The sequence below is a fragment of the Uloborus diversus genome, chromosome 4 (assembly GCF_026930045.1).
Source record: "Uloborus diversus isolate 005 chromosome 4, Udiv.v.3.1, whole genome shotgun sequence".
NCBI classification, from domain to species: domain Eukaryota; kingdom Metazoa; phylum Arthropoda; class Arachnida; order Araneae; family Uloboridae; genus Uloborus; species Uloborus diversus.
Window position 1 is genome coordinate 191,509,323 of NC_072734.1, and position 61,789 is coordinate 191,571,111.

General features: G+C 32.1%; 2 protein-coding genes across 2 annotated transcripts; one reads left to right on the forward strand and one right to left on the reverse strand.

The window, feature by feature from the left end:
- Nucleotides 1-9,290: 9,290 nt before the first annotated feature.
- On the reverse strand, nucleotides 9,291-11,583 carry LOC129221140 (heat shock 70 kDa protein cognate 4). The gene has a single exon (XM_054855586.1). It carries the CDS (start codon nucleotides 11,496-11,498, stop codon nucleotides 9,561-9,563), a length of 1,938 nt encoding a protein of 645 aa, XP_054711561.1. The 5' UTR covers nucleotides 11,499-11,583; the 3' UTR covers nucleotides 9,291-9,560.
- Nucleotides 11,584-12,542: 959 nt separating this feature from the next.
- Nucleotides 12,543-57,762, forward strand: LOC129221142 (replication factor C subunit 5-like). The gene is made up of 11 exons (XM_054855587.1): nucleotides 12,543-12,631; nucleotides 12,712-12,776; nucleotides 17,433-17,569; nucleotides 29,608-29,687; nucleotides 39,538-39,611; nucleotides 45,577-45,736; nucleotides 49,843-49,924; nucleotides 54,464-54,593; nucleotides 56,479-56,556; nucleotides 56,706-56,760; nucleotides 57,623-57,762. Exons 1-11 carry the CDS (start codon nucleotides 12,597-12,599, stop codon nucleotides 57,708-57,710), a joined length of 984 nt encoding a protein of 327 aa, XP_054711562.1. The 5' UTR covers nucleotides 12,543-12,596; the 3' UTR covers nucleotides 57,711-57,762.
- Nucleotides 57,763-61,789: the final 4,027 nt, after the last annotated feature.

Below are 61,789 nucleotides of genomic sequence, written 5' to 3' on the forward strand. Positions count from 1 at the left end.
ATTTGTATAACACCAGCTCAAAAGTAACTTTGTAAACCATTAAAAATGTAATCAAATGTACACACAATATTTTGACTCGGAACTATTTAATACTATGGCAAAGGTGCACTTAAGTAATAGGGGCCAAAGACCCCCCCCCCCCATTCTCGTTTTGAAACTTTCAGGTATTTTTTGATGAACTCACAATCACCCTTGTTTATTACAATGCTGACAGACTTGGAACAGCACATCCGTGAATTGGCAACCTGTTGGATTTTAGAATCTTGTAGTGTTCAGCAAAATAAGACTCCCAAAAGTCAAAATTTTCACATTCTTATTGTTAAATTTGATGCAGAATCTTACATTGATCTCAATGACTGGAAAAATATGTATGATGCACCAATACTGAATTCAATCTCTGAAGAAGATATTCAACTGTTTGTTTCAGGCAAAAAAGAACTGTTTACTATGCCTGCCACGCCATACACACACAGGCTGTTGAAAGGCAGGGGTGCCCACCAGGGGGGTTCATGGCGCACACTGAAGCATTAAAATTTTTTAAGAGGGTTGATTTTAGATTTTTTTTTTTGGGGGGGGGGCTCTTGCTCTGGGGGTACTTCCTAGCATGTGGTAGGTAGGGGGGTGCTATCACCCTATGAGGATAGGCACCCCTGTGGAAGGGCAGTTAAAATTGACGTAAGTTTCAACTACATTGTGCAAAAAGTAAAGCTTTAAAAAAGAACCAACTGGAGTCCCGAAAACTTATGCCAAACTAAATAGTTAGGACTTACAAGCTATTTTAAGATGAATATATACTCAGGCATGAGAGGGGGGGGGGGGGCATTGTAGCTCCATTGCCCTTTTCCTGGATTCCCCATTGCATTCAAGTTTTGATGCTACACTAAAATGATGCTATTCTCCTTTATGCATTTCAGTTTTTCAAATATGCAATGATATGATAGGGATAATGTCGCAACCTCCTGAGAGATGATTTGCGGCCCCCTTGGGGGTCGCGACAGGACCGGCAGGCCAAAAGTGGTCCACGGTCGCTTTGAAAAATAAAAAAAAAGAAATTTAAAATGAAAAACTTCAAAATATTTTATCTTCTCTGGCCACATATGGGTGTTTAGTACATGAAGAACAAGTGCAAATATTATCGGATGCATTTGAAAAACGATTTTCAAATTTCTATACGTGTTAATTTAGTTTCTGTTCAGCACTTGATGAAGTTAACTTAGTGCCAGAAACTAAGCAGTTGGCACTTATTGACTTACAATGTTCCGACTTTTTAGGAATCAATTCAAAGAAAAGTCACTGATGCACAAGGCTTGACTAACTAAAAGTGAGGCCCTAGGCCCACGTTAACTTGGAGGTCCCCTGGTGGAGTTACAGGTATAGGGCCTGTCGGAATGCTCTTTTGGGGCCTCTGTTTATTATCTATCTATGAGTAAATCATTTATCATTTGCATTTAATAATCCCCTTTGAGGCTCCTCAAAAATGATAAAGTAAATTCGTTACTGGCAGAATGAATAAAAAGTCCCATTTAAGGAAGTTTTTTTTCCAGCACAGGTCACTTTATTATTATTTCAAAAATACATGTATTTTTCATATACAGTAAAATCCCTCTAAAGCAGACAATTACGGGACAAATTTTTTTTGTCCACAATAGAGGGGTGTCAGCATGACAGGGGTTTAATAATGTTATTTGCCTTGGAATCGAGAAATAAAAAATTGTCCACAAAAGAGGGGTGTCTGCACTTTTGAGAGGTGTCCGTTAGGAGGGGTCTTACTGTAGTTGTAATGCTATGCAGTTCTTTAAGAAATTATAGGCCCCAGGCCTTGTAGGCCTGTACAGTACAGGCCTTGCTGATGCACTTTTATCATTCTTTGCCTGAGGAGTTAGTGCTCTTTTAAAAGCAAATGCAGCTGCTTGTGCCAGTACGTATATCCAGGCCCCGCTTCAGGGGTAGGCAACCTAGGCGGACGCCTAGGGCGGCAAATTCCGAAATGAAAACTTTTTTTTAAAAAGTTTTTAATATCTGTTTCAGTGCCAAAAGATACACAACTTTATTGTAAAAAAAAAAACAATAATTTAGAGTTTGTACCACTGTTTTAATATGCAACATAGTTCGGAATTCAACTAGAAATTCAGTTTAATTTGAGAGGCGGCAAATTATGCGATTTAAGTCTTTGGAAAATATTAATACATGTTTAAGTGCCACAAGATGAGCTGCTTTAATGTTAAAAAAGATAGTTTAAAGTGTGTAACAGTGTTTGGATATGCAAAAACCAGTTTGAAATTTAATTAGAAACTCACTTTAATTTTAAGGGCAGCAAATTACTTGATTTTTTTTTATCTACTAGCGACTTTGCACGGTCTACCTCGAAAATAGAAGTTATGTCAAGTGACGCAAGTTCAACAACTGGGCTCAAATAATAGAAGAGAAAATATACTGTAAAATTTTTCGTCAAAAATTTCAAAACAGTTTTTCATCTTTCCATCATAATTCAAAGCTTTTAAATGAAAATTATTATTCACAGTCAAAAGAAAATACCAGATGATTCTTGAAAATTCAGCTGTTGTGCAAACCATGAAGCTACCAGAAGTGGAAGATAATTCACTTTCTTTTGATTGTGAAACATATTTGTGAATGAATAATTCTATAACTAGTGCTTTACTACTCATTGCAGATAAAACCCAGTCAGAAGTGCTAATACATAGATATATTCTGAATATTAGTTTAAAAATTTGTGAAATGACCTACATAACACCAAAACCCGTATAACGCAAAAGCTCTGGTTCCAAGGTGTGCGTTATACCCAGTCTTCTACTGTATATACAAACAATGGAAAGGAATGTCCAAAACCCTCAAATTTTAATCCATTACATATAGGTTCGTGCACTTCGATAAGAGGTGAAATATTAGAGCTTAGTTGAAATTGGAATTTTCAACATTCAGGTTTCGTGACACATATCCAAAATTAAGATGGCAATATCTACTAGTTTCTTTTTAGAAAAACATTTCTTACTCTAGCCCTTTGATTTGCTATGCTTTTGTGCTCAATTCTGTACCCAGAGAAGTTGATTAAACTATTTTGCTCTTACCTTAATTCGTTTTTCTCATCTCCTGAACATTTTTTGAAAAGGACTTTGATGCAAGAACCTTCAGTCCAAACTTTTTTTTTAATTCATTTTTGCGTGTGGCCAATAGTATAGAAGTTCCGATTGGTGCTTCAAACGGGAACCAAAGTAAGATCAAACCTCTGCTTTCTAGTAAATAATGTGGGAAAGATTAGCCTTTTTACCAGACACTGATGTTATTGTCAGTCTTACCAAGAATGAGCGAGTCTGGACTTACTTGGTTCTTGCATCAAGGCCCTCAATTGTGTTTTTCAGATTTAAATATCGAAAAATTGCCAGACCAAGTCTTTGAACCTTCGCCGTTCTTTTAAAGTCACTAAAGATAGCCTAAAATTTCACATTTTGAAAATTTCGTGAGAGAGCTCTGTAACCCTTTTATAAGCACTATAGCCAAAAACTGATTTCAATTTCAGAAAAAATGTCCTGAGGGAACCAGTGTTTCCCCTGACCAAAAAAGGGGCAGTGCACTTTCAGATAAAAGGGTACTGTTTAGAGAAGTTTTATAAAACAAAAGGTGCTTCTTTTACTTTTTGGTTTTCTACGTACATACAATGTTAAAGTGTTTTCCATAGTAATTATTTTCAAAATATTGAATAGCTTTTTGATGTTTAGTTTTAAAGGTAATGCAAAAATTAGTCAGATATATTCTAATCAGATTCTTGTGGATAAGTTATTTGAAACGAAAGAGTGAAGTTTCAAGGATAGGCTTATGTGAATCTTTACCTTTAGAAGAAAAAAACAACAACTTTTGTGCAGTTTTGTCTAAACTTTAAAGGGGCAAGGAGGGATGATCAAGTTAAGGCTCAAAAGTTAGCTTAAAAGCTGAAGGGCACAGCGTCCTCCTAAAAAATCTGGGGGTGGGGGGAATACTCAAGAAACCTGTCCCCTTTCCTTTTAATGTTTTTAAACACAATATGTATAATAATGTTTTTTCATTTTAAGATTATGTTTTTAAAATTCCAATGCCGAAAACTTAAGGAGAGTCGCCAATTTCCTATAGTAACTAAATGCAGTATAAAATTGGGTAGAATATACTTCAGTTTTTTAAATGCTTCCAATATATCCACGTGCAGTCGGGTCGAGAAAAAAAAACTCCATTCATTTAAGGGTGAGAAAAATTGAAATTAAGGCCAATTTTTGAGTGAAAAATTTTTAGCGGATACAATACTTCCTTTTTTGTAAAAGAAAATAAAAAGGGGACAAGTGTCCAAGTTCAAAATATGCTCAAAAATTATCAGAAAATTACTCTGCAAAACTAAATACCGAAACTCAAAATTCTGAACCTGATATTAGACTCCAGCACCTAGCAGTCAAAAATTAAACCCAATACATGTAATAACATTGTGCCTAGCTAAACCAACTTCACTCTTCCCATTAATTCAAGGCTTTGTTACCAATTTATTTCTGTCTGATCAATTTGATTTTTGTACTTCCGAGATTGTAAATAAAGTTCTGCATTGAAAACTAACTACCAAGGGTAAGTCCACAAATGTCATGCTTTGAGGGAGAGAGAACTTGGAAAATCATTTTTCGATAATATACCTGGTTTCGTGATTAAACAAAAAGTAAAAAGTCGATTTAAATCGGATTTTTTTATTAAAAATGTTAAAAATTTATAGATATTAATTACTACTTTATTTATGAACATAATATATTTCATACTGTTCCAAACTGTAATTTGAGTAAAAGCAATATCAGGATGGCGACAGGAACTAGAAAAAAAGTTCCGACTTTTCTCTGATTAAGTTCACCAAATTTCCCTGATTTACGTTACTTATGACAATGGTTTCCTTTCTTTGCCCTTCTTGAAAATCATTGCATATTAAATAAAATGCAGTAAAACTGTTTAAGCTGTTAATTAAAAACATATTTTGAAAAAATGCCCCCTTTTTTTTTCTTCCAGGAACCAGTTAACATAAGAATCCTAAGAAATTATTAAAACTATTCTTAAAGACATATCTAATCATGATAAAACTAAAAAATTTCAATGGAAGTAATCTTGAACTGAATTTTCAAGCAGTATAATTGTTGCTGAAAGAATAACAAATGATGGTTAGTATAGAAATAATGTAGTTTTTATTTAAAGAATACAACCGTGTGCAGGTAAACGGCAGTATCTGCAGAAATTAGTTTGAGACATTTGAAGAAATGTGTGGTGTATTCAGTAGTAACAAAAGGAAAATGTTAAATAAGACTTTTTTTTTGCGCCTCTTTTTCAGCGGAAACCAAATAAGCGAGTATGTACAATAAAGTAAAATAGATGACAAAAAGGCAAAAAAAAAAAAACATTAACGACGGCTTCCTCTTTGCCTGTAGGGTTATTTAATTTACGTAGCATAGAATCTGTGGAAGGAAAATTCAAGCTAGGTAAAATAAACAACATTACAGACACAGAAGCAATCTAATCTAAGGAGGCTCATCCTAAGATTGAATACTTTGACCTTGAGGAAAAAGAATGCACAAATATGCAGCACTGTATAATCACACCTCATTAATTTTACATTTTTAAAACAAATAATTGGCGGAAAATTTGCAGGGAATCAAAGTACTTCATTTTGCAAGAGGAAATTTTTTTCATTTTCCCTGAATTTGTTATTTTTTCAAAATTCCGAGTGATAAAGTTCCGACTTTTCCCTGATCTGTCACAAAATATTTGGAGTTTGTCAAAAATCATACTTTATGGCAGAATTAGTTAATTTTGTAGGAGAGGGATTTGGGGTACTTTCCCAAAATTTGTTCAACATTGAAGCCATTTTTAAATTGTTTTTGGCAATATTAGGAAGCCAACAGCTTTGCTCGTAACTTTTTCAAAATTGAAGATTTTAAAACCAAATTTCATGTTATCTTTGGAGACATTAGCTGAAAAACAGGCGTTTGGGGGGTTGATCTCTAAGAAAAAATTTCGAAGTTAGAACCTTAAAGGCATCATTTTATGCTATTTTTGATAGTCAAAAATTTTTCTTATTTTAGACCAGAAATAAAATTGTTCCCATAGTAACTATCACAGATAGGTAATAATGCTTAGATGGGAAAGCTATAGTAAATATATTTTTAAAAGACTTATTTGTCAATTTTTTAAGTGACAAATTTGAAAAGATATACAAATGTCATGAACCCCCCCCCCCCCCCCCGAGAGAGCTCTGTAGAACCCATTTAAATCACTTTCATAGTTAAATCGTGATTTATATCTATTTAAAATTTATTGATTTGAATTAAGTGATTTTTAACGTATGTTTCTCTAAATTTAACTACCCTGCATTAACTGTACTAATAAAGAAGCTGAAAGTGTCTCTGTATGTCTGTTACACGCATAGTGTCTAGACTATTAGGCAGATTTTCATGAAATTTGGCCTAGAATTAGTTCATAGCATAGGGTTGAGCACCTTGAAGTGATTTTTTGAAAATTTGATTTTGTTCCTTTTCTATTCCAATTAAGAACATTTCTCCAAGCAAAATTATCAGAAGATGGACCACGAAATTACCAAGTTATAATGACGTGGAACCGTAACATATTGGAGCAAATGAACAGTCAATTGGAGAGATTCATCATCCATTATTTGTAAATAGACAGGTGAACCAAATGACCTTTTAAATTTTTTTACTACGGGCAAAGCCGTGTGGGTACCACTAGTACAATTTTAACTTTCAACTCCATATATGCATGGGTGCCATTCTAAAAATTGGCCAGGACTGAAAAGCGCATAGCTCCATTTCGCAACGCCAAAATGTTAGCGCTTAGTTTGATGTTTTAGACATATATATGCTAATTTTTGATGCTGTAACTATATAGTAAAACCAAATTGTAAGATTAAGTAAAAATTAAAACCTAAATAAAAAAAATAACATATCATAGTCCAAGATTTTTAGGAGGTAACAGCAGAAAAAGAACTTAGGTAATATTAGAAACAATAAAAAACTTACTATTTGCTACTTCAGAAAAAAAAGCTTCAGATTTTATAGTTCATGTTACATAAATAGTTCATATTTCGTACAAAAAATAGTAATTAAAAAAAATCAGGTATGAGATTCTTGGCTATAAGATGCATTGTGATAAAAACTTTAATAAAATTTTCCAGATTAAGTTAAGAATGGTTGAAATCAACAGATTGAGTGACTTATTTATTTTTTTGAAGGGGGGGGGGGGGGGACAGCTTATCTTTTTAACTTAAGCAGATGGGCCAGTTTTTTGTCCTCAGAAGAATAAGAAATTTTTGGAAAGTGAGAGATTCAAAAGTAGATTTGTTTCATTTTTAAAAATCATTTTGAACGTGGGAAAAAAATCCGATGGCCGAAATTTTTGAAAAGACGGAATTCCGTCCCTTGGACGGAAGTGTGACAACCATGCATATGTGAAACAGATTTCGACTCTTGCAATATTGCTTTTTCTCGAAAGTTACAGATCAATTTGCACAGAACAAAATTGAAATTTGGTTTTTTATACAAAATCACTAATAGTTAAGAAAAGTAATTATTCAGAATAGTATTCTACATGATGGAAACCTTATTTTTAAGCAAATTATTAGGGAACGGATTTTAGTTTCAAAAGTAAAGCTGAATGGAATGGTATGAAATATTACGTTTCAATATGTGAAGTAATGAATAACTAAATTTGTATATTAAAAAAAGGTTTAAATGTTAAATTTCAGCATATATCTATCTTAGTTATGGGCTTTAACTGCAGATTTAGATGATCTTAAAAAAAATTAAATTATTAAAGGCAATTTTTTGGTATTTTGTCCGAAGTTAATGTGAAACTACTTCTCTTGTCAAAGCTATTTAATTTACTAATTGATTAACACAGTCGTTAAGATTAACACGAAAATTTTGCGCAAATCAAAGGTAAATTAATTTAACAGTTGTGACAAAACAAGTATCAAGCTGCATACCTGCCAGTATCTACTGGGAAAAAATCCCGCAATGATGAATTTTTCATTGTTAATCAAGAAAGGAGTTTTATAATCCTTAGTACAACCAAATGTTCCCCACATCTTATACAGAAGAGAAATGATTAAATCCCAAGAATCTTCTGGGGAAAACATCAGTAGTGTAGGCATGGACTCAATTGAACAGAAAACTGTCCAATGGTCCCCATCACAAAAAGAACTTAATTTCACTTTGTTTAAAAGTAGAATTTTAAGCCTTACTTTAAATTCCAATATGAAACACCAATCTCACATCTGAAATTTCTGGAAATCAGCTTAAGTATTAAAAAATGCTTAACATTTCAATGCTTTTTTGTTAATTCCTTAATGTTCAGTACGACTCCACACCAAAATTACGTTAAGATTACCTTTTTTTGCCATAACTTAGTTTAATAAGCATTCTACTTTGAAATAGTCTTAACCATCACTAACTCATTAAAGTAATGTGCTAAAATTAGTAACAGCAAAAAGGAGTCATGGACTTGAATACCTAATCATAGCTGCCAATATGGCAACTAAAAAATCTTTTAATGTATGCGGCAGCTATATTTCTATGCTTTTACCATTATAAAGCATAGTATTAAAATTTAAATTTTCATACTTTCAAATCCTTACCTTTACTTGATCTATGCTTTTATAACAAACAAATAATAAATTTAAAAATAAGTAAATAAACTTTAATTTCCCCCCCGAGTTTTGAAAAGTTGCCGACTTTGCAGCTTTCAAAAACTGTCTACCTAAAACTTGTTCAAAACAATATTGTTTCTGCAAGTTCTTACAGATTAAAATGTTCTCCATGCTTGTGTCTGAAAAAGAAGTGCTCAGTTCTATTCGGGTACATCTCACAAAAGAACATCTTGCAAACTTGAAACTTCAACCGTTCGCAATTTATCGGTAGTATTAAAACCAGAAAACCGTCTGATGCATAAAAACCAATTTGTTATCCTTCACATTTAACAAAAAATCACATCTTACTCAATATCAATGAGTAAATTGTAAACCTACCATTTTAAGATAGTTAGATGTTTTTTTAAACTAAAAACTGGCTAATTCTTTAAAATTTAAAAATATAATTTACACCCTTCCGTTACAACTTTTACATATTTCATGATAAATATTTCAACTTTTAAAAAACTAATTTACACCTACTCTAAATTTGGAGACTGCTTTAAAATATTTCATAACAAGTTACATCAACACTTAATTTTAAAACCACATCTAACTGAAATGAAACCAGAACAGGAAATATCTTACTCTTTTTTTATTAACAGAACTGGAAAGAAATTATACAAAAAAAGAACAGCCGAAGAATTGTAACTAGATGAACAGTCGAAACATGAAAATAAAAATATGAATTGGATGAAAAATGTCCTGAAAAAACTTTAAATTTACCTGAAACATTTGAAAAAGGCAGTTCTTTTGTAAAGAGTCACTTATAAGCTTTCTTAAGCTTATTCCAACAGTCTCAATCACAATCTAAGTTCGAAATAAATACAGGAACGGAATGTCTTTTTTTTTAGTCTACCTCCTCGATGGTGGGGCCACCTGTGCTACCTCCTCCTGGTGCAGCACCTGCACCTGGGAACCCTCCTGGCATGCCCCCTGGGGCACCTCCGGCTGCTTGGTAGATACTGGTGATGATAGGCTTGCAAATGGACTCCAGCTCTGCAAGTTTATCATCGTATTCCTCCTTTTCTGCCAACTGGTTGCTGTCCAGCCACTTGAGCGTGTCGTTGACTTTATCGAGAACCTTCTTCCTGTCGTCCTCGGAGATCTTGTCTTTAATCTTATCGTCTTCCATGGTGGACTTCATGTTGAAAGCGTAACTTTCCAGCGAGTTCTTCGAGGATATCCTGGACTTCTGCTTGTCGTCGTCATCTCTGTACTTCTCTGCGTCCTTGACCATCCTTTCGATCTCCTCCTTGGACAGCCTGCCTTTGTCGTTCGTGATGGTGATCTTGTTCTCCTTACCGGTGCTCTTGTCTACGGCAGAGACGTTCAAGATGCCGTTTGCGTCGATATCGAACGTGACTTCGATTTGAGGCACGCCCCTAGGCGCAGGTGGAATACCAGTCAGCTCGAACTTGCCCAGGAGGTTATTGTCCTTCGTCATCGCACGTTCGCCTTCGTAGACTTGGATGAGTACGCCGGGCTGATTGTCGGAATAAGTAGTGAATGTCTGGGTCTGACGAGTCGGGATGGTGGTGTTTCTCTTGATCAGAACAGTCATGACTCCACCGGCAGTTTCAATACCCAAAGACAGCGGCGTGACATCCAACAGCAACAGATCTTGGACTTGTTCGGATTTATCGCCATTTAAGATGGCAGCTTGGACTGCGGCTCCGTAAGCGACGGCTTCGTCGGGATTGATGCTCTTGTTCAATTCCTTGCCGTTGAAGAAATCTTGCAGCAATTTCTGGATTTTGGGGATACGGGTTGAACCTCCCACGAGGACAATATCGTGGACTTGGGCCTTGTCGAGCTTGGCATCCCTCAGGGCTTTCTCCACCGGCTCCAGAGTGCTTCGGAACAAGTCCGCATTCAGCTCTTCAAACCTGGCACGTGTGATTGTGGAGTAGAAGTCTACGCCTTCGAACAAGGAATCTATTTCTATGCTGGCCTGTGTGCTTGAAGAAAGGGTACGCTTTGCTCTTTCGCACGCTGTTCTCAGCCTCCTCAAAGCTCTCTTGTTGGTAGTTAAATCCTTCTTGTGCTTCCTCTTGAATTCCTGTACAAAGTGGTTGACCATGCGGTTATCGAAATCTTCTCCACCTAAATGGGTATCACCAGCTGTGGACTTTACTTCAAAAATACCATCTTCAATAGTTAAAATGGAGACATCAAAGGTTCCTCCGCCAAGATCAAAAATGAGAACGTTTCTTTCGCCTGTTCCTTTCTTGTCCAGTCCATAAGCGATAGCGGCCGCAGTTGGTTCGTTGATGATACGAAGGACATTTAATCCTGCAATGGTGCCAGCGTCTTTCGTCGCTTGCCGTTGAGAATCGTTGAAATAAGCCGGGACTGTAATTACAGCATTTGTGACTGTTTTACCGAGGTAAGCTTCAGCAATTTCTTTCATTTTGATTAAAACCATGGAGGAGATTTCTTCGGGAGTAAAAGTTTTATTTTCGCCTTTGTATTCCACTTGAATCTTAGGCTTACCGCCGTCGCTGACGACTTCGAATGGCCAATGTTTCATGTCGGATTGCACAGCAGAATCTTCGAACCTGCGTCCGATGAGGCGTTTGGCATCGAAAACTGTGTTACTCGGATTCATTGCTACTTGATTTTTAGCAGCATCTCCGATCAATCTCTCGGTGTCGGTAAAAGCCACATAACTAGGCGTGGTGCGATTTCCTTGATCGTTTGCAATAATTTCGACTTTTCCGTGTTGAAACACACCAACACAGGAGTACGTTGTACCCAAATCTATACCAATCGCAGGAACGGCCATTTCAGAAGAGTTAAGAAATAAATTTAGAGAACGGACAGCGGGCAAACGCACGCGATGACTGCTCGAGATGAAAGACCGTGAAAGCGCGGTTATGTATAAAACAGGCGCCTTTTAGGGAGACATCGAATGTTCTAGAAGCTTCCATGGTTTTCTAACCAATCAAACCAGAGCACGCTCCTACCTGACGTCATATAAAAGTGACGTCAAAGCAACATGACTATTTTATTGGACGAGAGAACGGTACTCTTCGGCTCTCTTTCCGCAATTCGAGGTTGCCACATTTGGCAATTATCAGTTTTTTGTTGAATTGATGCGATAGTGGTTGACAATAGGATCGAGTAAAATTTACAATAACGAATATATTTCTTGTGTCTCATGTCAAAACACGTTATAATATTCCCTTGAATCATTAAAAGAGACAATATTCATAAATGAAAGGCGTAAATAGAGACCACCTGTAGTTAAAAATATGTAGTGTGCTTCCGAGCCACATGGTTTTAGTTTCGCCCTTGTTAGTCAACGTTTAGATCGTTATGAGGAATAAAATTGCTTCGATTCGTTGAAAATATCGTTGACAAGTATCATAGCTATCTTAGGAAACTTGAAATTCTGTAACTAAAAGTTATAATATTCACAAATACATAAAAAAACATTTTTTGAGTAGTCTTAAGTTGGCGATATTTCTGAGCGGCATATGATCAGCAAAAACATAGCAACCTTACCCTTCAAACATCTTCTTCATTTATTAATATTTAATACAAATTTATAAATTTTTATAATCAAATAAAATAACTTTATCTCTTTGGATCATATTTTATAAAATAATTTAGACTCTTAAAATTATTATTCTCAAGAGAAAACTGAACTTTATCAAAAAAAAAAAAAACTAATTAATTTTCCAAACTTTGATGTATTCTTCATAGGGGGGAAAAAATTACATTTTACAGAACATTTCTCTTACGAATATTTTACAAATGAATAATAGTTCTTTCAAAAACAAAAACAAAAAAAAATTCTGAACCAACAAAGGAAAAATCCATGACCGCAAGAGAAAGATACCCGCGCACAAACAAACGTAAACAACAATTGTTTTAAAAAATGAAGGATTCTCTAGCCACGTTTAGCTTACCTTGGTATGAATTACAATGAATTATCTTATTATATCTTTTCCCCTGTATAATAAAATATAAAATAAACATATTGTATTTTTCAGGGTCGAAAAGTATCGTCCTGAGAAGTTAGATGATCTCATAGCTCACGAGGATATTATTCGCACTAGTAAGGAATGATTTTCTTACGCCCACTCTTTATTCAAATATAAGTGAATTTGAGGTTCTTGCATGCAGAAGACAAGGGTGTCATGTCAGTGACATCCCAGAGACTAGCAATTTTCAAAAAAGTGGTTTACATTTTAAAAATCGCTAGCCCCAATATTATTTCATTTTTGTTGCATTGCTGAAACAACAATTTACTCCAAATCCAAACTATCAAAATGTCTCTGAGCTTTAATTGGCGATTCTTTTGTGTGAAAATGTGGACAAAATTTTTTTAAATTTCGAGTTCTTCTGTGACAAACATGTTCTGCCTTATTTTTCTGCACTGAGCTAGTTACCTAACAAACAAAAAAAGAAAATACATGACCGAAAAAAGTTGCTAAGAAATGATCAGAAGTACTAACTTGTAGAAGACTTAATACGGACAGTGTAGGCATATCCAACATAATGAAACCAACAAAAATTGAATTAAAAATAAATACCCTTTTGAAGAAATATAAAGTAGATTTTTACAAAATTTTAGTGTTGAAATTTAAAAATTAATTATAAACATGTGTTTTGGGGTTACAAGGAGTTTTTTTTTAATGCAAGAAATGTGAGTAATAGAATTAATGAGATCAGTGAAAAAAATTTTTTATTGGTGCCTTTCATTCATCCCATTGCAAGTAAACAGCTGTTTTCAGAAAATTATTCCTGTACTGTTCTGTTTTAGTATGTCATGGTATATTTTTAATATTGGCGACCACTATTTATTTTATTAATTGTTGGCATGTTTGGTCAAAGTTAAATAGAAAATGCCTTTTTGGCATTACCAAATATTATTTTCAGTAGCGGATTTTTGGGGGGGGGGGGGGGGCTGCCCCTCCGAAAGAATGAAATAATTTTTCTATAGGGTGGGTGGTATCCAATTTTCGGTGCCCTCCCCCCCCCCAAAAAAAAAAAGATTTTTCTGTATCTGCCCCTGATTTTTTTTTTAAAGGGATTTTTAAACCAAAGCAGGGCTGCGTAGTTTGTGGAAAAAGGACCAACTTTGGGAAATTTAGAGCCCTCGACTGTGACTCCTTTTTCCCATGACTCTTCAAGCACAGGTACAGTTGTGAACTTTGAGGAAAATGACCGTCTCCGACTCTTGGGTACTTAAACCTTTGACTCCCAACTGACTTTGACTCTGCAGCCCTGCTTAACCTGTTTAACAACAGCAGAAAGAGGAAGAAGCGCTTTCCCAGGCCCGCAAAAATCCGTTCCCATGGACTCGGGCAATTTTCGTTATTAAGCCTAATTTTATTAAAAAATTCATATAAAACCTTTACTGCAGTCAAATGCGCTAAAACTTATGAATCACTATCATTAATATTCCCTGAATACCTTCCAAGAAAATTTTAAACATAGTATAAAACAATAAATGCAAATTTTGAGGAAAAATGTTTTTTTTTTTTCCCAGTAAAACAAGAGACTGTCTATGTACGTGGTTTAAAAGTTTGTGTACAAGCATTCAAAATGCAGGCAAAACATAAGAAAATCAAAACAAAACAAATTTCAGAAAAAGTGAGAAATATTATATAAAACTAATTGTTGCTGAAATACCTCTGAAGCTTTGATGTCCACTTGTCATTTACTTACCCTAAAAATCTGCACTAAAACCCACATCCTGAGTATCACTGACCTGCCTCCAATATTTAAAATTCCTTCCTTTTCATATATGATTCATTCGTCAATTTTTACATCTGACCCTCCGTCAAAAATATCCCCCTTTTATGCATCGTGATTGAAATAAAACTACACGTAACCATACGGAATACAATCCAGCAAACTCAAAACTGAAATTTTTACCCCACCCCTAACCAATAAATATTCATCCTTTCCATTTCAGTAAAATATAAACAAACACAAGGAGCAAAAGTCATAAATCTGAGTTCTGACTAATTAAGCGTCAGAGGCTGTGATACGTGCAGTTGTTTTTCTTAACCAAGTCCCAGGATTAAAAAAAGATAGTCGGACCCCGATTCAACGAATTCATTCTAAAAGCCCCAATAAGCAGCTGCGCAAAAATATCCATAGTTAGAAAGTGTACACTTTTTATTCAGGGTTCCACCACTTATTACACACTATAGTTAATTTAAAATTTTGTTGTACTTAAAATTTTGTCGTAATAGATTTTGACAATTTTTTGATATTTGACTAACTCGAAATAGCTCTTTTTCTACTTTATGGAGAGAAGAAAGTACTGTGTCATTTACAGCCTACAGCATGAGGTATGTTTTGACAGTTTCCATTCCATGAAAAGCAAAAAGTAACTTTTATTAAGAGTTTCATTATCGCTTTCTGCAACAGAATGGTCATTCATTGGTTGCCCACTCCACCGTCAAACGCTGCTGATTCCAAGAAAAGTCTTTTTCTGCTTCACACAAGATGGGTATATCATTTGCAAAACATTCCTAAATCAAATTAACAAAAAAAAAAAAAAATTTGGCTGTTAAAATACTTTGTTAATTCAGGGTTTATTATTCGGTAAACGGGGTTTTGCCTTCATTTTAGTCAGAGAGTGAGATAAATTCGCTAAAATGTGAAATTTGTTAAAGGTTCGTTAAATCGTGGTCCGACTGTAATATAACCAAAAGCACATATTGAAGGTCACTCTGTAAAACAATATTGAAAAAAGTAACCGACTTCAACCTTTATCTAGTGTCCTTTAAAAATTCAAATATATCGTTCAAACGGAGATCAGACAAACATACTCACGGCCTGCCTAGCACAGAAAGCAAATCACGCCCGCAATAACTTTTCTGCTGGGGGGAGAAACGGGTAATCACATATACGTGATCATGGTCGAGAACGGGTTAAAATTTTCATTTAAATGAAAAACAATCTGCTAAAAAAATTAAATCATTAAAAGTAAAATAATCCTCAAAATAAAAAAAAAAACTGAAAAGGAAAGAATTTAAAAGTCTTCGGCCCGGAGGGCAATGCAGACCAGAACACACATAAAGTTAGTATATTTGCTGATAATTGGAAAATACGGGACAGAAAAGGTAATCAAAAACTCCAGGGAATGCAAATTTTGTTTGTTTTAATGAAATTCAAGCAAATGTAATGGCAAATTGAAACAAGAAATACGACCATGGCAGATGAGGGCAGTGTTAGTTAATTTAAACCAACTTGATTTAAATTGTGATTGAAATCATGATTTAAATCAAGTGATTAAAAAAAATCATTGATATGAATTAAGCGATTTTTTAACAAAATCATATTAATTAAAATCAGTTGATTTTACTTTTATAAATTTGCATTTTTAGAATGTATTGCTCTAAATTTTACTACTTTGAATTATACTATCTTAACTTCAACAGACAAAACTACATAGATCCCTCTTTCTGTGTGTGAAACAAATTTTCACTCTCGCAATACTGCTTTTGCTCCAAAATTACAGTTTAGAACTAAATAAAAATTTGGAGTTTTTCTTGTACACCATGACTAATATAGTTCAGAAAAGTAATTGTTCAACATATTATTTTACACTAAAAACGTACATGATAATGGAAACCCTATCTTTAAGCAAAGCTTAAAACAAAATCACATTTTATATAAGCAATATAACAAATTTATAAATATTAAAATATTATTGAATAGTTAGAGAACTCATCTTAATTTTAAAAGTAAGTTGAATGAATTCATTTATTGTATAAATTTATATTCTCTTTACAAATGTAAAGTAATTAATACCTACTAATTTTTGAACATTTAAAAATTTTAAAAAAAAAATCTGATTAAATAAAAAAAATCAGACTTTTTTGATTTAAAAAAAAATTATGAACCTTGACCAGAACACACATAAAAGAATATTTGCTGATAACTGAAAAATACAAAGATAATCAAAGCCTCCAGGGGCTGTAAATTTTGTTTGTTGTAATGAAATTCAAGCAAATGTAATGGCAAATTGAAACAAGAAATATGACCATGGCAGTTGAGAGATATAACCCTTATTGTGTTAAATTTCCTTAGATAGTTCAAAACTTTTAACTATAAAATAATAAATCCAAGCTATAAATTCACTTCTCTCGTCAAAGCATTTATTTTAATTTACACAAGTAAAATATATGCAAAAAGTTTTCTGTTACAAAACCAAGGCCAGATACAAGGACGATCGCCCCCTCCTTGAGCCGAGGTACAGGGACTTTCTTCAAGTATATTTATGATATTAAAAATTCAAAAACGCAATTTTATATAATCATCAATGGTGTAAGGAGAAAGGGACCTCCTCCCCGAAATTCAAGCCTTGAAAACGAAATCCTAATACATCTTTTTTTACTCTTGTTTAGAGATAAAGGCTCTAACTTTCTACAGGATTTTTTTCAAAATTGAAGTTCCAAAACCTCAATTTCAGATGATATTATAGATAGTTTAGAGGCCACTCAATGAATATTTTTCGAAAGAAACACAAGTGTATTACACCCTCGAATGCGTAAGGTTAAGCGGAGGGGTTTAGCACACTCCTCCGAAATTTTTTTAGAAATTAAAGTTCTAAAGAGTAAAAAATAATCGCCCCTCCTTGAAAATTTTCTGAATCCGTCCTTGTACAAAACATCAATGTTTTTGAACCAATGTATAAATATCATCTATGTTGCACCTCTACATTCTTGAATTCATGTAATTTTTTTTCCAGTCAACAAGTTCATAAAAGAAGATCGACTACCTCACCTACTCTTCTATGGGCCTCCTGGAACTGGGAAGACGTCGACCATCCTGGCTTGTGCCAAGCAAATTTACTCGCCGGTGGAATTTGGAAGCATGGTCCTAGAAGTATGTGATTCACTCATGCTTTTAATTTATTTTTATGTAATAACGGTAGGGTTTTAATATGGGGTTACACTATATTGTTGGATTAGCTGCATTGCCCGGTCTACCTGGAAAATAAAAATTGTGTCAAGTGCTCTATATTCGACAATCAGGCTTAAATAAATAAATTTTATTAAAACATGCAAAATTTCCCTTACAAACAATAACGACTGATATTAAAACTCTTTTAAGAAATTAAATCAAGAAAGATGTATTTAAAAAGCGTAACCATGAAAACAAAATAAAATAAGCTTAAAAAATTAAAATGCGGATGAAAATGGATAAAAATTTTATTGGAAATGAGATTTTTTGAACTTGATTTAAAAAAGATTGTAACTTTTTTCCTTTCGAGATTGAAGCGTAGTCTTTCGACCATAGGTCGAGAAAGATCTGGGGTAAAAAATGTCGCTTTTTGCAATGGTGTCAAAAAGAAAACTGTGGGACAATTCCTTCACTTTTTATGGATAGATTTAATGAAGAAAGTACGTAGTGCCTAAATTTCAGCTAAGCCTAAACAAATTCGAGTTAAAAAAGCAAATAACTCCCGCTGTAAGTAGGTAGAGCATTGAAACAAATAGCGTAGAATGCAGGAAATTCTACTCTTTCTGACAATATATAATAATAGTGCAAGTCATTTTTCACCCCCATATTCAGGAATTTATGTGAAAAGTGGGCTTATATTGGAATAAAAAAAGAAGTATTCATCGAATTTGTTTCGAACTGGTCTGCAAACCTTTTCAGACCTTAAAGGAACAAATTGAAAATTTCAGCGAAATCGGCCGGGTAGTTCTCGAGTTTTGCGAGTTCAAACTCACCGACTCTTTTTGGAGACTTCACTTTATACTATGTAGAGATAACACACCCATTATTTGGAAAACATTTAAGGGAACAACCAGTTTAGAAGGTCCAAATTTTAGTGTCTTTTGTAGATATTTTTAACACGAAAGAAATAATCAGAATTTTTTTTAACTTGGAGGATATTTTAGTCATCTTTTGAAGTGCACCTTGTAGTTTTTTGAAGTCATTTCCACCAGAAATAGTGGAGTTTGAAGCTGTTGTCCATTGGCAGTCGCTATTGGAGCTTGTTGCTGGTGAGCGTGACAGAAGCCACGATTTTTTTCTGTAATCGTTACAATTTTTCTTTCTTGTGAACAACATATTTTTGAAGAATACGAACCTAATTGTGATCGAAAAGGTTAAAAATTGCATGTTTTTAAGGTGTTTGATTATAAAGTCTTGTTTTTTTACCTTTTTTTTTTCACATTTCTTGCATTAAAAAATTTTTTTTCATCAATAATATCATCTCAAAGTTAGGTTCATATACAGTATAATTATATGAAGAATATTTACACAAATTTTCAGAACAATTGGTCAATAGCTAGAATGCCCAACAGTTGAAAAAAAGTTGTTTTGAGAAAAACAGGTTTTTGAAAAAAAAAAAATGCCCCTGAATGTTTTTGAATCTCCAGTGTCATTTTCAGTGCTCATAACATTGGAACTAATCAGAATTTTTCACTGCAAATTTAACTACATATTCTGGAATAGTTTTATTAACCAGGATTCGTACGCTCCTTATAAACTCCTGCTTTTAGGGGGGTCCTTAAAACTCCTGAATTTTGCTATTATCTCCTTACAAACTCCTTATTTTTGATTCCACATGGCCTTACGATTTTCTTCTATCGCCAAGCCGATACAAGTGAATACGTTATACGAAATTTTACACGAATTTGGTATCTTTTCATCTCTTAATACCGGGAATCCGATCTTTTTGTTAGGCTATTTTTTTCCTACATCCGAAAATTTTTTCCTCATTCTAAATTTCCGATAATTATGTTGATAATTACTATTAATGTACATCTTGTAGACTTGTTAAAGTACATTCTAAAATTTTTTTGCTTTAATAAATTCTTTTATTTGCTGTTTTTAGACTTTTGATGCTTTTATTTTTATTAAAGCTTTCCCTTTGCATCCAATGAGAATCAATTTCTTTTTTAAATGCTTTTTATCCTTTTTTAGAGGGCAAATAAATGAAATTTCTTTTTATTCCTATAAAAATCATGAAGTTCAAGTTTTCAAACAAAATTGTGTCCTTTATGAGGGTCCAAAAGTTGAAAAAAAAAAATCGTTGGTTTAATTTGATTTTTGTTTCAACTATGCCGACTGTTATTAATAATGCATTTATTGTGGAGCTCTAAAATGCAATTCTAAAATAATTTACTTAAATAAATTTTTTCATGTGTGATTCTTTTTACTTTTAATGCATTCACTTCAAAAATCGCAATCTCTTAGCATCCGCTATGGGAATAAGATTTTTTTGCATTTATGACATTTACTATGCCTTGTAAAGAGGCAAAGAAATTAATTTCATTATTATTTTTTTTTTAAATTCGTTAAATTACAAAATTTTAAAGAAATTCATGCCCGTTAAGAGTGTGGAATGTCAGAAAGTTAAATACGGAATCGCTGGCTGAAATTAATGTTCGTTTCAACTGTTTTAAGTGTTTTATTTCATACGTAATGTGTGCAGTTGGCAGAGTTTGATTTTTTTTTTTTCAAAATTTCAGTCAGATTTTTTTTTTAATTTTAAACATTTATAGATATTAATTATTTAACATTTATAAATTAACATTTTATGCAATAGATGAAAGAGCAACTTAATAGCTAAACAGTGGTACCACTATTTCTTAGAATTATAATTTTTATAGTTTTTAGAAGAAAAATTCTTTAAATTACTCAGTTTTATTTGTTTATCAGCTTCAAGTCACACAAAAATTTTGAAATTGTCTATGAAATGTTGATCTACTGTGATGATTAATATAATTTGTACTGTTTCACAAAAGGATCCTTAATCCTTTCATATAATTCAAATAAAATTTTATGTGAACAATCTTCGTATAAAATATTTTACTTAAATGCTATATACAAATATGATGACTAGAAGCAAGTTCTGGACCCAGTTAGGCTGGTCCTACTCAGTTTATTAGTCTCCAATTAAGATCAACAGCCCTCTTAAAGCTATCGACCCACTAAATAAATTATAATAATAAATAGTTTTTACTTCATTTATCTTGATAATGAGTAGTAATTGTTTTTAGATTTACATGAGGATAGAAAAAAATTAGCTTCATTATTAAGTAATACATTTTCATGTTCCCAGTTTGTAATGACCTAAAAAAAATTTTTGCTGAGAAATTCTTTTGTATTTAAAAATAAAACACGTGTAAAAATTTTTCTGACCTACACCTAGTGTTTCGATTAGTACAAGCTAGGTGGAGCGAAGTTAGGTTCAGAATTATAAACTTTGCATGGGTGGATTTATAGGGGGGGGGGCATAAGGGCAATACCCCCAGTTTTGAGAGGACTTTATATAGTAACACATCTTTCAAAATCTTAAAACAAAAAAATCATGACTTTTTTTTTTTGAATAGTTCAGTGAAAATGAAGAGAATAGCAAATGTCCTTTTCTGATGGGAGAAAAGAAAAGGACAAAAAAAAAAAAAAAAACTAACATTAAATACAAATAGTGCAGCTGTCACTGGGGTGCTGAAAATGTGTCTAAATTCACTATTTTGGACTGAAAACCATTTGGGCAAGTGTATGAAAATATAGGCTAAACAAGCTATACATTAAGCTGAAACACTCAATAATAGTTGACGATTATTTTAACAAATTAGAACCTAAAGCAAATGGGGGAGGACCCCCCCCCCATTCGCGCTAACGGAACGATCTACTCGTTATGATTTGTGTCCACATTTAAAGCGGATTTGTGCATAATATTTATGTTCTTAATAGATTAATTGGCTTTTTGAGAGATTCTAAAAAATAGTTCCCCCCGCCTTTTAAAGAGAGAGAGAAATTTAATTCTAACACAAACTGAATAAATTTCAGTTATCTGAGTGTTCTGATTAATTGAATCTTTTTACTTACTGGGAAAGTACTATTTTACTTACTTTATAAATACTGTTTAAAAAGTAAGGTAAGTCATAATCATCTAAGTCTAAGTGAGTCAGTCCTTGTCATTATTGAAATCTAAATAATTGAGTCATTAAAAGTTTTGGAAAATTTGTGTAAAATTTTATAAAAATCTATAAAAACCCTAACAAAGATTGGTAAAATCCTTTGGTAAGAGCCTTTAATTGTGAAAACTGAGGATTTTTTGTAAAAATTACAAAGAAAATCAAGCAAAAATCTGTAGGTAAGAGTGAATTACAAGCTGAATTTGCCTATAAGATAAACAAGCTATTGCTTAGGGTCCATGCTTTGAAGTGGGTCCCTAACTCCCAAAAAAAAATTGCATGATTCGTTCCTTAAAAAATGAAAATTGGTTGAAAAAACTAATTTTATTTTCAAGTGCTTGAACACTTTGAATGTTTGGAAACATGTGGCTACAAATCTTAAATTTTAAAATTTCTAACAAATGGTAGAGGAAGAGAAATGCCAAAATTTGTCAAATTCAGCTCCTTGCCACATCCTGCATTAAAAATGTAAAAATCATGGTTCTTGCGTTTGTAACATATTATTCGAAATAAATTTTTGTGACTCACATGTTTCATATCTTGCTATATATTCAATCCCTAAAGCAGTATTTTGGAAATTCTTTAGCGTTGATTGCTTTTGTCTTACTTCTACTGCATATTGTTAATCTGTTTAGCCCGGAAAAAAAAATCATACACTACCTCTATTCCTTTTCGTTTTCTGCACTTCTTATAATTAAAAAAAGGTTGTTGTAATGAGAAATCTATAGTTTATTTTTTCTTTCAAACTTAAAATGGCTGTTTCTTACAAAGTTTGAAAAATACTGTATGACTGTATAATCTAGTTATCACTTTCTTTGTCTGTCCCATTAACCTTTATAAGGCTTCAAAATGCAGAATTTTATATCCATTTTACAAAATTTCTTCCGGGGGAGAAAAACCCCCGGGACCCCTAAAATTAGAGATATTCTGTTTCCCACTTAAAAGGGAGCCCTGTGTCACTCTCTTGATATCAGCCCCCTCTCTTAAGGTCAATTCAAGAAGGACAACATGAAAACACACATTAATAAAAACAACACAAAAAAGTAAAGCATAGACAAAAACATGGGAGTGGGGGGGGAGCTATAAAAATGTTGCTCAAAAAAAAAATATCCTGCCCCCCCCCCCCCAGAACTCAGTCCTAAAGCCGCCTATGAAACTTTGGTATTGGGATTATAAAAACAGTACACCTAAGTATGGTACTTCATTATTTGTTTATGTACGATTTGCTTCGGTCATGTGAGTATCATATGTACTTGCGTATAAGTCGGGGCCCCCTATTTTTAGAAGAAAAATCGGGAACAAATCGGAAACCCACGTATAAGTCGAGTTCGTACTTTTGGTAAAAAGTGGGATTGTTTTGCAGCTAATTTTGAATTTAAACGTTATAAAAAGGAGGAAAATGAAATGTAATGAACATTTTTATGTTGAAATACATCCAGTTTTTATTCTTTTGCACCAAAACTGTTCACTTTTGCAATCACGATTTTTGTAAAGGGTTTAATTTCACTGTTACATTTTTTTTTCAGGTGTTGCTTTCATTTTGATTTTATATCAAAGTTTTATGCTTTAGTCATATTACATTATTCTTAACAAATGAGCATTACTTCGCAACTATCGGGAAAATTCGCAAAAAGGGGATCCCCACAATTTTGTGTTGTCAGCCATTTACTGTAATTATTAATTCTTTATTTCACAGTCAGACCATGTAAAATCATAGCAGAATGTTTAAGTATTTAGCTCTTTAGCATCTGCTTAAGAGAGATGGACTAAAATCGAGAAAATGTTCACATTTTCAAGTGTTTTTTTTCTAAGAAAAGATCGAGGAAAATTTTCGGAAATTCTGCCCTGTCAGGGTTTGTACGCTCCTGACAAACTCCTTACAAACTCCTGCTTTTTAAGAAAAGAAAATAAGGGCCCTTAAAACTCCTGAATTTTGCTATTATCTCCTTAAAAACTCCTTATTTTTCTTTATTCTACATGACCTTAAAGATGTTTTTCTATCGCCAATCCGATAGAAGTGATTACGTTGTACCTAACTTTACCAAAATTCCGAATTATTCGTCTGCTAATACCAGAAATCCGATTTTATCGTTAGACAAATTTCTTCCCCACATCTGAATTTTTTTTTTCCAATTTTATGTCGATTATGTAGATAGTTATTTGTAAAATAACATCTTGTAGATTTGTTAAAGTACCATTCTAAAGTGTTTTTTTTTTTTTTTTTGCTTCTATAAATTCTTTTATGTACCTCCCCCCCCCCCTTGTATTTGAATTTGATTTCGAGGCGGCTCACATCAAAGAAAATGCAGTAAATGCATATTTTACTATAAATTTAGTATGTTTTTGCGTTCAATGTTTTGTATGAAAACAAAAGTAAATAATATTAGAGTTGTACATATTTTTTCTGAAATAAGTTTTAAAAAATACATCTTTAAACAGGTAACTAGTCCTTAAAAAATATAATGAACTCCTGCGAAACTCCTTAAAAACTCCTTACTTTTGACTTTCAAAGTTGAGTATGAACCCTGCCTGTGTATAAGTTGACCCCCTAACTTTAAACCTCATTTTTTGTAATAAAATTTTGTAAAAACACAAATATATACGGTAATAAGGTTGAAAGGTACGTATTGTTTGTAATAGAATAAATCAGTTCAGTTCCAGACATCATTTCAGTCGCACAAAATTAAAGTGTTCCTAATTTTATATGATTTAATTGTTCAAGATGGATATTATTTATACTGATAAATGTTTTTTTTTCTAATTAAGTTATCTATCTGATAATTAAACGATATTAAAAACTTTTTTTAAGGATGAAAAAAGGATATTTTGCTCATTGCAAAACTTTCAAGGGATGGTAATGACTTGTACCCAGGTTAAATTTTCTGTATATAATAGCTGCACCTTTCCCATTATTAATAAGGTATATTATAATCAGCACGCTTGAGTACAGTAAATTTTTTTACCCAACGCTTTGTTTGCTTCAAGCATTCTTCAAAGAAATCCCTTGTCGAAAAAGAAGTACTTTAACAGAAAAAAAATATTTGTACTTGAGTGTGCTGACTCTAATATGTCTTGTCAATAATAGGAAAGATGCAGTCATTATATACAGAAAATTTATACCGGGTATAAAAGGGTACAATAGGGTGGTTCAAAAATACATGTAAAAAAAAGTTTCTCCTAGATACCAGGACACCCTCAACATTTTAATTTTCTAACGTAATTACAACGCGAGTTATTCTCATAAACAATAAATTGGAAAATTAACATCAATAACCCAAAATTCAAATTGGTTTGGTAGTTCACAAATATATGTTAAAAAAAAGTTTCTCCTACATAACGGGACACCCCTCAATATTTTAAGACTTGTGGATAATAATATACTGGAAGAATTTTAGCTTCCTATTTCAACTGAAAGAGGCTGCTCAACCCCCCCCCTAAACTTCAAATGTATGGGGAGGGGGGTTAAAAAAATACATTGAACGGAAAAAACAATGATACATATTATAATATACCCTAGTAATATGCACATACATTGCAATAAAATAATTATTTACAAAAAAAAAACAGCTGGGGAAATTGAATGTTTATAACATTTTCTATGGTATGGCTTATGTTAAATGGAAGGGTCATTGAGCACCCTTTTACATTTGAGTAAGAAGCTAAAACTTTTACAGCATAATGCTATTAGTAAGTCTAAAAAAAGGGGGGTGTTTAGCTGAAAAAAAGATTTTTGAACCACCCTAACATACCCACACACTTATGCCTGCACACATACACACATGCCTACTCACACACAAATACACACATGCCTGCACACAGACACAAACATACGCCTACATACACACACACTTGTGATTGCGAAAACCATAATTTGAATTCAAGATGTCAAAATTCAAATTAAGTTTTTTTTTTTAAATTATATCTATTCTGTCTTTTACAGGGTTCATACCCTTCAGGGAGAAAAAAACTCAAGCACTTTTCAAGGCAAAAGGATTTTTTGAACTACCTGATACAAGTCACTACCATCACTTGAAAGTCTTGAAATAAGCAAAAAATCTTCTGCTCATCTTAATTTTTTTAAAAATATTGTTTAATTATCAGACAGATTAATTAAATTAGAAAAATTAGCACTTATTAGTTTAAATTTGAGTGATTGAAATGATGTCTGGAACTCAACTGATTTATTCTATTACAAACGGATATGTACCTTTAGAAATTTGATCATGACCTTCGTCACCTAACTTTTACTAATCGAAACATTGTGCTACTGATTGAAAAAGAAAATATTAAAGCATGCCATGTTCTCTCTTTTTAAAACATATTAATAAATTTTTATTTGAATAATCAACTCAAACCGTTACTTTAATTCAAAAAACACACAAGTCACATCTTAAATATATTATTATGAGTTATGCTAAACATGTTTACTTTTTAAAAACAAATTGATAAATTCAATTTTAAATATTTATTTAACTTAAAATTTTACTTTAATTCCCAAAATTTCCGGTGAATATTAATTCTAAAATATGCAGGTAGGAGGAAAGGAAGCAAATCTGAACAATTTTTTTCTGTTCTTTATTTTTCAAAAAATATTCTCAATTTATCCATACAAAAATCTCCAAAATGTTGAATAGTCTTTTCCTTGTGTCATGGAAAAAAAATATATGTATTTCTTTATTTTATGGTATTTTAAAAAAATGTCTTTCAGATATTCACAAGTGCTCCTATAGGGAGACACACAAATGTGAACAGGCCTGGAGAACTAGTTCTGTTCATATCATCACCATATGAACGCATCCCCATATGAACCATACGAACGCATCATCACCATATGAACGCAGTGAAAAAATGCAGGACACGCATTTCAAAGAAAAACTCTTGAATGTGAAACATATATGAGGGTCAGTCAGAAAGTTGGTTGTATTGCTCAAAAAAAAAAAAAAAAAAAAAAAAAAAAAAATAGGATTGAAATTTGACAATAACTTTGTTATCCTAAAGTTCCATTTAAAATACAATAGTCTCAAAAATCTGAGTCTCCAAAGGCCGAGTTTCCGCTTAATTTGAGGTGCTTTGTTGATATTTTTAAGGTAAACTTTTTATAGACAAAAAATGTTTTATTGTGAAAATTGAAGCATTTTGCTGTGTCGAACTTTCCGAACAACATACAATAAGGAATAGGTGAATCGAAATATATTGAAAGATTTATGTCAATAACACTTGCCAAGTGGCATGAAATATTCATCGACGGTTAGAGATGGCTTAAGAGAAATTAGGAAGTAGGTTGACACAAAAAATAACTTGAAATTAAAACATTGTTTTGCCTCAAAGAACGAACAAACAGCTCTTTTTGAATATCTGATTGCAATTATAAAAGTATGCTCTAAACTTGATGCTGTACAAAGCGTTTATATGCGTATATCCTTCTATGATTAACGTTTTTGTATTATGTGAGGCATGTAGGTACGCTCGCACATACACACAAATGTCACGACCAAACTCATCACAACTTCTTTGAGGGTGATTAAAGGGAATTTTTCAGTTGTCTACAAGTTTACACACTAGTACTTGCGGACTTTAAGAAAAAAAACTAATCAAAACTCATTTTGGGTTAGTTAAAACATAAATTTATGTTGATATATGAGTGATAAAATTTTCAAGGAGACAATATTTCCTTTTCGGAGCTTAAGGAAGTTAACAGAACAGCGCAGGTCCGTATGTAGTCCAAAGAATTTTTTGAATAATCTGAGTTTTCAGTAATCCAAGGCATCGCGAGCCCCAATTACCTTGAATTTTTGAGACTCTACTGTATACTTTTTTAACGCAACCACACCCGTTATTTAAGCATTCATCAAGACTTGGTACAACTTTTTCGATGCCTTCTGCAAAGAAATCCCGTCCAATGTCCGATAACCATTGTCGGTTTGCAGCTTTCACTTCCGCATCCGAATAGTATCATCGCATTGAAAATTCTTGTCTCATGGGACCAAAAAATATTGAAGTCAAGAGGTGAAAGGTTTAGGCAGCTAGGGAGGGTGATCCCACACTTCCCACCTAAACTTGGTCTTCCCTCACACTCAGCATCGTCAATATCTGTGCGTCCATTCTCCAGGGGTCGAAGTAGTTCTATATATCCTATATTTCCTATATTTTCAAAAAAAAATCCTCAAAATCGTCCTATATTTCCTATATTTTTCAAAAATGTCTTATATTTCCTATGTCCCCTTTTATACCATATATATCTTTTAAAAAGAACTGTAAATAAACTTTCTGACATCGGATTTTTCGCTGAAAGTACAAACCCAAACGAATTTCAAATTAAAAAACTCAAATGACTAAATTCTGCAACAGGCATCTTCTCTCATTAGCTACAGCAATGTGACGTCACTCTATAGTGGGTGGAGTTTCAAGAACTAGTGCTGGTTTTAGTATAGTATGGTATAGTTGGTTTTAGAATTTTGCATTTGGGGGGGGGGGGCAACAGCTGTTTGTTTTGTTTTCCATCATGGTTTTTGTTTTCGTTGGTATATTTTTGTGTTCGGTGCATTTTCTGATTGGAATGTTCTCATTTTCTTTTTGCAATCTTTTCTTTTTGTGGAATTTTGAGATCGTGGAATGGTTAGTTCCTTATGATGTTAAAATGTAGTTTGTTGTAATAAATGGAATTATAATGGCGAAATCGCATCGCTTAACAACATTTCGTGTGGAGTTGTTGAACCAGGAGGACATTAATTCTTCAAATTTTGGTGCATGGTGCACTAAAGAAAAAGATGATTTTACCGCTTTTTGTCGTTTTTGCAACTTTTCAGCGCCCATAAACAATAGTGGATTTTTGCAATTGAAGCAGCTTGCTAAAACATTCAAGCATAAAGAAAACTCTGAAAAACGTCAGAAGGATCCTTCCCAAGCTCTGTTTGTTCTTAATACAAAGGGTACAAAGGGGGGGGGGGGTAAAGGGTTCAGTTTAGATATAAAATCTAAGAGCAGTGGAATTAGTACTTGGGTCATGAATGAGGAAGAAAAAATAAAAATTATCTTTGTTCAAATTTTGGTTAGTTATTTAGTCTGTAAAGTACACTTTTTTTAAAAATTATTCTTTCAACTACAGGAAAGTCATTATAGATGTAAGGTATTTTGTTTGAAGTTTTTTTTAAACAAAATCATTGATAAGAATAACTGAATAATATATGATATGTATTATTTCTTTTTTCATAGCAAAAATATTCATATAATGTGTCCTATATTTTTTGTGGAAAATGTCCTATATGTGACAAGTCTGTCACTTCTACCCCTGATTCTCAATTATGTTGCCCCATTTCACGATAGCTTAACGTGATATTGCAATTTCACCATACACTTCATGATACTGCACGTAAATTTCAATGCAGTTGCATTTTTTTGCCCAGAAAATCAAATCAATGCGCGCATTTCCAATTTGGATGCTACTTGCAGCTGTCGAGTCATGTTTGTGACTGATTATCAGAAAAACTAAACTTGCCTTGGGGAAGCCACTACATCACATGATAAAGGCACATGTCTGAAGTGTTGCCACAGAGTTTGATCAAATTTGTCTCAGACAAAACATCTGTACAAAGTAGTGCAACTAACTTTCTGACTGACCTACGTACATACCTACCAATTACATTAGAGGATTTGTAGCCTATTCTGGAACAGTTTAAATTTACAAATTTACAATAGCATGTCATTAAGAAAAAACATTTTCCTGAACATATTCATACAGGGATTTTTTCCCCCTAAATTTAGTGGCAACAGTGTGGGGAAAAAACTAGTTGTGTTTTCTGTAGTACTTGTTTGATGGAACTTTGATTGATAAGCCCAAACACATTTAAAAGCTTTGATATATAATATATATATACTAGATATATTTTGTTGCTCTGTTTTGTGTTTAAAGTATAGTGTTCTATTTGATATAGCTCTATGTTTGTGTTGACAATTTCTTATTAACTTATTTTTTGTCTCAACTTGTAGTTAAATGCTTCAGATGACAGGGGCATTGGAGTTGTGAGAGAGCAAATATTGAACTTTGCTAGTACAAGAACCATTTTCAAGTATGTTTGCTGTTATAGTTTTTAGATTAAATCTATTTATAAATATTCACCCCCCCCCCCCCTCTATTTTGAAGTAGTGTTCGTATAATACCCTCACCTATTTTGTAGTAACTACATAGTCATTGTGATGAACATAATGTTCTAGATTTTAAAGCAAATAAAAGCGTTGCTTTTACAATTTATTTCAGCATAGTTTACTTCTTAACCGGTCATGCTGTAGCCTGTAGCATTAAAAGTTTTTGTCAGATTTTCGTTTTTAATGTTCAACTGAAGTAGATTTGTTTCATTTTTGTGATTTTTTAAAAAACATTTTAAATGTAACCCGGGTTCGCCAATATATATCAGTTGATATCAGTGGCGGATTGATTAAAGAAATCGGCCCTGACATAAAGGGATGTCGCAGCCCCATAGCTTCTATAGGTACTTATTTTTGCAAAAATGATTGGGAAACCATGTCACTTAAATGTGAGGAAGTTATTCAAAAAAATTAAATACTTTCTTTTAAACAAAATTTAACTGATGGGATTCTTTTCTGTGTTTCAATGGTGAACAATTCATACAAGATAAGCTAAACTTTTATTTGTAAAAAAAAAAAAGTGATTGTAATAATCTATTTAAGTATTTTTAAGTGCCTGGTGCTGTATTGATTATTTCCGTAATGATATCTTCTAACATTACTTCCGTTAGAATCGGGAGGTTATTAGGGAGGCGAGGGGTGTGTGCGACCCCTTAATTTTGTCAAACACATGTATCAATACAGAGAGAGATACGGAGTAGATTGATTTTCTTGCATATGGGAGTCATTAAATATTAGTTTTAGAAACCTAACTGTAAGTTTAACATTGAGTCAGAAATATGGGATCCTGAGGTCTCTCCTTCGGAAAATTTTTCAAACTGTAGTCCTAAAAACGCAATTTTAGATGATCTCTGGTGATGTTAGGGAGAGCGGAGGTTCGAGGGTCCTCCTCCGGCGATTTTTTTGAAGTGAAACTCCGAACTTGCATTTATATATTATCTTCAAGTATGTTAGGAAGATGTGGTCTGGAAAATTTTCAAAATATCAGCTCTGAAAACCAGGGTTGGCAAAAACCCGGGTTTTTTTTAAAAAAAGACCATGGACCCAGGGTTTTTTGGGGTTTTTTAAATGAAACCCAAAAAACCCCAACTAAAGCTGGTTTTTTAAAAAGAAATGTGGGTTTTTTGTCTTTTTTTAGGGAAAACGTGGGGTACTTGTAGCATATTGTAGCGTAAGTATATGCACAAAGCAAAAAAATCGTCTTGGGGTAAAAACAGCTGGGAAATTCAGCGTTTTCTGAAGAAAAGTATAAAAGACGATGAAACCCAAGAATGGTGAAGTTTCAGATTTTTTTAGTTTCCATGATTGCCAACAGTTAAGAAAAAGTTACTTCTCGAGTTATAAAATCTATTGTCGTTTGTAATTTCTACATTTTTTTTTTTTTTGCATTTTACTTTATTGTATTTCATTTTGTTACGCAAAACTACTGTAGAACCTCAAATAGTTTAAATCCATGTTTAATGAATACCAGCTTAATCAAAACATTTCTTTGAATTTTATGTTGCCTGTTTTTCTATTTCTGTGTACAGAGTAAGAAATATTAAACTTTTTCGTAAGATAATGAAAATACTGTACATCCTATTCTGTTTTCTGTCCGACCGTTTGTGAAACCTGTTAATTTCTAAAAAATATACCTTGTTTATTCAAGATTTGTGACTTGTTGGTTTGCAGAAAACTGGTTTGCTTTAATTCACATGAAAGCCTTTTAGCTAGAGTAGTTTCCTCTGTACAATCTACGAATATTGAGAAAATCAGACATGATAGGACGTCGTCAAGATAATTTGAGTTATTTATTGACCAGTTAAAGAAAAAAAGTTAAATATATTTATTGAAAATCTTCGAAGTATTTTTTAATGCTGTTAAGAGATAAAAAATACTATTAAAGTTCAAAATTCATTTTTTTATGTCCATTGGCTGTGGTGAAGAACAAATAAAAAAGAAGTTTAAATTGTTAAAGTATTTAAATTAATTTTTTTTAAAACTTCTCGGAAAATTTAAAAAAACCCAAAAGTGGGCTAAATAATGGGGTTTTTTTAAATGGTTTTTTTCAAAAAAAAAAACCCATTGGGTCCCATCTGGGCCAACCCTACTGAAAACGCAGTTTTAAAAGATTTTGGGTGATGCTAGGGAAAGGACAGATTCGAGAAACATCCACCAAGAATTTTTTTTAAATTGAAATCTTAAAAAGGTAATTGTAAGCTTTTTTTTTTTTTTTTTTTGATAAAAACTAAGACATCGACAGTTATTCAAAAGTTAAGTTCCAAAAACGAAACTTTTCCCGACCTTTGATGATTTTAGTAGGAGGAGTTATGGCTAGGCTCTCCTTGGAATTTTTTCGAAATTGAAGCATTGAAAACGAGATTTCTGACGTGCTTTACTGATGATGGAGAAGGGGGGGGGGACTTTCTTGGAAATTTTTCGATGCTGTACATTCGAAAACGGAGTTATAAACAATCTTTCATACTGTTACTAAGAAGAGAGGATCGAGGGCTTTCACCAAGTAAACAATCGAAATTTTGGAAAGAGAAATTAGAGAGGTAATATTTAATACGGAAAGATAAAGTTAATGGACAATGGAAGATGTAAAGATCTGGATCAGACAGAATCTGAAAGTGAGAAGCGAAGTATATCGATAGGGAAAGGATTATGGCAATTGCAAAAATTGCTTGGTGTGTGGTGTTTAGATTTAAATTTGAGGTTTTAATTTAACTATTGGGAATAGGTCAAAAAATCTTCTGTCATGATGCTATGGGCAAAGTGGAGATTTGGGGGTTTTCCTCCTTTTTTTTTCTTTGAGATTGAAGCCCAAAAAAGGTAATTTTAAACGATCTTCGATGATAATATGGGAAGGAGAGGCTTAAGGAGACTCCAAATTTTTTTCGACACTGATTTCAGACGCTTTTTAATGATGGGGTGGGGACGTTTCAAAGTAGATTGCGGTGGAAATACTCTTCTCGAAGTTTTTCGAAGTTGAAATCCCAAATACGCTGCTGTAGGTCATCTTTAATGACATTAAACTAAGGAATGGGGTTCAAGAGTTTTTCTTAGGAATTCCTTAAAAAACTAAGTTTTAAAAACGCACTTTAGGCAAGGTTTGGCGACTAAAAAGGAAGATATAAGCTTTTAGATCCCTCTCCCCCCCCCCCTTTGGCTATGTCCCAATCTTCTTTTATTTATTTTATTGATAAAAAATATGAAACACCCTCCACAACAGTGGTCTCCTTCAAAACCATTTACATTTAGATTTTCCATAATAAAATTTTCAATTTCCAGGCTAGTATTTTTATTTGCTTGAAATAAAAGCTATCTGCGGCCCCAGATAAAAAAAAAAAAACTTTTCTTGAACTGATCTGGTGCTTTAGTGATCTTAAATAACCTTAATAATATCTTAGGTCTTTTTTTTTTTTTCATCCTATTTTATTTTAAATATCATTCCTTATTCACCTCTTGATAAATGTTTGGTTTCAATTTTCAATTCATACACGATTTTTACATTCAAACACTTAGAACTACTGGTGTGACTATTAATTTCAATATTTTCAATCTCTCTTTATATTTTAATTTTTCTCCTAGTTAAACCATATTTTGGGGGGCTGTGTATTTTTATATATACATAACTCTGATTTTCAGAATGATATTTTTCATTTAAAAAATGGGAAAGATAAATTGTGGAAAAGTTTGGTCTGTCGGCGGCCCTTGAGAGTCATATTTTTTTATAAAAGTATTTTTAAACTGCAAGGCCTTCAACCGTGCGTTTGAGTCCTTCGAGGGATATTGAGTGAGAGAAACTAAATATTTTATTTTTCGCAAAAAAAAAAAAAAAAGTTAGAAACGCACATTTAGGAGATTTTTACTTAAATAATCTTTATAATACAGAATTTTAGATGCTCCAAATTGCATTTTAGAATTGCATTTTCTGTTAAAACTTTATTGAAAAAATATATTCGTCATTTTTATTGCAATTGTTACAAACTACAACTCATAACAATTGTGAATTGCCAATCATAAGTAAAGTAAATATGAATTTCAATTCATAGATGAAATTGAAAAATGGACAAAAGTATTTTAACTTTTAAATACTGCTCTTGTTTTTTCTGTTTTTTGTTGCATTACTAAAATGAAATTGACGGTCCTATTTCTGAAAAACTGGGCTATTGTAGCACCTCCACGGCCCCCTTAGCTACGGCCTTGCACCCATAGACTAATAATAAGAGTAGACCGAGCTTTCTCATTCTTGCTGATAAAGAAAATTGGTTCATAGATGTATCATGTGACTAGTGGAAGGGCTTGGCGAAGACTTTGGCAGCATGGTTGCTAGATGGCAGCATTATCTATAGTTTGGCACTCGACATGTATTTTAAGACAATGTGTTTTCATTAAAAAAAACTTCCAGGTGCAGAGATTGAACTGTTTTCCTTTTAGTTATGCATTATTTTGACATTAGTAATTAGTCTTTGATCACAGTTTTCAGTAACTTTTATTTCATTAGGAACTGCTACGTCAGCGTTGGCGTGAACGTAATGGAGTAAACGTTTTGCGTTAACGCAAAAATGTACTCATCGGTATCTTAAATTGAAACTGTAGGTAAAAATCTTACCGTTTGCTGATTCCTCTTGGTCGCTTGCATCTTTTATTGCTTAGAGAGTTATAGAAATTGAATGCACAATACTATCTAAACGAAAAACTCACTATATTAACAAAATATTTACAACTTAGAATAACAAATTTACAAATCGGACTCCATAAAAGATCATTCTTCCGTGTTCCATCAATTCTATTTTATTTCGCGCTGGCGTTGATCGTCTGCTAGGATATCCACCAGTCACATGGTTTGGTTTATGAGCAGCAAAAGGGTTGCCATAGCTCGGTCTACTCCTATTATTAGTCTATGCTTGCACCCTCTATCCGCGGGCTTGAGCCCATGCGTAAAGAGGGATTGAGGCTAGAGAATTTACGTAGCGGTATTTACATTTTACTGTTTGGTAGACAGGGCAACTGATCGGCCCAAAACATGACTGGCCCACCGGGCAAATGCCCGGTTGCCCGCCGGATGTATCCGCCACTGGTTGATATGTATCATAATATGTATCAAGATATATATCCGATATTTATTTTGAAATATCATGATATTTTGATATTTTTGATATTTATTTTTTAAACTATGGTATTTTCGATATAAAAATTATATTAATCATAGCAATGATGCTCATTTATTATTAAAAATAACCAAAAAGTTATGTACTATATTTTTATGACGTATTAATACATCATTAATATAACAAAATAATATAATATTCTTTTTTTATTTTATATTCACAAAATTATTAGTAATGTAGCAATTTTAATTTATATTGAAAGTACCTAATTAAATATTAAACATTGGTTAGAAAAAAAGAAAATGTCTTATGACTGATCCTGACTATTGCATATTGTTTATTTCTGAATCATATAACTGTGTAAAAGTAGCTAATAGAGGACAAATGAGTAAAACAGCTAATGCTAAATTAACTCTATTAAAATTGGAAAAAAATGTAAAATGAAATATATTAAATATGAATAAAATGAAAGAATTAAAGAGTGATTTGAGAATAGATTTACTATTTTGAGAACATTAGTTTGTGCTGATTGAAAATATTGGATATATATCAAAATATCCGATATATATATCAAAAAATCAGATATTTTCGAATGAAATGAACGTAACATAAATTAACTGTTTAAAACTATAAAACTGCATAGTATCGTTAAAAAAACTGAATGTTTTCGAGCTAAAGTGTGCTCAAAAGTCGATTGATAAAACATTATTCTGATACCTCAATCCCCTCCCCTTGGATAAAGGTGTCTGTATTTGGCCAGTGTAATTACGGTACCCTACGCTTGAGACGAAAAAAGCATTGCAAAAATTGCATTGTACTTTTTCACAGTCCATTTTGTTTTCATCTGTTTTTTTTAGCAAATAACTGAAATAGAAAACCAAAAGCACTTTAAGCAGTAAGTTACAACCTGAAGCTAGGGCTAAGGGAGTACTGCTTGCAATAGACCTATAGCCTGGTTATGACATCTTAACCCTCACTTAAGGTTTAAGAGCGGTAACTTACTGCTTAATACTCAAGCCTTGCCTTCGACTGAAGAGTTGAACCGCACCATTGCTGTGGACTCTCGCTGGTGTGCTAACTTTTTTTTAGCTACCATTTTGTAGGCACTCTTGGCCTTATTGAAACGACATCTACCGCAGGCGCTTGATTATTGACTATTCCCAGACCAGTGAGTGCATAACAAAGTCGAAGCTGCAGTGTCTGGATGTCGTAGCTGAGCTGTTGGTATGCTGCACCAAAAGTAGAAATTCATTTTTACTCAACTGCAGTGAAGGCTTTAATGCCTTATAAGCTATTTTCCAGGTGCAAGCAAGGAAAAATTTAAACCCTTTTTGTGCAATCCTTTGCAAGTATTGGACTTATTAGTTCAGCTATTTGTTGAAGTTCTTTAGTAGGAGATTTTATTTATTTTCCTGAAATAAATAAAATCTCCATATACAGTAAAATCCTGTTACGACGAATACCAAACAAAATTTCCATTTCAACAAAACGAATTTTTAATCCCAATCTAGGGTAACCGCACCAGTAACAGACAAGGGTCCAGTAACAGACAGTCGTAAGTTTGGATTTAAATAACAGTCCTTTTAGGCATCTTAAACTGATGTTGCTGTGGCCCATGAATACGGCGCAATCATCTAGTGTTATTAGAGTGAAATTCATGAGCTAGTTGGTATTTACAAGACGGTGGAAAGATTATGAACAGCCACCTCGAGGTCTGCTGGGGTTTCATGTTTGTTTGAATTGAATAAGGCTTTAGTTCTAAAAATGAAGAACTTTTGCACATTTTGAAGAGGGAAGGAGAATTCTGTCCATGACTCATCTTTTCCTCATCATATCTATTACTGGGTATCATGAGATTTTTCGGTGTCCGTTACTGGGGGGTCGGACTTTTTTTTCGAAATTGGGCAAACAAAAGAAGAATGAACTCATTCAGAGGATTCAGAAGCAGTCAAATGTTAGATGAGATGTAGTAGCATAAGAGAAAAATAGTTTAAAAAGTCTAAATACAGTAAAACCTGTAAAGTTGACCACACTTGTAAGTTGACCACCTATCTAAGTTGATCTCTATTTTCAGGCACAGAATTAGATCCTATCATATAATTCAACCTCTATAAGTTGACCACCTGTTTAAGTTGACCACTAAAGTAGTGCACCGCAAGTGCTCAACTTACACAAGTTTCATTGTACATTAAAAAGCTCAGAAAATAGAGTTAATCTGGGAGCGATGTCTTAAGCATGCCTGTTACTACGGCCTTTACTCTAATTGATGTTATATTGCTTGAATTCTATTACAACAAAACTTGCCGTCGCTTGAAGTTTGTTGCAACGGGGTTTCACTGTATTTTCATTTAAACCTTTTAAAATATTAATGTGATTGCAAAATTATTTAGAAATGGTCTTTAAATTTCTAGATTTTTCTTGTTTAATCACAGTTTCTGTGTTGATATTAATGATCACAATCACCTATATAACAGTGCTCCAACCTAAGGTCCGTGAGCCGCATCCAGCCCATGAACAGATCTTGTGCGGCCTGGAAAAAGCTTAAGAATTGAAAGGGGAAAACAAAAATATTTTTTATTTAATAATATAGTTCCTTTCAAGAATTTTTGAAGAAAAGTAAGCCCAGGAAATCTCAAAAACCACACTGAGCACTTACTTTTTTAAGCACTTTTATTATACTCAGCCTGATTGTCACAGAGAAATCTGAGGCCTGCTTTTGCTCATATCTCTGCAACTAGACCACTTAGAGACTTTGGGATTTCACTAAATGATTTGCTTAATCTTATGGTACAACTTAGCGTTGAAAAATTAAAATTCTGAAATAAAATTATTATTTCAGTTAGGATGAAAAACTGTAAATTTCATTTAACTTTCCAATTAAATGTTTAAATATAAAACTCATTGTTACAAATTTTGTTTACTTGCAACAAAATTTGTAATGTTAAAAGCAAGCATGAAATTAGCAAGCAAGTAATGTTAAAAGCAAGCATGAAATTAGCAAGCATAAATCCTAGAGAGGAACAAGGATTAAATTTTAGTGCCAACTGCTTAAAGTTTTAGATACGTATATAGGTTTTTTAACTTTTAGTACTGAGCATTTATGTGAAAAAATAAGGTAAAGTTTCGTGAGGGTAAAATTATTCTATTTCTGAAATACATTTACACTAAAAAGAATAAAATAACCGAAATTTATTAAAAAATACCAAGCACTTTTCATAATGCACTCAAAAGGACAAAATAACTTTTCTAGGTCAAAAAGGACAGTTTAAGAAGTCCTGTAGTTATCGAAAATTCCAAGAAAATGACACCACACACGAAGAAAAGTGCGGTTCTAGTCATTTCGAACCAAACTTTCCCCAATAAGAAAAAGATGCATGTTTCAACACTCAAAGTTATGATTGAAAGCTAGATAATGATAAGAAATTCTCTTCATGATTTGAGCCGCACATTTCTTCGTTTGTGTTGTCATTTTCTTGGAATTTTCGAAAACTACAGGAATTCTTAAATCGTCTTTTCTGACCAGGAAAAGTTATTTTGTCCTTTTGAGTGCATTAAAGTGCTTGTTTTTTTTTTTTTTTTTTTTTTAAATCTGTTATTTTAAAAAAGGAAGAGGGAGGGGGGCGGGGTACCACCAAACATAAAAGTAAAAAATAAAATGAGCAATGAAAATTAAAAAAAAAAAACTCCTAATGACTTAACCTTTTCTCGTAATTTGATTAAGTTCCTTTCTTTGTAGCTCAGTCGCTCCTTTAAGCTTGGAATTTCTAAAACTGAAAAGGATTTGTGCAATGATAGATTTAAAATATTGAAATTTATTCCTGGATTGAAAATTTCAACTTTTGGTACAAACATAAAGAGATGGGTTTATAAAATTGTTGAAATAATCATATAGTAAATCTAATTATCAAGAGAATATCAAATTCTTCTGGCATGATGGGAATTGTTCTAAAATAATTCATTTTATTGAATGTGGCAAATTTTTTTAATCCTTTTTTAACTGTCAAGTTGTTTTCAGTACAAGAATTGTAATTTTTTTATTGCACAGGTCAAATATTTAGTACAAAATAAAATATACCAAACAGTTAAAATTTGTATTTGAATTACATGCATAATTTTTTTTTAGGTTTTGTAGCCCCCTGCACATTTGCTTGAGGGGGTTGCCTCTGCGGCAGTTTAAAAGTTCACTTCTAGTGCAGCATTATTTTCTTAAAACCAAAAGAAGTATATTTTCTAAAAAAATAAATAAATGAATACAAATGAAATGCTGTGCACTTTGAACATAAACTGCTATAAAAGTACTGTAAATTGTTAAATTGAGCGCAAATTAACTTTTCTCGAGATAGATTCTTGTTTGATGAAGAGATGAAGCCGAAATAATTTTCTCCTGATATGTATTCGAATATAACAATATGATGTACTCAAAAGAAAATATACCCCAAGGAATACTTGAATGTGACACTTTTGGAACACTAATGCTGTGCAGGAGATTATCTTGGGTGCGACAGTTAAAGGGTAAAAGGTGCAGCAATATTTTTTAGCACATGCTAAAAACAATTCATTTTTCTTCGCTGTTGTATTTTCTGCTTCAGTGCTAAATTAAAATGAGTTCTATTTATTTTGGATTTTGTTGACATTGTTATGATTAATTTATTTCAGTTTTTAACATTTAATTTTTTAGGTCTGGCTTTAAACTTATAATTTTGGATGAAGCAGATGCCATGACTAATGATGCCCAAAACGCACTTAGGAGAGGTATCATTATTCTTTATTTCTTTGGCATCATGTTTTAAGATTGTTTTGAGGCGATTCTCCTAAAACTTAACACTATCAAAAACAGAACAAAATGCGGTACAGGGTGGGACAAAAGATATGAATTGGATGTAAAACAAAAACAATTCATTATATCGTTCTGTACAGTAAATAAACTAGTTTTTATTTCCTTTTTACAAAAAAGGAAGCATTGTATTCATGAAAAAATTTTCGCTCAAAAATCGGCTTTAATTTCCATTTTGCTCACCCCTGAAGTAATGTTGAGTTTTTTCCAACCCTACCATGCCTAAGAACATATAGTCATCCAAAGTATCCAGTTTGACAATCCCCGAGTTAATGTACGGCATGTCCTAGAAAGTTGAAATTTGGTACGTAGACTCCTAGTGATTTCCAGTTGTGCACCTTCCCTTTCGGTTGCATTCAGATGTTCCTAAGGAGGTCATTCATACCTTTTTGGGGGGAAATCATTGTTAATTTCAATGCTAGCTCAAGTGGTGTAATAATTTGTCAAACACTTGTCAAGCTTTTGACTGCCAAATTTTGTCGCCAACTTGGCTTTTTTTTAAAAAATTTTAAGCCTGGTTTTAATTTGCCCAATGTTGGTGATATTTAAAGAGTTAACCACTGAATCACATTAAAATTGCCAATAATAGAGAAATAAATCTGTGTAAAACGTTTTTTTTGCTTCGGTTCGCAAGGAACTAGGGGTGGAAATATTTAGTGTTTCCTTGCTTACTCCAAGGCGCTATTATCATTAAATTGGCGCAAAAGGAAGTCATGTGATGCACACATCAGCTCGTTTATTTAGCGGTTTAGGGATGGCATCGGTAAGATTGCATTCTAAAGGGAAGTTTTCAACTGCGCTTTGGCACATTGGGATCGGTATTTAGCATAACTTCTTTCCTGATTCTTTCGTTAAGTTCTTTCAGGTTGTGGGGACTAAAAAAGACCCCAGAAAACTAACTGGGGAAGTTAGGCCATTTTGTCCACTTGTTTCGGTAAATAAATTCTAGACTAAAAATGAATAATTTAGAAATAACAAATTCACAGATTCTTCTCATTGGAGGAAATTTTTGCATATAATTATGACACACATAATTATAACACAATATTATGTGAAACATTGATTACTTTATTTAAAAGACTTAAAAAAGAAAGGAATAATGATAGCATGTTTAGACAACAATGGATATTAGCGTTAAGTTTTACTGCTTTTAGTAGTAATCGTAAAAAACATATATTTGTTTCAAAATATGAAAACTTGTAAAAGTGCATGCATCTTAAATATGAAATATCATATGAAATAAGAAATTGTTAATGAAGAAAATGGTACATTGAAATAAAATTGAGTTTTTTGACATTAAACTAAAGCTGAGCTGTTTTTTTTTTTTTTTTTTTTTTTTGGTTCAAGTTTGTGTTCAGTATGTTTCACTTTTGGTTTGATATCTAATTGGACTTGAATGGGGACTTCTTGTTGTAATTATGTTATATGTTTCGAAACATGTATGATTTCTTCGATAATCTTTAATCTAGAAATTGTTGTAGTTCATAAAATAAACAGTTCATTACATGCAATAGTACAAATGTTTTTCTTTTTAAAAAATGTTTTAGATTGTAATTTGCTTCACAAAAAAAGTTGAAGTGTAAATGGAAAGTGCTGTACCTAAAAAAGCATGTGATGCACAAATCTGAAATTTTAAAGTTGCCAGCTTAATTCAGCAGAAAGGCTTTTTAAAATTGCTGAACCTGAATTGAAACTTATGGATTCAGAAAAAAGCATGTTTAGTTTAATTTATCTATGTTGTTTTAAAACACATTCTATTGTAAATATTCATTAAATTTGCCTTTCAAATTTTCGCTAATAACTAATGTCACAGTATTTGCTTTTAACTATTATATTTATATTATATTTGTTACTTTTAATATTGTTCCACCCTTGATAAAAATAATTCTTTCTTTTCAAATTAATACCAACATAATAAGATAAATTGTGTTCAACAGCGGTTTTATTTTGTTAAATTTTAAGTACTTTTACCGCAAAAAATTGCCTCGAAATTGTTGCACTAAGTTGTAACTAACATTTCTTTATGGATTAAGCAGATTATTAATAAAATACAATCATTGTTTCCGCTAAATAAATTTCTTTCTTTAATAAATAAAAATGAGTGAAATTATATTTTAATTTTATTACATCATTGTAATAATTGTGCATATCATACAGTTTTCGAGTTATGTTTTCTTGGATGGTTTTATGGTGAGAAGATATTATTAACAAAAGTTTACCTTTGCCATAACAACATGAAAGAAAAAGCACCCCCCCCCCTCTTTGTATTAGAGTTTTAAAGATAATTACTGTATTACACGCATTATCGGGCATGCCACAAAATTCGGGGGTCACCAGATTTTCAATTACACTTGCCTGGTTCTTTCTGGCATGCCACAAAAATCAAGGTTTGGAAAAAAAAATTAATGCTATAAAAAAATAAATGTTCAGCTTAAAAATGAATATGAGTTCTATACATATCTTATTAGTATGTATTAATAAACAGTTTAATTTTGTAAAAATATTTACAAAAAATTTCATTTGTTATTTTACAAGAAAAATATTGTTTAAAGGCGAATAATTTTATAAAAACTAAATTAAAACTAAGTAAGCAAACGTTTAAGCAATAAGTGACCGCCCCTAAACCAGTGCTAAAGGATTTACCATATCTCTTCAATAAATAAAAATTAAACTTACTTCTCTAAAAGAACCTAAAATAATTTATTTAAAAAAATTATGAACAAAGTGCAGTAACGATGATTGCTTCTAAATTGATTACTTTATTGGCATATAATTAAATCCATTAATAATGACCTACCATAAATAACAAGCACATATTATATGCATAACAGTTTTTTTTTTTTTTAAGTAGGTTACTTTTGGTATTTATTTAATTTTTTCCTTGCAGTGGTGAGCTTTCTGATTGGAACTGAATGGGGAAATTTGCTTTTGTTTTGTTGTAAAATTGACCTCAAATTTACTGGCATGCCAGAAAATTTGAATTTTCCAGCATGTTGGTCTTCCTCACTTTTTCCGGCATGCCGGATAATGCAGGCTAATACAGCAATTTTTTAAAAATATCCTTAAAGTTCTTGAAAATTTCACTTTTTTGTGTGAAATGTAGGGCTTAATCTGTGATGAATTTTAAACACAAAAACCAAGGTTAGATTAGTGATTATTTGTGCATTAAATATTTAACTAAATGAAAAAGGGTCTAACTGATCTGACCAATCACAGAGACAATAGTTTTCTCCAGGGGTTCTCAAACTTTTTCGACTTGCGGCATCCTTTGAAGAATTATAATTTTTTCACGGCACCCTAGTCAATTTCTGTTATTTGAAGTTCGTGCGTAAGTGCAAGACACACTATCCCAAGGTTCAAAACCTAACATCTTGTTCCCTTATGATTGAATATCTCCAGTTTTTGCGTGTTCATTAGATGATTCACAGAAACTAAGAAAAAAAACCTGAAAATTTAAGTTTCAGTTGTGTTTTTCATCAATTTTAGCAACGAAAAGAGATTTGGTCTCTCTGGGCAAAGATAACTACTCAGTGCATTCAAAATTGCTCTTTCATAACGTTTTATCATCAATTGGCCTTTCTGATGAGGATCAAGTCACGATCTAGTTAATTTTTAGTATGTTACATCAAAAAACGGGAGAATGGACTTATTGGTCAAAATGACCTTATTTGGCAAACCAAACTAATATACGTACATTGATAATTCACTATTATTAAATTAAATCTTTTAGGCCAAAGAAATATTTACTATCAGCCTGGATATAGGCTGAATGTTTTTTTTGACATTTTTTTTGTATATGATGCGATACTAGCTAAAAATAAAACATGCCATATGTAGTGCCATTCTTTTATTATATTTTACACTATTTATTTTTTGGAAAAGAAATAAAAAGCAGCTCATCATATGTTTTTACCTTCGAGACGCAAATGAAATACAATCCCTGTCAAATCACTTGACTGTGTGATTTCTAATGTAAAATATCAACTTGGAAAATCAGGGGTCTGTCCAGGATTTTTCACAGGGTCCGTTTTTTGTGAAAAATAAAATAATTTTGTGAAAAATGAATTAATTTTGTGAAAAATCAAATAATTTCTCAAAAAAAAAAAAAAAAATCGAAATTTTAGAATTAAGAGCGGGCACAAACTGCATCATTTAAGCTTAAAGTAGAGTGTTTTCCTCTTCTATGTTGAGAATATCATTCTGGGGTGTTTTACTAGTATTTGGTGGGAGGGGGGGTATCGCTCCCTCAAGTAGCAATATTTATCTACCATTCTACATTATGTTAAATTATACTAATAATATTTCTGTACTGCATTTAAAATAATTGTAACAAAATAAATAAATAAATAAAATTCAGACGAGGGTTCAGCATTTAACTTTTTGACCCAAGACACTCTTAAAAGGCACAGAATTTCGTTTAAAACTTATAAATTCCGTGATTTTAACAAAAATAAAAAGAGATTTTACTTGTTTACTTCTTAACAAAGCGTATTAAACAACAAAAACTCAAAAAATCGGATTCCCATAGCGGATGCAAAGAGATCGCAATTCTCAAAGTGAAGGCATCAAAAGTATAAAAACGGCTTGTAAAAGAAATATTTTTGATAAAATTATTTTTAAATTGCATTTTAGAGTCTTATGATAAACATATCATTAATATCTGTGGACACAGTTGAATCGAAGCAAAAATAAAATTAAAGCATCGATTCAGCATTTTAATTTCTGACTCATAAAGAAAATGAAATTTGGCTTTAAAAACTTGAAATGCGTGTTCTAACAAAAATAGAGACTTTTCATTTACATGCATCCTAATAAAGTTAAGTTAGCTTGAAAAAAGAACAAAATATTATTCTTATATCGGATGTTAAACGATTGTACTTTTCATTTAATGAAAAAAAAACGGCAAGTAAAACAGTTTATTTAAAGTTAATCATCCTTGTTAGCATCGAAAAATCAAACCCATATAATTTTGTTCCAAAATAACAGTTAAACATCGCACAGCAACATAAAAAACACAAATATTGACAAGCTGGTAAAATGAGAATATTTTCTAATCAAGTAATTATAAAGGTTTAACGCCAGACGCTAAATGGCGATAATTTTAAAGTTGGTAACCCTATCTGAAGCGATCATATTTTTTCCCAACCCTTACTATCCCTTTGGAGTTCTAAGCTCATTTCGCAGGTATATATTATTATTATTGTTCATTAAATCATGAGAGGGGAGAAAAGTGCACACCAACGCATTTTCAGAAAAGTTTACAACACCGCTGCTAATTAGCTGTGATAAAACAAATAAATAAAATTATTTAAGACTCTCAACTTATTTTCAGCTGTTAATTTCTTTCCTAGAAACAAACAACTTGCATTATATTTATTTGGCAGTAGCAATTATTTATCGCTTGTGCATCGCAAGAGTGACGATTTTATTTTTGCAAAATTAGCAGATTTTGTGATCCTTCCAATTTGACTTCAAAAAAGGTTCCAAAAGTTATTGGTTTTATCCACGGAAATATGCGTTATTTTGCTTTCAGATTTGCTCTTTCAATAAACTACTCGTGAAGGACATTCTTGCTTATCAGAATTTTGTGAAGGGTCCGTTTTGGTTGATCGGAATTTTGTGAAAGGTCCGTTAACGGACCCAAATATCCTCTGGCCAGACCCCTGAAAATATTATGTTTGAATGGGTTTGACCCCCCCCCCCTCAAAGTAAGGGTATGTAGAGATTTTTCCAACCCCTTCCCCCCTCGGGATCCTTACGTAATTAATGAATGGTCCCTTAGTTTTCTGTTTTTTTTTTTTTACTTGGTTAAAAAATTTCCAGTCAGAAAACAAATTCAAAGGATTAAGAACCCTCCTCTTAAATCCAATTTATGTTTTTTAGTGATTGAGAAGTTCACTGAAAACACTAGATTCTGCCTGATTTGTAACTACCTGTCGAAGATAACTCCTGCTATACAGTCTCGCTGCACTAGATTTCGTTTTGGGCCCCTTACGAATCAACAAATATTACCTCGGTTGGAGCATGTTATAGAGCTTGAGAAGTAAGTGTTAAGTATTATTGATTCTTAGCTTTTAAATCTATCTGTGGATCAATTCAAACAGATAGTAAACAATTTAATGTAATAATAATTTACTATTTGTTCGAGTAATTCAGAGTAGAGAATTTCTTCTTCAAATTTTGTTTAATTAATGCCTATACCTTTTGCTGTTATCATTGATTGTTTTAGTTTGAATACTTGAAATAATAAAATTATTCCATGCAAAATTTTCGTCTTAAATTATATTTTTAAATTTTATCTTCAGAACCAAAATATTTGCAGAACATTTTTGCCTGTTGATAGTTTGAATTAATATTTAAATACTGAAGCTGCAAAAAAAAAAAAAAAAAAAAATCTTCATATTATAATTGAAATCTGTGAGTTATTTTTCAATGAGAAAATTGGTTTCTTTTTATGAATGAGTGAGAAAATATCAAAATAATATTTCCTTAACTTATGTGCATGTTTTTTTTTTCTGAAACTCTGTTCTATATATTTATGCTAAACATTTTTGACAATTGATAGAGAACATAGTTAATTAATAAAAAAAAAATATTATTTTTAAATAAAGTATTTAAATAGAATTTAAAGTTTTTTGAAAATGTAATCATTGGCTAGTTCAATATTAAATATTGCTTGATGCATCAGTAATGAAATGATCCATGCAAATCATTATTAAAATCTTCCAACTAATAATATGATGCTTGTCAGAAGTTTAAGTATTTTATTAAATTCAATTCGGCAAAAGATAAAAAATGTTTAACTCAAAAACTTGTTCATAAAAAACATAATCAGGTCGATGAAATACAATGATGTAACAACAATATGAATGTTTCCAAGACATGTTTTTGTTAAAACCTTTATGTTTCTACCATCTGTATCGGGGGGGGGGGGGGGGATTATAGTGCAAGTTCGGCCATCAAAATTTTTGGGGGCATTTTAAAAAATTTTTAAATTAATTTATTTAAATTTATTTATTAATTTATTTTTAATTCAAATTTTTTACTTTATTTTGTTTCTATTTTATTTCATTTATTTATTTAGTTTGTGTGTGAGTGTGTGTATGTCATTGGCGAAGCACAGAACTTTTCTAATAAAATAATAATTAAAAAACAAATAAATTAAAATATTTAAAAAAATAAAATAAAAAAAGGGAGATGAAAAATAGAAAAGGGGAAGAGGGTTGAGAAATTTTTTTTTGGGGAGGGGGGGGGCACCCCTGATCTGTATTAGGATTGTTGATTTTGTCGCATGTGTTTTGCATTCTGTGTTTTTATGATGTTGATGTTTTATATTTAAATTAAAAAGTCATAATAATACAGTTGTGATGAAAGTGTTTAAAAACTGATACATTATGTATCGAATTATTAAAAGCCTTGGGGCCATAAGGGAATTTGAAATACCTGAAAAAAATATTATGCAGTAAAACCTCTAAAGTCGATCACCTGTCTAAGTTGACTTCTTTTGTCAAGTATGGAAGTACTCCCATTTTATATAATGAAGGAAAACCTTTGTAACTTGACCACCTGCCTAAACTGACAACTAGTATACACCAAATTTGACAATGAGTATTGCAAAATTCCTTTGTAAGTTGACCTCTTATCACATTCTTGTTTTCAAAATAAATAAATAATAATAATAATGAAATAAGTACAGCAGTCAAAGTTTTCAGTTTTCTGATGGATTTCCGTCTTTTTTGAAAAAGGTCTGAAATTAAGTGAGATGGAACAGGATAAAAGTTTACCAATAATAAATAATTTGAATGCATTAAATAGGGAGAAAATCCAGCCAAATGAATTTTTTAATGCAATTTGTATGGTTATAACAAAGAACTACTATTCATTACCTACTGATAAGAAATATGTTATTCTTGATTTAAGTCAGACAATTAGTTATAATTTTATTTCTTCTGCATGTTGATTTATATTTTCTATTTTGAAACTATTTTTTCATGGAAAATTAGTGTTTTAATGTTTAAGTATGTAACTCTGTATTCAATTCTTTTATTTATTTGAAAATTAAATTTCGGATGTGCCCCTTTTTATTTTGAAAATTTCTTTCTTTTTTTTTTCCAACTTCCACTCCTGTAAATATATATTTTCCAAAATATTTTTATACTATGATGTAAGATAAATTGAATAAAATGTAATAAACCACAATAAATAATTATTTTGTTGAAAAATAATTTAAAATTGTATTTTGTATTGATAATGTTTTTTTTTTTTTTTTTTGAAGAACTATTTATATCAAATAAGAATCATTTCTGAACTAATAAGATACAGTTGATCTCTGTTAATACGAACTGACAAAAACCCACAAATTTGTTCGTATTAATCGTTATTCGTAACATCCGTGAATAAGTAATGCTGCGAATAAAAAAGGAATGCTTACCTATATTTAAACACAATTGCTACTATTTATTGCTAATGCACACAATGTAATCTAATAACTAGTAAATTCCGAAAAATTAAACTTGAATGCTTGTGGTAAAAAATTGAAAAAGGAAGATGGCAACCCACAATTGCGAGACAAGTTTTGCTCCTTTATGGAAGATAGTAGAGAGTCTTATCTCCAAGCAAGTAAACATGTGCTTGGATAAACAAGTTTATGTGTTTTGTTTCTATGTGCAAAAGATTTAACATTTTCTTCTTGATACACAATTGGCCTTTTACATCCTCACATAATGATGAATACTTTATTAAAAAAGAAAATAACATAATTCAGTCTTTAACATTTTCATTGAAGAAGTCTGAAATTTTTGTTCGTCTTTAGCCGATACTCACAATTTGATATGCGTATTATGTGTGAAAATTTTAATTTAATCACATAGCAAACCAAACTTAACAAAGAAAATGTTCGTTTTAGCATTGATTTCGTATTAAATGTGATCGCATTAAGAGAGTTCAACTATGTGTATATTTTAACTAATTATTTCAATTTCAAACTTGTATGGTACTTCATAAGTCATTCTGGGAAATAATCTCTAATAATAATTTAGGTACAGTGAAACTTGTGTAAGTTGACCACTTGTGGTGCATTACTTAAGTGGTCAACTTATAGAGGTTGAATGATATGATAAGATCTAATTCTGTGCCTGAAAATAGCGGTGAACTTAGACAGGTGGTCAACTTACAAGGGTGGTCAACTTTACAGGTTTTACTGTAATTGTTAAATAGCATATTTAGTCAATATTTTAAAGTACAGTAGAACCTCAATTATCTAATGTCTTGAAATCTCGGTTAATAGAAACGTTGCATAAAAACGTGTCAGGATCGCAAATTTTTAGAATGTGGTAAGTAAAAGTACAATAGAATATTTTTAACGAAGAAAATGAACTTATAAAAAAATAATACTTTACAGTTAAAAAATTAGAATAGGAAAATAACGTGCAGTGAGTTTTTAAAAGTCAATTGAATTTTTTACAATGCCAATTTAAATATTTAAAAATGCATTAAAAAAAAAAAAAAAAAAAAAAAAAAAAAAAAACAAATTTCCAAAAAAAAAAAAAATTTTATTTTTTAATTAAAATTTATCATTTTATTAAATTGATAATCTGTAAAGTGAGATTTTAAAATCTATTTTCAATCTTTATTAATGATTGCCGGTTATGATGATCAACAGGTTAATTATTAATTTTAGTACTTCTATTGTCTTTTGTTAAGTGCTGAAGGTGCTTGCGTATTGGGTAGTTAAACTTCCGTGACTTTCAATGGACTTGCTTCCGCCGTTTGTGCTGCAATGAGGCTCGAGCTCTGAGAAAATAATCTTTTTCTGTAACTTGTATCTTGTTTAATTGAACGTTAAAGTTAGCGAATCCATGGAAGATCCTTCATTCGCTATCTATACTAACACAGTATAACCTGTAAAGTTGACCACCTGTCTAAGTTGACCGCTATTTTCAGGCACAGAATTAGATCTTATCATATAATTCAACCTCTGTTAAGTTGACCACCTGTTTATGTTGACCACTAAAGTAGTGAACCACAAGTGGTCAACTTACACAGGTTTCACTGTAACCCCCTTTTTGTTGTTCATATTTAGTTTAATGATTTGAATCTGGTTGTTTTTAAATTTTTGTTCAAATGCTTAAAACTTCTTGTTAATTTCAGGCTAAATGTTACTGAGGATGGCAGAAAAGCCTTGATAGATCTGGCGCAAGGTGATATGAGAAAAGTTCTTAATGTTCTTCAGGTAAGAATTCATGTTCTCGAAACATTAATATATTTAGTAACCTTTCATTACTATGACTACTCATTACTCATGGTCCTGGCCAGAGGAAATGTAGGTCCTTTTAAGGACCCTTCACAGAAATCTAATTAGTTGAAAAGGACCCTTCACAAAATTTTTGTTGACCAAATCGGACCTTCATGGATTAATAATTTAAAAGTCCCCTCACTAGCCTTGTAACCCTTTCCAATAAAGAAGTATCTTTCGTGAGGTAAGCAGACCAACACTGAACAACCTACTCGGAATGAGGTCTTAATCCTGGTTTCTAATCACAATCTTTGCTTGACTAGGAATAATTACTAACTAGCTTGGCAAGCACAGTTTTAAGGAAATCTTTTGGAAAGTTAGATTGCAGGATCTTCATTGAGCTTGAGACTGAAGTTAAGTTGTGGAATCTTTAAAAAAAAAAAAAAAAAAAGTGCAATTTTTTTTAGGTTGCTTTTTGTTTCTGTGTTTGTTTGCATTGATTCTATTACACAGTCAATGTTTTAAGATACCATGAAAACCTGATTTTACGTCCCCCAAATCTACATGTTTCCTGTACGTAACGTTTTTTCCAACGCCATATCCCAGCGTTTAATGTTTTTTTTAACCCAGTTCCTTGCAAAAAGTAAAATCTGGGTTTTACTGTACAATAGTTGTTAAATTGTAAGATAGAGATGTTAATGTACTGAACCATGTGGTTTGGATTGCACAGATCGTGTACTTTAACTTGAGACGAAAAAGAAACCAAGGAAGTTTTAGCTCAAATAATTTTTTTAATCATGGTTTTTTTTTTTCTTTTCTAAATATGATAGAGCCTTGTTTATCCCGCCCTCATTTATTCAGATTTCTGGATTATCCAGATCAAATTTGTAGCTTTAAAAAAATTATGTTCACATAGAGATAATTTTGAATTATGACAGCAAAAACGAAACTGTAAGTATACCAAACATTCGCTTTTTATTTTGATTAATTTTACAGCTTCCCTCTAATGATTGTACAATAAATTATGTTAATCTAACAAAGATAAACCTGCTTTTGTTTAAACAACACTCTTGTTTAAGCCAGAAAATAGTGAACCCATTCTTTGATTTATTTTTAGAAATGTGTGTGTTTAGAACAGGGGTCTGGCCAGAGGATATTTGGGTCCGTTAACGGACCCTTCACAAAAATCCGATCAACCAAAACGGACCTTTCACAAAATCCCGATCAAACAAAACGGACCCTTCACAAAATCTGGATCAACCAAAACGGACCCTTCACAAAATTCTGATAAACAAGAACTGATCTTTCACAAATTGTTTATTGAAAGAGCAAATCTGAAAGCAAAATAAGGCATATTAATTTTTGAAACCTTTTTGAAGTCAAATTAGAGGGATCAGCTGTACAAAATCTGCTAAGAAAAAAAATCCGCAGTCTTGCAAGCGATAAATTGCTACTGCCAAATAAATATAATGCTTGTTGTTTGTTTCTTGGAAAGAAATTAACAGCTGTAAATAAGTTTGGTTTTAAATAATTTTGTTTGTTTTATCACAGCTAAGTAGCAGCGGTGTTGTTGTAAACTTTTCTGAAAAGGCGTTGGTAAGCACTTTTCTCCCTGCTGATGATTTAATAAACTATAATAATAAATATCAGCGAAATGAACTTAGAACTGCAAAGAGATAGTAAGGGTGGGGAAAAAATATGATCGCTTCAGATAGGGTTACCAACTTCAAAATTAATCGCCATTTAGCGTCCGGCGTTGAACCTTTATAATGACTTGATTAGAAAATATTCTTATCATTTTACCAGCTAGTCAATATTTGCGTTTTTATGGTGCTGTACAATGTTTAACTGTTATTTTGGGAGAAAATTATATGGGTTTGATTTTTCAATGCTAACAAAGATGATTAACTTAAATAAACTGTTTTACTTGCCGTTTTTTTCTTTAGATGTCTACATTTTGAAAAATACAATCTTTTAACATCCGATATAAGAATCATATTTTGTTCTTTTTTCAAGCTAACTTCGCTTTATTAGGATGCAAATAAATGAAAAGTCTCTATTTTTGTTAGAACATGCATTTCAAGTTTTTAAAGCAAAATTCCATTTTCTTTATGAGTCAAAAATTAAAATGCTGAATCAATGGTTTAATTTTATTTTTGCTTCAACTGTGTCCACAGATATTAATGATATGTTTATCATAGGACTCTAAAATGCAATTTTAAAATAATTTTATCAAAAATATTTCTTTTACAAGCCGTTTTTATACCTTTTGATGCCTTCACTTTGAGAATTGCCATCTCTTTGCATCCGCTATGGGAATCCGATTTTTTGAATTTTTGATGTTTAATACACATTGTTAAGAAGTAAACAAATAAAATCTCTTTTTATTTTTGTTAAAATGACGGAATTTATAAGTTTTAAAGGAAATTCTGTGCTTTTTAAGAGTGTCTTGGGTCAAAAAGTTAAATGCTGAACCCTCGTCTGAATTTTATTTATTTATTATTTTTTTGTTACAATTATTTTAAATGCTGTACAGAAATATTTCTAGTATAATTTAACATAATGTAGAATGGAGATAAATATTGCTACTTGAGGGAGCGATGCCTCCTCCCTGCCAAATACTAAAAAAACACACCAGAATGATATTCTCAACATAGAAGAGGAAAACACTCTACTTTAAGTTTAAATGATGCAGTTTGTGCCCGCTCTAAATTCTAAAATTTCGATTTAACAAAAAAAAATTTTTTTTGCGAAATTATTTGATTTTTCACAAAATTAATTCACTTTTCACAAAATTATTTTATTTTTCACAAAAAACGGACCCTGCGAAAAATCCTGGACAGACCCCTGTAGAAACTAAACATGATGTAACTTTTCAAGCAGTGTCATTGTGACGTTCAGTTGTGCTCCGTGGTTGTGTTCAATTCATTTTATAATGCATTTTTATGTAGTTTTTCTTTGACAACTAAAAGAAATATAAGTTGAAAATACTCCAGAGAGCTTTAGTTTCAATTGAGTTGTATTGATGATGTGGCTGGCATCTTTTTCTGGAACTACAAATAAATTTTTGCAAATATATAAAAAGTGAAATAGGATATATTTTGAGCTATATTCCACAATCATAGTAGTTATTTTTAACCCCCGACACACAAAGGAAGGGGGTTATAAGTTTGACGTGTCTGTGTATCTGTCTGTGGCACTCTAGGGCCTAAACGAATGGACCGATTTTGAAAAACTTTTTTGTTCGAGGGGAGAGTTGATCAAGAGTGTTCTTAGCTAGGTTGCGTCTTCAGATGACCCTAATCAAAGAAGATATGAATTAAAAACCTCTCAAAGGTTTTTTGCGATTTTAGCAGTGAAAACATATTTAAAAATTTTAAAATTTAGTACAGTAAAACCTGTAAAGTTGACAACCTTTGTAGGTTGACCACCTTGTCTAAGATGACCGCTTTTGTCAGGAACAGAATTAGTCCTATCTTGTATAATGAAGGAAAATCTCTGTAACTTGACTACCTCTCTATCTTGACCACTAATATACACCAGCTTTGGTTTGGAGTATTGCAAAAAACCCTTTGTTAGTTGACCACTTGGCAAAAGCATTAGGTTGTACTAAAAGTTTAATCAGTTATGCATCAAATAAGCATCTAGACATTAAAAAAAAAAAAAACAATGAATACTATTCATGTTTCTATCGAAAAACGTTGGGCTTATGTTAAGTCCTAGAAAATGTGCCAAACTTCATTAAGGAGTTATTTTGTTGAAAAGTAGATTACCATTGTTACAAATGCTCAAGAAAAAATCAAATGAAGAATTTAAGTCACTTTTGACTTGTTATGAATTTTTAGGAATTGTTAATGTCAAGTAAGTTTTTCATGAGTAATGAAACATTTTTTTTTCTTCGATCGATTTACAGACATTTTAAATATGTATGATAATTTATGCGTCATTCTGGTAAATAATCTCTAAAAATATTTAAACACATTTTTACTTATTGTTTTAAAATAATGTTAAACAATGAAAGTGAGTTTAAAGTATTCCAATTAGCTAAAAAATGAATGCATGGGGCAAGAAATGACAAAAAAAAAAAGTTTCTGTTACTATCCTCTATAAGTTGACCACCTGTCTAAGTTGACCACCAAAGTACTGCACCGCAAGTGGTCAACTTACACAGGTTTCACTGTACCAAAATAAAGAGTTTTTTCGGCATCTCATAAAATGTGTTTGGAACTTCCTTGTTATATAGAATTCGAATTATAACGCTTTTTAGAGCAGATTTTAAATATGGCTAAAGCCTTTATTCAGCAATTGGTAACCGAATTCATTGTTGGACAACATGGAAATAAAATGCAATTATTTAAAATGTTTATCCGTTGCCAGTTTCTATTTGTTACCAAACAAAATACTTGTAATTGATATTAATAGTATAAGGTTTTTAAAAGGATTTTCAATTTTTCCTCTTGATTCTACAGTTGCGACCCAGTAGGGGATTTTTATAATTTTTAATTTTAGTTATTATTTATTCTTTCTTTCTTCTAGTGTGCTTCCTTGGCTTTTGATGTAATAAATGAAGACAATGTTTATGCGTGTGTGGGTCACCCTCTAAAATCAGACATCAGTAAAATTGTCAATTGGCTTTTGAATGATGATTTTGTTTCTGCATTTAAAAGTATCCTTTGCTGGTGTATTTCTAATTGAACATTGCAGTATTTGACTATTTAGTTATTTCAGGAATTACTTGATTCATTTATGTAACTAAATTTGAAATTGATATGTGTTAAAATTATAAAAATTTTATGTTTGAAGTATTACATGCCTGCCAAATCTAATGTTTTTTGCGGGAACTTTTCACTTTTTTAGGCTGTATCCCAGTTTTCATTTCAAATACGATTTCCTTCTGCTTTTTGAATGCTTTTGGTATTTTTAGTGATTGAAAAGTTATTGTGTATCACATTAAATTTTTCTGAGAAAAAATAAATTTGTTTTCATGTAAATTCTTACCTATATAAAAATTTTGTATGATTTGTTAGGTCCAAAAAATATTTCCAGAAATTTTATACCTATATATGTATGTCCTTGGTAGCAAAATAACTAAGTTGCAACTCTAATTATTTCATGTGAACCTCTAGTCATTGTTGCATAAATTGTTTTTTAGCAATACAGTGCAGAACCTTTTATCCGGGAACCAAAAAACCGGGAAACCAGAAAACCGGCAACTTTTTGCCTATTTTCCTGCAATTTTTTAAAAAATACGTATTTTCGGCAATTTTTGAAAAACTAAGCATTTTTTAAAAATACCTCAAAGAATATAAACTGCTTTTTAATAATACCATATTACTCACGTATAACTGGGAAATTTTTTTACAAAAAACGAACTTCAAAGGGTTATCCTTTACGCGGGGCAAAATTTCCGACATTTTTTTGAATTAAGAAGTACACTCGTAAGTCGGCAATTTTTGTGTTTTACTTCAACTGAAAACTAAAGAAATGAATATTATCGCATTCTAATGCAATATTTTACTGAACGGCCTTTAAAATTAAATCCGTTTAGAGCTTAAGTGACATCGCGAAATTGCTGGAAATGTCGAAAACCAGATTCGCGAATTTTCCGGATAGTTGGTTGATGGTGAAATCTATAGAAATCGTTAAACGCAAGACTGTAATAAGGCTGCAAGAACTCATAAATCAAATTCCTATTGATATTGCAAAAAACAATAGTAATCAGTAACCGTAGTTATCGCAAACACAAAAACGTTATAACATTTTTATAAAAAAAACGCATTCATGAAAACATTCTTTTATACACGATAGCAGGAAAATCGCACATTTACGTTCAAAAACTTGTTTCTAGTCCTCCCCTTCATTTTTTTTCGTTTTAAAGCATCGAAAAGTGGTGGGTTTTTTCTTTTTCAGATTGAGAGCGAGCATGTGAGGGTCTCGGGTTTTATGAATAACTTGAAGTTTTTTGGTGTTGAAATTATTCTTTCACTAGTAGTTTTTAATTTGTCTGATAGTATTTATAATCATTTTTGAACTGTTTTCTTCTTATTTTAATATGTATTACTATTTATTATAGTAATTTAAGTTTTATAAACAATCGGCCAACAGAGGTTTTTAGCGATCCAGAAAACAGGAAAATTCAGATATCCGGGATAGCGATGGTCCCGAACTTCCCGGATAATTGGTTCTCTACTGTATTAGTAGCTGAGCTAGTTACATTTCACACTTCAATTAAAACTTTTATAAACATATGTCCGAAGCATAGACCAGATGGTTGCCATTTAATTTTCACAAAACACAAGTTTAGATATTCTTATGAAAAATCAATGTTTCTTCTGGAAAAACTGCATCCCGTGAGTCATGGAAAGTTAGGAGCAAAATTCATGGAAAGTCTGGAAAAGTCATGGATTTCTAAACTTTAAATGTAGCAGATACCCTGCATTTGGAATATTCTTTAAGAGCGACAAAGTGTACAAAATTTTTATGTACTGTTCTTGAAATACTCTACACTAAAGATGAACAATTTAATTTGTTGTGTCCTTCACCTAGTTTAGATATAAATCATATGAAAACCACAAAAGGCTTAGCTCTTCAAGATATTCTAACTCAAGTTCATTTGTACGTCCATAGAAGTAAGTACACAAATTAGATAATAAAATAATAACCTGTTTTGTAACAGCAAAAATGTGATAATGTTTGTTCGTGGAATATTAGATTTGCATTAATAAAAGACAGATTATAAAACATTTAATAATTTCTCTCATGCTTTTCTTTGTTGCAGTTGAGTTAGCTGTGGAAGTAAAGATTCATTTGTTAGAAAAAATGGCATCAATAGAGTAAGTAAAAATTATTAGACTTTTATTAACTTTGGAAAGCAAATTATGTAACGATAAATTTTGCATGCATGAAAAACACTTCTTACTTTTCATATTAATTTCACATTTTTTTGTGAATTCCATTCGTGTGATTTTTCCACTAATTGTAGGAAATCTGCCAATTTCAATCTTTAGATTTGCAGATTTCCGCTCTTTTCGTTTTTCTTTTTGCGTTTTTTTTTATTTCAATGACTTTTTAGATTTTGCTACAAAGTGGATAAATAAAAATAAATTTTATTGTTATTAAAATTTTTTCAAAATATGTCTATATACGTTACTCGCAATAAATAGTGTTCAGAGTGCTCTTGACCTTAATTATAGATTGCTAAACTGATTAGGATCAGCTGAGCTGGGCCCGGAGCACATTGCTGGTTGTCACTTTTTGTATTTTGTATTTGTAAATCAAAAAGTGAATTTGCAAATAATATTTCGAGAACTTTCGTTTTTCAAAAATCGGAACAAATGCTCCCGAACAGTAAGACAGTGGGCTAGACTAGTGAAATTTCCACAAGAAACTAGTGTTTTTTGATAGCTGCCGACAAAAATATCACACCTAGCTTCAGAACAGAGGCGACTTTTACTTTATTGCAATTGTTATATATACATCATATATATATATATATACATACAGTTAGTTTTCTGTTTAAGAACTTTCAAGGGACCGCAAAAAATTGTCCTTAAGTAGAAACGTCTTTAAATAGAATGCTTTTAACACTATATATGGGACCGTGAAAAGCCGGCGTTTAAATTGAGAAAGTCGTTACATCGTTAAACAGAGCCAACTGTATATAGAAATATATTGTAATGTTTTTTTTCCTTTCAGAGATCATATCGCTGCTGGAGCAAATGAAAAAATTCAGCTAAGTGCCCTTATAGCAGCTTTTCAGATGGCTAGAGAGATGGTGTCCTAATGGTTTTTGTTTTCTTTTTGTATTTTAGACATAATAAATATTCTTGTACGTTTTTAATGTGTATTTGTGGTAGGGCAGCGAGTTCGTGCTCGCTGCCCTATTCCACGGACATTATAAAGTGTGTATCTGTGTAGAAATGCATAACACACAAGAGGAAGAAAAATAATATTCCTTATTCTTTAGTAAATAAGGCATTTATTTCCAGAATTACAACTTCCATCTATACCTTGCGCACTATTTGCATCATACATAAAAACTTAATGCACCAAATGAAAAGATGTCTAGAATCACAAGACTCACAAAAACACTATCTCACATAAAAATGTAACACATACGGGATTCAAGACCTGCTTCTGTCAAAAAATGTGCTTTTTTCTTAACAAAAAAAATCAAATAGGTGCTTGAACATAGCTTTTCAGGAAACTTGTTGCAAGGAAGTTGAAACAAAAGGCAACTTAAGGGATTAAAAAAAAAATTCCCCCCTAAGTCCCTCAATCGAGTTGCGCCTCTACCAGGCAGAGTGTATACTGTATTACTCCACATTATCCGGCATGTCCCAAAATTCAGGGGTCACCAGATTTTCAGTAACACCTTTCCGGCATGCCGGAAAAATCGAGGTTAAGAAAAAATACTATAAAAAAGCTTCAGCTTAAAAATGAATATAAGTTCTATACATATCTTACTAGTATCAATAAACAGTTTACTTTTGTAAAAATATTTACTAAAAATGTCATTTGTTATTTTAACAAGAAAAATATTGTTTAATAACGAATAATTTTATAATATTTAAACTAAGTAAGCAAACATTTAAGCAGTAAATGACTGCCCCTAAACCAGTGCTAAAGAATTCATCATAGCTATTTAATAAATAAAAGTTAAACTTACCTCTCTAAAACGAACTAAAATCATTTATTTTAAAAAATGAACAAATCGCAGTAACGATGATTGCTTCTGAATTGATTACTTTATCCGGCATGCCGTAAAATTCATATTTTCTGGCATGCTGGTCAACCTTGCTTTTTTCTGGCATGCGGGGTAATACAGTAAAAGAATCCATTCTTGTCTAAGAGAGAAACTGATATTCATAATTCGAATAAACTATAGGGGGCGCTGCAGTCTCTGGTAAATGGCTGCTGAAAGAGGTGAATCCAAGACTGATGTAGGGTATGACCTGTCCATTGAGACATCTGCTTTGTTAGTGCAAAATTGAAATATTTCACCTTTGCAACTAATTTCTTAAATCACAACAAGGTGGTATATTCAAGCTTTAGAGCAGCAAATAAGGAAATAGTTTTGTTATGTTTCTTTTGAATAGGGTTATTCCATTTTAACATAGAGATTTGTAAGATATTTAGGCTGTACATAGAGTACAATTCTATTTATATGTATATTTCTAGCTTTCTATCTTCATTTTCTTTTCTATTCAAAGCAAACAAATATCTCTAGAAAATAAAAAGAATGTTTCCACTTTTGTGGATGATGTAAATTTGGTTTGCTTTAGAAGTATGGACACATGGATGGAGAAAGCTCCAACAAGTTGCTGCATTAAAACTCTCGAGTAAAGCTTGCAAGAAAGTAGTCCCGACGTTTTGCGATACAGAAGCATTAGAAGGCAAGCTTGTTTAAGTATTGTTACAAAAATTTTTTATAAATATTAATCAGGAAGAACTGTTACTGATTTTGGCCATGAAATATTTCTTTGCTTTTATTCGTGTGGTGTAAACATTTTGAAGGTTTTACTGACCGCTGTGGAATATTTTCTAAGGAAAATTATAAAATTATTACTAGTTTATTTAAAATTTCGGCATAAATAATGCTGAAAGCAATTTTCAAAATCGCTTACCTGTGAAATATCCCCTTAAGCTTAAATAATAGGAAGGTGGGGGTGGAGTTAAGGCAAGCGTTTACAGGTCATGGTCTTATACAAGGTGATTCATTAAGAATGGTGGGGTTTCAAAAATGTATATTTCTAAAAGTAAAAAAAAGTACTTAAATAGCATGTTTGCAGTCCATAAATATATTGCTACAGAGATCCAATGTTTCCCTTTGCATATTTCCACGAAAAAAAAAATCACATGGTGTCAGGTTTGGTGACCTACGGGGAGCACTGAATTACTTCACCTATGATCATCATTTTGACTAATTGAAATAATAAATAGCAGGTGGAGCACGTACGATTACATGCAGCGACATCTAACGGTGGCCAATGGAAACTTTGCGACACGCTCTCATATTCAAGCTCCAGCGGAGAGCTGTAGGTTCAATGTTCCCAAATTGGTAGCTTTACGAAACTTTACCATTCTTTTCGAATCACCTTCTGTATTTCAATTTCCGAAATGTTTACGGTGTTGCAAAACTAAGCTGACAGTGAGAATGTGAAAAAAAAATTTACTATTGGGTAGACGGACCAGCAAATAAACACAATTGTTTTCAGAAAGACACCACGTCGTCATTAAAAACTAGCATTTGGTACGTGACAGTAAAAATATTTTAAAGCAATTTTACCATGTTTCTGAGTGAGGCCATATAAAGAGCCTCTAGTTGTAAAATAAGTAAATAATAAAGCAGCTTTTCATTTACCTAGAAGTGTCCGTTCACTGGTCGGTCTACCCTACTATGACATCTATAAAATGGTGCTAACAAAAAACCCTTTCTCGCACTCATGTAACACGAAGCGTTATATAAAATATCACGAATGAATCATTGGTCTTATAAAAGATGTCCGAGTTAGTTTCGGCCCGCGATCCCTGTTGCTGTTTTGAGATTGTTATCCTCTTTTCTTGCACTGCTGTTGTTTTGGCACAATGTTATCCATCCAGACACTTGGCCTGTTCATATTTCTTCTTGAATTCACACTGGTGCGTTCTTGATCCATGAAGATTTGCTTGTTAGAAAGATGTAATAATATTTTTGTTTTCTCCTATTGATACTGATTCCTTCAAAGCAATTTTCCTTCTTTATGTGAAAGCTCTTCAAAGCAATACTAAAGTACTATTCGATGAAATATGTATAGAGAGAATTAAATGCTGTGCCGTTTCTTGGTGCATAACGCGGAACTTAAACGTTATGCCTTAAGACAGTGGAGCTCAACCTGTGGGCCACAGGCTGTATGGGGCCTGTATTAACATGTGGTGCGATCCATGGGTTGGGTTGGTCACCACCACTTTTAAATAGCCTTGCATGACATGGAAGAGAGTGTTGTTGGTAAGATATCGCACCATCACGTTTCAGTCTTTCACACGATGAAACCAGCTGCAATATTTTGAGACATCTGTGTTGCTCAAAAATTAGCTCTTGCTGTAGAAGTATAGCACATTGTAGCTCTTAGACCAATCTTTTCTTGTGAAGCAGAGAAATGTAACGAATTATTTACCGACAGTGAAAAATGAAGTAGGACTAAGGAACCACAATGAAAATCATTTGTATACTCACTTCCAAAAGTTAAAACATGGATAGGTTCAGTTTTTCCAACAAGAGCAGATTTACTGGTTCGAGGCTCATCATAGTGAATTGTTTGGAGGGACTCCAAACAATGGGCAAAGGGGATTGCCTGTTACTGTTAAAATAAGGGTTTGAGAAACTAACGCCTCCATAATAGTAAATGCCTTTCTTGCTTTTAACATAGGGCAAAAATGGACTCAAAAGGGGAATGAGGTTGGTACGGAGGCAACTATAGTCTGACCACGGATTGTATGGTACGACAAACATCCGTTTTACATCCGGAAATGGACGAATTTGTTATTTTTTAGCAATGCCAGCTTTGCAGAAGCAGAGTCTCATTCAAATGAAAGGAATATCGGTATGAAATTTTTACTTTTCCCCCTCATGCAGATTATTCATCTTATCTGGATATTTGAAAATTCCATACAATCCGTGGTTGGAGAGTACCTTTTATCACAAATATTAGAAATTAATAGAGAAGAATTTAGCAATTGGTTAACTTTTAAATTAACCAATTTGATTTGTTGGATCCATCCTCATAGCAATGCCATCGGTAAATTGCAACTAGGTAGCGCTGTCCTCCGTACCGGAAGTCAACGCCAGCATTAGCGGAAGCTCTCTTTTTAAGGCAAATGTGA

Excerpts from the sequence above, each read along its gene's own strand:
- LOC129221140 (XM_054855586.1), bottom strand. The coding sequence starts at position 11,498 with ATGGCCGTTCCTGCGATTGGTATAGATTTGGGTACAACGTACTCCTGT.
- LOC129221142 (XM_054855587.1), top strand. The coding sequence starts at position 12,597 with ATGAAGGATTCTCTAGCCACGTTTAGCTTACCTTG. Across the intron at positions 39,612-45,576 it reads CCAAAACGCACTTAGGAGAG|TGATTGAGAAGTTCACTGAA; the intron begins GTATCATTATTC and ends TATGTTTTTTAG. Across the intron at positions 56,761-57,622 it reads GAAAAAATGGCATCAATAGA|AGATCATATCGCTGCTGGAG; the intron begins GTAAGTAAAAAT and ends TTTTCCTTTCAG.